The following is a 72,089-nucleotide window of genomic DNA, read 5'->3' on the forward strand; positions in this document are numbered from 1 at the left end:
ATTTGCATTTACACAACGGAAAATGTCTCCAGATGAACCCCCCCCCCAAAACCTGCAGATCCGCTATCACTGGTCCTTTCCTCTGGAGCAGGATCTGACCTTGAATCTAAATCTTAGACAGAAAATAACACAATAAAATTCAGCTATTTTGGTCCCAGTAACCTTGTAGTTACGTTGAATGCTAGGAAATGGATAGAAAGGTGTTTGCCAATTAACTCAGCCTGCTGATGTGATGTCCTGCTTAGATATTAAATCAGTGCATGGCTTTAAAAATGGCAGGACATGGTTAATTGACCAGCAAATTGACTCCAACACAAGGCTTTATTGCTGGGTGCATTGATTACCTACCACAAGCCATTTACCCACTGCTGGGGGGTCTTCTCCATGTTTGAAGAATTTGCAACATTTGGGACACAGGTTTAATAAAGTAATTAGGGTCTGTGCTCCAAGGCAACTAAATGGCAAGAATTTAAATATTGAGTTTAAAAAATAAATATATACAAATGTTGAATTGGACATTTTCATTTCACTAAAGTTAATTTCTCCTAAAGTTTCTAGTGGAATCCCAAACAATCACAACTCAGTGTTTAGTGGATCAACCCTTGAAGGTACAAATAATCTATTTATGTACCTATATGTTTAACCACAAAATTACAACAACAAATTGAAATATTATAATAGTATTCTGATAATCTATCGATATTCACTGTCCATACAAGACATCTATTATGAAGCCAATAATATTTTCATGTGTCTACATGTGATTAATTGTACTTATATGTAAATGATGCCTTTGGATCTCAGAATAACCAACATTTTAAAAATGGTTTAGTTAAATCCACCACAATTCTAAATGAATAAGCCTGGCAGAGATTGCATTATATGAAGCGTTTTATTCTTGACTTTTGGATGGTAAAAGGGAAAAAAACACATTAATAGTAAATAAAAACCTACAAGGATCTGCAATAAACGAAAGTAATATAATGGATTTAAAATGCAAGGGTTTTATTGCATGATTTAATCAGTGATAAAGGTCTAATAAAATCAGTTAACTATCTGACCATTTTATACTGTTTGAGAGTACTTTGCACCTGTTATATTGTATATTTCGTTTTATTGGTGCCCGAAATGAAATTAAAGTGTAGAGATTAACAAAAAAAATTATTATTATTTTAGATAAATATACTTTTACAGAGGGTACGAAAAAAGGAAAAACATGGACTAAAATTCAATGTATAAAATGGACAATTATTATTTTATTTATATTTTATTTATAAAATATTTTACCAGGAAAGATACATTGAGATTTTTCTCGTTTTCATGCATGCCCTGGGTGAATTACATCATGTCACTTAGAAAAATCAGACCATTTTGCATCTGTTCAAAACACAGTCTGTATTATTAAATTGCACAAGAGTATTAAATACGAAAACTTTGAAGAAACTGTAAATTCTATAATTTTGGGGTCTGGAATAAACGATATTATTAAAACTGATCTGGTTTAAATATTTCACGATGTGCATTTAGAAAAAACAAAAATCGCATAAAAGACAAGAACTGATTTTTTTTAAATGAATAAACAATCTGTAATGATTGTGAATGATAGATTTTTAATCTTTCTACATTTTGGTTTACTTTATTTATTTTTTTAACTTTTATTGAGGTGAGAGCTGAGTTTTAAACAATTAGAATTTTTTCTTTTTTTTTTCTTTAATTCATCTTCAGTTGCAATGTCATAATTCAAGCTGTACCAGTTCATACGTTTTTTTATGAAAACAGTTTGAGAATTTTTTTTATAGAAATGTTGCTTTTTTTAAAAAAAATTTCGAAGATTAAAACAACGATAAAATTCGGTTAATTATTCTAGTTTTCGGTCGAATTAACTAAATGGCATTTTTAATAACTCACAGAAATGTATTTTATATGCACTTTGATATAGTGTGCTATTGTACACTGTCATATAAAATATACACAATATATTGAAGGAAGAACTGAGACATAAAATCAGGTTTTGTTTTTATTTTACAAGATTATAAAAATTCTCACAAATGATCTATCATAACATAAAACAAGTTGTTCAGAATAAAAATATAAAATAAAAAAGTTTGACCCCAAATGTTACTCCTCAGATTGTAGCTGTTTTTTTTTAAATCCTGAATCGAGCGAATTAATTCTGATAGGGGTTAACTGTAATTTCTCATTCTCACCATAGATTAAATGTCACCTTATCAAGGTCTACATACCTTATAGAAGACACAATATCTGCCAATGTCAGACATACTGAGGACATTATGGTATTAGTGGGGATAATGTCACAATATGGTACTTTGCATCCGTTTAGAAAGGGCTTATTTACTAAACTCCCAAATGTAGCGAATTGAAATGCGAATGACAACATTTAGGCTCAAAAACTGATTTGGGAAAATTCTACAACTCATTTATAATCACTAAACAGCGAATTAACCCCTAAAACTGTTTCAAACTGTTGCAAAAGCAGTAATTAATTTATTTTTTTCGTGTACCGTGTGAAAATCTTTAAAAAGAGAGAGAAGTCACGTTAAGTGATAGGGGAGAGTTGAAAGTTCATTAGCGTTTAATGTGGATTTAAGGGCTGCCAATCTAGGTAATAGATGGCCCTCTGGTAATAGGTGACAGCCCATCATGCTGCAGTCCTGGTCTGGGGATACAGCTGGGCTCTGTAGGAATAGTGCTGCCTGTCAGCCTGTCCTGATTGAACCAGGATGACATTTATTTTATCTGACAATTATCTAATGTTCCATAGAGCTGCAACACAATAATGGCATATTATATAATTCAAATATAATATATATATAACATGTATATAAAACCTGTTAGGGTGTGTATTTTACACAGTATCAACTGTCTGCCTGTCTGTGCCTGTCTATCTATCTGTGTGTGTCTGTCTGTCTGTCTGTTTATCTATCTATCTATCTATCTATCTATCTATCTATCTATCTATCTATCTGTCTGTCTGTCTGTCTGTCTGTATGTCTGTCTGTCTGTCTCTACACACACAGCACATACTGATATGTCTGTCTGTCTGTCTATCTATCGATCTATCTGTCTGTCTGTCTCTACACACACAGCACATACTGATATTTGATTGAATTAATTATTTGCAGAAATTCCATGTCCCATTCACTGACTGTTGTGTGTAAGGCATTGTATAACTGTGTATGCAGCATTTAATGTAATATCATATAATAAAATGTAATATCATATAATACAATACAATGTGATATATAATATAATATAATATAATATAATACAATGTGATATCATATAATGCAATGCATCTATATAGCATACATTATACTGCACTGCTCCATATTGTGTCTGTATATTGATATGTACATTGAAGACACAGACACAGACAGACAGACAGGTATCTCTATGTGTGATTAAAGCCCCCATTCCCTCCTATTGTGACAGGTTCTATACTCACCCATCTCCTGTTCCCATCGTCCTTAGACCCAATATGCAGATGAGTGAATGTTATGTTGTATCCCTGGCTTGCGTCACTTGTAGGTTTGCCTGTGGCTGGGTTCATGCAGAGTTCTGCTCCCAGTGATGTGAGACAGGGACTGTGTGTATGAATGGGAGATCAGATTTGGGACTCCTCCTCCCACAGAGAAACCCCTATTAGAGGATTAGGAACCTGGGCTGCAGGAGACACAAGGCTACAGACAGCTCCCACACACCACAGCTCCTCACTAGGACCCAGAGCTGTATCCAGGACCAAGAGGGCATCACTGAGCTGGTACTGACTGGCACCTACACAGTGCTTTCAGTACCCAGTGGGCATCACTGAGCTGGTACTGACTGGCACCTACACAGTGTATCCAGGACCCAGTGGGCAACAATAAGCAGGTAATGACTGGCACCTACAATATTTACCCAGGACCACGTGGGCATCAATGATCAGGTTCTGGAGCTTACAATATTTGCCCAGGACCCAGAGGGCATTATTGAGCAGATACTGACATCTACAGATACTGACATCTACCCAGTTAACGCAGGACCCAGTTGGCATCATTGACTGACACCTACAGACTGCACCCAGGACACTTGGTTGAGATATCTGAGCAGCCCCTGAAATCCTCCAGAAATTGGCACAGAGGTACCTACTTGTTCACTGTCTGTATTTTGGATAGCTGAAGGTTGGATCCCCTCAGCAGCCTGTTCATTGAGCCCATGGGGTCTGATGTTCGGGACATGAATGGTCTTCTCCCCCCGGTGTCCTCCCTGTCCGGGAACACCAACTGTAACATGCCAGTGGGCAGCGCTGGGCAGTGGGCACCAGTCCTGGACTTCCCCCCCGGGGCCCCTTACAGCTCGCTGGGCCCTCACTCCTTTATTAAACAGGAGCCCAGCTGGACCCCCGACCCTCATGAGGACCAGTGTCTGAGCGCCTTCACCGTGCACTTCTCTGGACAGTTCACTGGCACCGCGGGGGCATGCAGGTATGGGCCCTTCGGGGCCCCAGCCCCCAGCCAGGCGCCCCCCAGCCAACCAAGGATGTTCACCAACACCCCCTATCTCTCCAACTGCCTGGATAACCAGCAAGGGATCAGAAACCAAGGTAGGTCACCCCTAAGCACCAACCTACCTTATATACAAAGCTACTTACTATCCTATCCTAACCTAACACAACTTACCTTACCCAACCTACCTCACCAACCTACCTCACCCAAACTATCTTACCCAAACTATCTTACCATACCGATCTCATCCAACCTACCTCACCAACCTACCTCACCCAATCTACCTCACCCAAACTATCTTACCCAAACTATCCTACCATACCGACCTAATACAACCTACCTAACCCTCTCCCAAACTATCTTACCATACCGACCTCATGCAACCTACCTCACCAACCTACCTAACCCAACCTACCTCACCCAAACTATCTTACCATACCGACCTAATCCAACCTACCTCACCAACCTACCTAACCCAACCTACCTCACCCAAACTATCTCACCATACCGACCTCATCCATCCTACCTTACCATACCTACCTTAGCATACCGACCTTATGATACCTACCTTATCACACTTACCTTACCATATCTACCTTATACCTATCTCTACCAACCTACCTTAACATAGCAGCACACTATTAGTCGCCCTAAAGCATAGACCCACACTACCCAAAATATACCCCATGTACCATCTGCTACAATATTACCATCACAGTACACCCACCCAAACCAGAGTTCACTTAACAGGATCTCACTGCCCAAAATAGAGCTCTGTATCCCATCTCCTATTATCAGCTTCACATTAGCCGGGTCACTTATAGGAACCACACCCTGCAAAATACCCCCTATATAACATATACCCCTGTATGCACCCCTGCTATAAACAGTATCATATTATATACAGTGTCTAACTAGACTCTCTCTCTCTTAGCAAGTTATTTTATTTCCTCACTCAGCCCCAAATAAAATGTACCCCTATATGAATACACCCCTATATGAATATACCCCTATATAAATATACCCCTATATAAATACCTCCATATAATTATACCTCTATATTGAATCGAATGATACTCTCATTATATCCACCAAACCATAGCTTCATATACCAGGACCTCACTGTTAATATACACACTGTATTCCCTCTGCTACAATGTTAACAGTACTTCCATAGTTTTCATTTAATGGGTGTTATATTATATACATAGGTATTATATTATATACATAGGTGTTATATTATATACATAGGTGTTATATACATAGGTATTATATTATATTATATACATAGGTATTATATTATATTATAAACATAGGTGTTATATTATATACATAGGTATTATATTATATACATATGTGTTATATTATATACATAGGTATTATATTATATACATAGGTGTTATATTATATACATAGGTATTATATTATATTATATACATAGGTATTATATTATATTATAAACATAGGTATTATATTATATTATAAACATAGGTGTTATATTATATACATAGGTATTATATTATATTATATACATAGGTGTTATATTATATACATAGGTATTATATTATATTATATACATAGGTGTTATATTATATACATAGGTATTATATTATATTATATACATAGGTATTATATTATATTATATACATAGGTATTATATTATATTATAAACATAGGTGTTATATTATATACATAGGTATTATATTATATTATATACATAGGTGTTATATTATATACATAGGTATTATATTATATTATATACATAGGTGTTATATTATATACATAGGTATTATATTATATTATATTCATAGGTGTTATATCATATACCTTGGTGGACATTACAGTTACAAGTCTCAGGAATTCACTTTGCTCATAGAAGCACATTTTGTATATTTTTGTCTCTGTTAATTCTCTCTTTCTGCTTTGCTTAGCTAGTCAGATGTGATGATCTGTTTAAAGTTATTACACGATATCACATCACATACTAAACACAGAATTGCAGAAAAATAACCGAATTGCAATATGGAAGCAAAAAGTGCACATTTTCACAACATCCACACCTCACCACAGTCCATTATTTGGTGAGCAGCCCTCCTGACTATATCAAGGTCAGGAAGCCTGATCACAGTTCAAGTTCATCAGCAATGCCTACAGCCAGATTCACAGGGTTATTCAATAAAGTGAGAACTCGAGGGGAATTCTAAACGTTAGCCATATTTAACTAATTGTCAGTATAGCTGACTAAGGGAATGTTTCCAGGTTGGTTATATTGACATTAAATTTGGAATTCACTATGAATTAATTTTGAATTCTCACGTTTGTGAATACTGTGGAAAATAGGGCAGTTTATTGATTTCTGTCGATAATAGGGATGCCTATCGTTCTTAGTATATCCTTACAGAGTCATAGCTAAATTCAGATGACCAGCTCTTATTCCTGGATTCGTAAAATAGGATGCTACAAAATAACTATAATCTCACAGAGGGAACATTCAGTCCATTACACCCCAGACTTAATGGCGTTACCCGTGTGTTATAAAACACAGAGAAAAATATTATGTATGTATGTATGTGTGTGGATTTATGTGAATTACCATCCAAAGACACTATAAAAAACAAACAAACACACAAACACTCCTATAATATAAACAAATGCATATAACAGACACACACAGGCTAAAAACAACACAAACACACACACACACAGTGTAGAGACAATACAATGTCATGCGTTAAACCAATTAGGGAATTCAAGGATTCCAATCTATATAGGTTTTCAATCTATACCATTTATGTACTAAGCTATAAGCTCACTCACTTTTATAAGGGGTTTAATATATCATGCCCTGTATGTAATAATTTGCCGCTGTAATAAAATACTACTTTTACATGCCTGCCATGGGTATCATTGTGTAGTGCAATATGTGATGCTGATGTTATAAATCTCATATAATATAATCATGCTTTAAAATATAGAAATAAAACCATATTTATCCCCCTGATTTGATACTGTCTTTAATATCTAAACTCTGATTTAGCAAAAAACAAAAAAAAAACAAAAAACAAAAAAAAAACTAATAATTGTTTAAACTGTGCATTTAACATGAAACACATAGAACTAATGAAAATTCTAAAAGCTAGAATTATTTTAGAATTATGTAGTACATTATATGCTGGAATTGTTCTAATATATACATACAAGACACATCTGATCTCACACAGATGGTATGTCTCTGCAAAGCACAGACCAAACTCAAGATTTATCACTATTTTAAAATAAATATATTCTTCTGCAATTCCAGTGAGTGATTTAAAATATCTGTAATTTGAATATACTATTTTAATATACTACATTTAATTGCATTGCCCCCTTATTGTAAAAACGACAACATGTAAATAAAGGAATATTATTTGTTATATATGTATCCAAAGAGGTAAAACTACAGACACTGCACATTAAATCTGTTCATGGTCTGCACATTTTGATCAGTGATTTAAAATATGGACTAAGTAGAATTGTAGAATAAACTGACAAATAAGTTAATATAAATTTAAATTGTCAAAAATACGATATATTTGAAATCACATGTACAAAAAAATTGCTGGCTTTGGTAAAAATAAATAAATTATACATTTATACACACACACAATTATAACTAACTAAATAAATAAATATACATATAAATGTATCTGTATCAATTCTTATATTCTCACACATATTTGGAACCTAAGAATGTAATAAATGTAATAAATATTAAAGTGTAATAATATGTATTTCTTGGAAAACATCAAGGTTGATTTTTGCTTTTATATATATATATATTTTTTATCGTGGGAAATATGTCACCTTGGTCTTGAAAATTCTCCTTTTTGCCAAGTGTTGAATATTGTTGCTTTAAAAAAAAAGTATTTTTTTTTTTTTTTAATTCTTTGTTCTGTCGTTTAGACATGTTAAGGAAATCTTTTAGTGGCCAGCAGCAGATGTTGAATATTCACGTTTTCAGCACTTTATAATCTTCCTCTCGGTGATAAGGACCTAATTAAAGAAAACTTGGTATTAAGAGATTGGTTCAGAGCAGAATGTTCTTATCAAATTCCTAAAGGTTTGGGTCAGGCAAGATCAGGAATGTGGGCAAGCCATCACTCTGCTTTTTAGTGAAGTTGTCAAGGTCACAAGTAATCTGCACCCAGTTACATAGTAAAACGTATTCTAGATTCTAAAATGCAAATCAATGGCTTTTTACAATTAAAAAAGCAAAAAAAAAAAAAAAAAAAAGGAAAAATTAGCCAGTTTTATAATTTAAAGAGCAGGATCATTTCTCTCTCTCTCTCTCTCTCTCTCTCTCTCTCTCTCTCTCTCTCTCTCTCTCTCTCTCTCTCTCTCTCTCTCTCTCTCTCTCATATTCTCATATATTCTTATATCTTATATTCTAATATTCTCTTACTTTTATTTATATATACATATTATTTTCTACAGACTTGAACATAAAATCTTATTATTTTTTTCTTATTATGTTTTGAATAATCAACATTCTAAGTTATGAAATCACCGCAGAATATTTTCAATAGACTCTTAAACAAAACCAAAGGACTGTAAAAATGATACATTGTGTTATATTACTTGTGATATGCAAATATTATTCTAATTTCAGTCTTTAATAATGGGACTTCTAACTTTGTTATGAGACATTGTATAAATATTTAAATTATTATTATTATTATACGCAGCTTTATTGACAAACTGGCTAGTTTCACACACAAGGACCTCATACGTCAAATAATACCATAAAAACAACCTTATTTTAATAAATGATAGATTTAATTACAAAAGCGATTTACGTGTCACTGCAATGTAGCTGGGACTTTTTTTTAATCATATTTTGACAGCTCATTATTTTGATCATTTGATTATTGAGCGTAAAAGCTCAGTTTTACCTTTAAACAATTTCATTTTGACATTTTAGAATGATACAGGAATGATAAAAGGCTGATTGTTTAAAATTCAGTCCACAACGTTATTAATATTGTAAAACATGATTAATAAAGGGGTCTGTACACTGCACAGATCAGCATCAATATTTGGGCTCAGTTTCCTGAGTTTTTGTCACCTGAATATTTGTTCTCATGACAACGCACTGTTTAGTCAGCAAACCCCTACAATTCTCAAACAATAAGCAGGCTTTGCAGTAGAGAAATAAAGGAATCCTGACTGTTTGATGGCAAATAGGATAATTAAAATTGGTAAATTGGGAGCATGTTTAACAAGGCGAAATGCATCAGAATGTTATATTGTAACACATTCAGCAGGCTCAGTAAATTCCAAAGAAAATATATCATGAATTGTCCTAAAATTTAGATATTTTGCTGTTGATTTGGCTACAACCATCACTTGAACAGGTGAATCCTAGCATGATATGCCTATTGACTTCTGAAATCTTATAACATATGCATAGGGCAGGGTTGTATAGAAACTAATTGCTACCCTGCTTAATGATTTATTCATTTTTAAATCTTTGTGTCATTGCCCAGGTTACTTCAGCTTGCTTTTAAATAAAAAAAAGAGGTAATCCCTAAAATATGATTGTTCTAAATGCCCCCTTGAATTACATAGATACAGATAAACAATTCAGCATATATCTCTGTAGTATAGAAATGCATTTATGTCTTCATTGCCTGTTTAGATTAGTCACCGAAGTCAGATTTTGAAGTTCGAAAACATATTTTAAGTTTTTTTAAAATGTATTTACTAAACCAGGCACTGTAATGCACATCACAAGAGAATTGAACATTTTTGGTCAAAATGACTGATTTACACAAAGTATCCAACTTGGCTGTTTTGTTGTAATATTTGCAATTTCCTGATCAGATTGTTACAACTCTCTGTTCTGTCACTGTTTGATATCATGTCTCCAGGGAGCACCGAACTAGGCCAGAGTTCAATCCAGGCCATTGGCTGGAGTTATTTACTAAATTGAAGCATTTAGTAATTCTGACAATTACTTTAAAATATTAACTCATAAGTCAAACTGTTAATGATTCATTTCTGCAGACATCAAATCCACAATAATGTAATTCTAGTTAACTTTTAATTAATACATGTTAACGAGTAAAGTCCTATTATATTCTATATCACAGAAGACAACAGTTGCACAACAAACGCTACAAAGGTTGTTGACAATGAATTCTACTCCTGACAATCGGTCATTTTCTTTAAATGTTACAAATTAAAAATAACAGAATTTGCTCAAGCTGTCAACAGACGGGCAAATAAAAATACTACTTTGTAATTACTGGGGTTTGTTTTACTGACTGGCCTTAATTAAAGAACATGCCAGTCCCATTGCTTGATTAATGGGATAATGTCAATCCTGGGTCAGCACAAGGGCTGACTCAAGTTGTTTGGTAAAAATATTGAGAATTCTTCTTGTGTCAGTTGTACTTTTCCATTCAGTGAAGAGGTTATTCTTACCCACAGTTCTATTAGCCAGTCTTTAAGGGGAGTTCAAGAGTTAAAAAACCTGACATCATTGAGCTAGTATCACTTTAATCAGAAGATCCACTTGTTATTAGATTTTTTTCCAAAAATTGTAGCTAATTAAATCAATAAGTGATAAGATCCACATTTTCATATTTACTACAATGTTAAATGATATTGATGAAGTAGGCATTTTCAGGAAAAAAAAATGTTGAACAGATGATTCAATGTTACAGTCAAGCGCCAAAGTCACGCAGAGATTTATTTTAGTAAATTGTGATTTTTTAAAAAAAATTCATAGTGATTTCAAAGTGGACTTAAGATTTTAGAGCCAAACGGAAAATTTATTCAGACATAATTTTCTCTATTGTGGGCTAAAATGTAAAATTGACTTTGAATTCCTGACAAATGGCAGCTAAGTGAATAACCCAGTAATACTTGCTTTTAAATTTGGATTGAGTAGTACATACACAAAGTAGGTGTTCGGAGGAGGTGGTAGGAATAGTACAGTGAAATATAATCACTGGGATGGATAGTAGATAATACTCTTATTAATTATAGTAATGTTTCTACATGTTTGCAACAGATTGGGTATTATCTGTAGACACAATCTCTGCTTAAATAGAAAAATTCAAAGTGTTCATCAGTGAAGCTAAGATTGCATGGATTATAAGTATGTACCACCAAATGACAGGGTGAGTGTGGAATACAGTTGTCAACCAACGTGATTTACAAAGGGTTATTTACTAAGGTAAGAATTCAATGTTAATTTAATCATAGCTAACTTCGAGTATCTTTCCAGTCCCAGTGTTTCACACTTACTCTATGCCCTTAATTTATACTCAAATAATTTTTTACTAAACCAGGTTTTGTGGCGAGCTGTCAAGAGAATTGCAAATTCCAGGAATAAACAGCCAGGCTGAAAAATAGATGTTTTTTTCCAATTTGTCAGATTCAAATATGCAATTCCATTTTCAATTCTCCACAATTTGCAAATTCAGTGAATGACTATGTATCCCAAGAGATTCGAGACAGATCTGAGCATATATTAAACGATCACAGGCCTCGTGTGATTTGGGAGAACTTAAAATGGTACCATGCGTCATCACGTCAAAATCTCAAAGAAATATATACACATAAACCATAATTATCTGTTTATTTTTATGTAGTTATACATGCTTTAACTGTAAGCACAGCTATTTTACAATTTAAGGATGCAAACCTACATTATTTATTATTATTATTATTTTCGCCATTTATATAGCGCCAACAGATTCCGTAGCGCTTTACAATATTATAAGAACATATTCATTAAGGAGTATGTTCCAAAATGGAATGCGCCACTCAGTTAATGACCGTACAACGATATGGTCTGCCAAGGCCCAATGAGCAGGTAATATTTTAGGGTACAGATGTTTATGGCAGCAAAATGTAAGATATGGTCTTGTTACACATTGCTATCACCCTGCACTGACATAGCTTTACTGCTGAGTGAGATGTTTGGACAGGGCCGCCATCAGGATGTGACATCCATGATGGTTGTCACGGGGCCGGTGGTCTTGGGGGGCCCGTCGTGCTTGCCGAGACAAAGTCTCCCTCTGATCTTGTAATCCGCCCCAGGGCTGCCATCAGGGGCCCCTATACGCCTAATGTGCATATATATTTAAGTGAGTACCCTGCTTGCTTTTATAATAAAGATGGGACCCAGGAGAGCCTATGCTCCACATCCAGCAGTGTCCTCTCACAAGCCGTGAGACCGTTGTGGTTGGTTGCCACGGCAATGCTCTGTGCGGCACGCAACGTAAAGAGAAGGCCCCTGCTTCCTGGCTGCCGGGGGTGGAAGATGGGGATGCCTGGACCCCCTCTTCCGTTTACAACCAGCTGTGCCACCGGTGCACCTGTGAATCTAGTGTCCCCCCTTCCCGCCCACAGGTAAAGAGCCAGGGAGGGGGGAATAAACTTTGTATATTGTAAATTTAAAAAACTGCTCAACCCCCCCCCCCCAGAGCCCTTATCCAACATCACAAATACAGACATTGTATCCACTACACAAATATAGATACTGCATCCATTACACACACTGCGTCCACTACACAAACACAGACACTGCAACCACTACACAAACACAGACACTGTATCCACTACACAAACATAGATACTGTATCCACTACACAAATATAGATACTGCATCCATTACACACACTGTCCACTACACAAACACAGACACTGCAACCAGTACACAAACACAGGCACTGTATCCACTACACAAACATAGATACTGTATCCACTACACAAATATAGACACTGCATCCATTACACACACTGTCCACTACACAAACACAGACACTGCAACCACTACACAAACACAGACACTGTATCCACTACACAAACATAGATACTGTATCCACTACACAAATATAGATACTGCATCCATTACACACACTGCATCCACTACACAAACACAGACACTGCAACCCCTACACAAACACAGACACTGTATCCACTACACAAACATAGATACTGCATCCATTACACATACTGCATCCACTATACAAACATAGGCACTGCACCTACTACACAAATACAGACACTGTATCCACTACACAAACATAGATACTGCATCCATTACACACACTGCATCCACTACACAAACACAGACACTGCAACCACTACACAAACACAGACACTGTATCCACTACACAACCATAGATACTGTATCCGCTACACAAACATAGATACTGCATCCATTGCACATACTGTATCCACTAAACAAACACAGACACTGTACCCACTACACAAAAACATCCACTGCATCCACTATACACACTGCATCCACTACACAAACACAGACACTGTATTCACTACACAAACACAGACACTGTACCCACTACACAAAAACATCCACTGCATCCACTATACACACTGCATCCACTACACAAACACAGACACTGTATTCACTACACAAACATAGATACTGCATCCATTGCACATACTGTATCCACTACACAAAGACATACACTGCATCCATTACACTGCATCCATTATACTGCATCCACCTTCCTCACACACTCTCTCTGCATCCACTATAGACATACACACATCCAATATACACGCACACACTACATCCACTATAAACTCACACTCTGCATCCACTATAAACACATGCATTGACTTTACTTATACTTGTGAGCAGACTTGGGGTCTAGACCAGGCCTTTAGCTTTGTATGAAGCCCCAAAATTTCGAATGACAGGCCCTGTGTACGGGAACAGTGGAATCTGGAAATGTGATTTGTAAAAACAAGCAAACTGATGCAATGACCTTCATTATAACCTTTTAATTCAAGGGGGATTCACCATATCGCAGAAATGTACCCTCTTACTCAAAAGGTCAAGGAGCAGACAATACAGCAATAGTTCTTTCTATATTAGGAAAGTATGAGAAGATTGTTAGAAAATATTTTATAGAATGAACCAAAGTCTTGACATTTGCATTAATGGAACATACATCAGTGATCATGAGTGTACGAAGCATCCAATATAAAGTCATGAGGATTAATAAATGTATACATCATGCCAATAATTACTTGTGTTTACTTGGTTCAAACTAAGGCTTGGCGAAAACCACAAACTTTATACTTTTTACCCACCCCGGTTAACCTGTGATGCTCCTGTTTACTTTTAGACTTAGAGGAACATGATGTATTGAAGGTTAATAGGACTTAAACACATGTGCATTTCCCCCTCCCCCCCCAGCAAATAATTAAGATATATTTCTACTTTAATTTAGTGTAAGTTGCATGCAGGGAGGTGTATGTAGGGCTGTATAAACAAAGTGATTTAACTCCTAAATGGCAGAGAATTGAGCAGTGAGACTGAACGGATATGACGTATACACCAAAACTGCTTCATTAAGATAAAGTTATTTTGCTGACAGTAGTGATTTTCACATTGTAAGCCGAATACGCCCTCCTATCTTTCAACCATATATATCAGTGCTCTTTAAGCCTCTCCCCAAGGCACACCTTACAGTCCAGGATTTAGGGATTACCCGGATGTAAGGTTTAGAGTCCAGCATGTTTTTATTAAAAAACATTTTTTCTGAATACATTAGACACACCTGGGTAATCCCTAAATCCTGGACTGTTAGGTGTGCCTTAAGGAGAGGACTGATATATAGAACGGCCCAAGCTTAGAACATGGTAGGAAGTTTAATTTGTGAAGCCTTATAATGGATTAAGTTTCACCAACTGTTGATACCAAATAAGATAAAAGCTGTAATTTATTTTCTGATTTCCTTTAAATATAATTTTCATACAGTTTTTAAATGTCTGCAAAACGGTTTTCAGATACATTACCTCTGGAAGTCCATTGTAGAAGAGGAGCCAATTAGGAAATGCATGTTCCAGGGTAATCCCTGAATTGTGCACTTTCTGTTAGTTCCACGCTCATTGATTTGTACGTCTGGTCACCCTCTAATAAATCTGTGTACATAGTTATTATGGGTTTACTGATGGAATTGTTGACACATTTGATGTGACAGTGTTACTTTCTTCTTCTGAAAGGTTATAGCGCAGTGACTTTTGATGGCACTCCAAGTTATGGACATACTCCGACTCACCATACACCACAGTTCACAAACCACTCCTTCAAGCACGAAGATGCGATTGGTCAGCAGACATCATTAGGTAACTAAAAAAGATTAATATCTTTGTTAGAAACCTTTAAAAACGCAATATAATAAGGTGGATATAGGAGGCTTCTGAGGTCTAAAGCTGAGGACACACCGTGTTTTGTTTCATGAAGCATAACCTAAAAACTTGCAATCATTTTAGGTTTTTAAATAATATGTTGCTTTGTAAATGTTGGGTACAAATGTAAGTAAAGCTTTTACCATCTTTATTTTTTTCAATTGTTTAAAATGTATTAACTGTTAATTATCCAACTGTTTGGGATTTTGACATGCCTAGTTAAATATTATCACATTATAATGATATTTTAGTTGTTATGTTAGGCAACTGCATTCGATTATCAATTTTATTCCTCTTTCATTCCTCTCATCATAACTGAATTCCTTCTGTTTTCCTTGCCTCCTTTCCCTTCTCTTCACTTTCACCTCCTGTCTTTCCCTTCCTTTCCTTTATTTTCCTTTCTTATCCTTCACTCTCCCCCATTTTCCTTTATTTTCCTTCACTTCGTTATCCTTTCCTTTCTTTCTCTTCACTACCCTCCCCTTACCTTGATCTTACCTTCTTTCGCTTCACTTCCACCCTTTCCTTTCTTTTCCTTAACTTCCCCCTTCCTTTATATTAATTTCTTTCCCCTCACTTCCCTCCCTTTTCTTTTATTTTCCTTTATTTTCCTTCACATCCCACTCCTTTCCTTTATTTTCCTTTCTCCCCCTTACCCCTTCTTCATTTTCATTTCCTTAACTTTACTCCCCCCTTCCTTCATTCTCCTTTCTTTCCCTTCACTTCCCTCCCATTTCCTTAATTTCCCTGTCTTTTCCTTCATATCCCACTTCTTTCCTTTATTTTACTTTCTTTCCCTGAACTCCCCCTTATCCTTCATTTTCCTTTCTTTCTATTCACTACTCTCCCCTTTCCCTTATTTTCCTTTCTTTACCTTCACATCCCACTCCTTTCCCTTATTTTCCATTCTTTCCCTTCACATCCTTCTCCTTTCCTTTATTTTCCTTTCTTTCCCTTCCTCTTCCCTTTATTTTCCTTTCTTTTCCTTCACATCCCACTCCTTTCCTTTATTTTCCTTTATTTTATTTTCCGTCCCTTTCCTCTATTTTCCATCACAATCTTTTCCTTTTCTTTTGTTATCATTTCCATTCTTTCCTTCGCCTACGTTCCTATTTTTCCATTTCTATACCTTTCGTTTTCCTCCTTCAGATCACTTCCTTCCCTCTCTCCATTACTTACTACCATTCCTCCCATCATGTCTTCCCCTTCTCTTTTTTTCTTTCACTAATATAATTTGAGAGAACTATTTATATTATACTCGTGGAAATATGCCTGTCTGTACTTGCTCTCTGCATGTTAATGTAATTTATCTTTCCATGAATCAAAATCTATTTTAATGACATTTTTTTTCTTAGAACAATCTAAATACAAACAACAATTGTCTCTGGTGCAATACAAAACACCATAGATCACATTTATTAAATGCCGAAATGGCATCTGTAATCTTAATTCTCTGTAAGGGACAGGCTATAAATCAAGTGTGAGTAGCCTGATCTCTGCCTGTGGTTTGAGTTTGGAATTTGACTGCGTTGTGGGGTTGAAAATGAAGAGTGAAATGATGGTTGGTTAACTTTGGCTTCCACACAGGAGATCAACAATATTCCGTGCCTCCACCAGTGTATGGATGCCATACCCCGACAGACAGCTGTACTGGGAGTCAAGCACTTCTTCTGAGGACCCCATATAACAGGTACACTAGAAATGACTAATTCATGGACTTTGCTATTAATAAAAAAGATGTACATGATACACAGAATAATAAAATGTTACAAGCCACCAACACAATGATTTATATCAATGAATGCATCTAGATCACTTTATTTACAGATCAACTTATGCTATTTTTTTCTTCTTCGCTAAGCAAAATCGATAGAGATTTTGTTGTTTAAAAATCAGGGAATAAGCTGAATTTAGTGGCGTTCGAGGCAAATCTTGCATAATTAATACATTTCTTGTCTTGAACTCACCTTATAAGGCTTTGAGAACCAATCCGCTTCTACCAAAAGAAATGATTAGCCTAAAATTGAGGAGTTACCATGTAAATCCCATGGGGACTAGTTAAGATGGTGTCTTACACTGGCCTATCGATACAGTGGCCTTTGAAATAAATTTATTAATTATTACCATACCATATGTTTCTTTTGCAAAATTCCCACTCATTCACTAGCCATTGTCAAGTGAAAATTCAGCCCTGGCGAATGCCATCTTGCCTCCAGTCTTACAGTGATGACAATTTTGAAACTTTAACTTGACATTTTGAGCCCTGTCCCGAGTATACTGAACCATAACATGTACTATTTTTTCCATAATAAATTTTAAGTTGTAATTGTCAGTATATGCTTGTACAACTTTGAAATGCAAAATCATCTTCAAACTGATGATTTACAAGGCACTAGGGTGAGCAGATGTATGCTTTCACCGGGGACTCATTCTGAAAAAATGAATACTGCATTAGAAACACTTAAGTCCTACATAATGCATCTTTCTAAGTGTTTCCATTTAAAAAGGCTGTGTCATATTTTTTTCTCACATAGTAAATCCTTTATAAAAATACTTTTAATATCCGATTCTTTTACATGTTTTCATTTGTAAAAAATATTGCTTAAATGTTGAGATTTTGCATTTACATTTTTTAGGGATATGTGTTCCTTGTTGTAATATCAGAATAGTTAATCGGCTGTCCTAGTTGTGCAATTAAGTAAGCAACGGAGGTAAACTTCAGGTACGCCGATAGTATATTTACAGATAATTCTTTTGTTAATTGTTAGAAGCATGTGTTTAATGAATCTTTTTAAAGGGACACTGCACTGCCCAAATACAAAATAACAATGTAAAAGACATATATTTAGTAAATATACCACAATTGAAAAGATGTATGTCTTTAATTATACTTTTTTAAAAACAGTTTACAAAAGATCTCTTGTCTGAAATCTTTGCAAGCCCTCCCCTTCTAACCCCGCCCAGCCTTTCTGTGGCTGTCCAATCACAGACTTCCCAGTGCAGCTCAATGAGAAGACTTTGCAAGGCAGGTGCTCTGGGCAATTGTTGCCTCTTGAGTTTAGCTCCATTGAGCTAACCAAACCAGGACGTAACAGGATAAGATGTCTGTCTGACAGCCAGGGTTGTAACAAGGTTAATTAATAAAGGTGCCAATTTATATTGAACTCTGAAAGATAGCTGGTTTGTAAAATAACTGAGCTCTTGTTTTGTCAGTGTACTGTTAACAGAGTTAACCTTCTAATATATGGTCTCAGAATAACTATGTCAGATCTGCAGAGTCCAAAGGCAGGGATGAGATAAAGAGTCAAATGGTCTAATCTTCAGAGCAGAGGGTCAGGGTACAGCAGCCTGAAAGGGACGTCAGAATAGATATTTCTGATTTGCAGAGTTTAACTGGAAAATCCCATTAGTAGTGTATATGGACAATGGAGCAGCAGTTTTGATGGACAGAGGATGTTTTAACAAGATCGATGGTAGCCATTCTCCAGCACTCCAGATGTTGTGGACTACTTCTTCCTAAATGCTTTGACAGCATTATCGGTGTTAGAACATTCTGGAAAATGTAGTCCAAAACATCTGGAGTGCCAAAGGTTGCCTACCCCTGAAGATGGTTGGAATGGAGACATTAAAAAAAATCTAGAGTTTTAAAATGAAAACATTTACTCAGGAAAATTTGAGTCCCAAGAGGAATCTGAGCTGAAGAGTCATACTGGAAAGAGGTACATTATAAACTAGAGCAGGGTTAGGCAACCTCTGACACTCCATAATGCTATTCAAGCCAGAATGCCGACAAAGCATTAGGGAAGATGTAGTCTACAACATCTAGAGAGACAGAATCTGAAGATCTGATGTGAGGAGTTAGAATATAGAGATATGAACCAGGAAGTCTAAATGGAGAAGTCAGAATAAAGAGATTCCACATGTTTGGAATGCAGAGGTTTGTATTGGAGAGTAAAAAATATTAAATGTTTGAGGATGAGTCTGGTTGTAATGGTCTGATCAGGAGAGTTAAAATAGAGAATGAACCAGTGAGTTCTAGTAGAATTCTAAGCAGAACTCCGAGCTTGAATGCAGTAATGGATAAAACTGAACTGGACATTAAAAAATCAGTCTGGGGAAATTGCTTGTCCGAGGTTCCTCTTATGAGATGCGGTGGCAGTGCCCTAGAGTGACTTACTTTCTGGACTAATATCAAATAACTTGTTGGTTAAGTTCTCTATAAACCTAGTGACATTTCCCCCTGGATGTTTCTACTGATCCATCCACTTTATACTTTAACCAGAACGGAAAACAATTTTCTTTTCAAAATTTCCTTAGCTGCCAGGAAAACATTAGCTCAGGACTGGTGGAATGTGTCCCTACTGGCTAAAGTGGTGGCTATAGGAAAGATAAATGACAAAATGACAAGACGATGATTGGTATATTATCTGCAGTGGTCCATAGCTAATTTCCCAAAAACACGAGATCCGTGGATTGGTTGCAACTTCCATAAAACACTTTTTAAAAAGTTCTAAAGAGGCATATCATCAACTCTACCACCATCTCCCTCTACCTCCTACCCCTTGCTTACTCTCCTTTATTAACAAAACAACAAAAGATAAGTATATAACACACATGCTCCCCAATAGGTAAAAGTATGTAAAATAAATTTACCAAATGTATGATTGTAAGAAGAACCCTCTAATCTTCTTGATAAAAATATAAACAATATTACTCTCCTTTATGTTTCCTTCATAGCATCTTCTTCTGTGCTTGGTTTTCTTTACTCTTTTGAAAAGGAATCAGTGGGTGTGCATATATATATTTCACGGGTTGACCATGTAGTTCAGGACTCTTGTGTTTTATAGCATCTGTGGTGGATGCGATGTCCTGATCTTTTCTTCCTGTGTATGGCCACATATGTCTAAATAAAGAATTATATATATTTATATAATAAAACAAAAAAACAAAAGCAGGAAACACTGGAGGCAGAAACTAATCATTTAAATACCAGAGCAGGAAAATTGTGTAGGAAATTGAGACTCACAAGTAAAACCAAGATGGAGCATCAGAATGGAACTTCAGAAACTGGAGTGTCGGAACACTGAACAAGTATCTATCTATCTATCTATCTATCTATCGATCGATCTATCTATCTATCTATCTATCTATCTATCTATCTATCTATCTATCTGTATCTATCTATCTATCTATCTGTATCTATCCGTATCTATCTATCTGTATCTATCTATCTATCTATCTATCTATCTATCTATCTATCTATCGATCTATCTATCTATCTGTATCTATCTATCTGTATCTATCTGTATCTATCTATCTGTATCTATCTATCTATCTATCTATCTATCTATCTATCGATCGATCTATCTATCTATCTATCTATCTATCTATCTATCTATCTATCTATCTATCTGTATCTATCTATCTATCTATCTGTATCTATCCGTATCTATCTATCTGTATCTATCTATCTATCTATCTATCTATCGATCTATCTATCTATCTGTATCTATCTATCTGTATCTATCTGTATCTATCTATCTGTATCTATCTATCTATCTATCTATCTATCTATCTGTATCTATCTATCTATCTATCTATCTATCTATTTCTACACACCTATCTAATAAAACTGTGCTTACGGTTTATTTACTCTAATTTATGGCAAGATAGTGTGTGGAACTTTTTATATTTCTTAAACCGAAAATCCATTATTTTGCAACACCCAGAAAGAACAGTTTTAGTAAAAGGTCGAGAACATATTTATTAGTATCATATTCCCTTTTATTACATTTTCAGCCGTGAATAGGAAATCATGTCCCAACTCTCGGTGAACTTGGACGCAGTCCTGTATCTGACTGATAAGACATGTCTGTGACTGGTACAGACTGCACCATACGCTAAATGGGAAATAGTAGGTCATATTTCCCAAGAATGACAATAATTAATAATAAATTCTACCTTGGAATGAGCTAATTTCCGAAGGTTTCTCTTTTTTAGAGATATTACGCAGGTTTGGAAGAAGGGTTAAAGTAAGCTGAGGTCAAACGTTTATCTTTATGGAAATTGTAAGCAAGCAGTACAACCCTGTACCATAAAAATAAGGGTCTGTTTAGGTCTCAAGAGAGAGAGAATGAGAGAGAGAATGAGAGAGAGAGAACAAGAGAGAGAGAAAGAGAGAGAAAGAGAGAGAAAGAGGGCAAGAGAGAGAATAAGAGAACGAGAATGCAAGAGAGAAAAAAAGGGCAAGAGCGAGAGAGAAAGAGGGCAAGAGAGAGAGGGCAAGAGAGAGAACAAGAGAGAAAGAGGGCAAGAGAGAGAGAGGGCAAGAGAGAGAACAAGAGAGACAGAAAGAGAGAGAAAGAGGGCAAGAGAGAGAGAGGGCAAGAGAGAGAACAAGAGAGAAAGAGGGCAAGAGAGAGAGAGGGCAAGAGAGAGAACAAGATAGAAAGATGGCAAGAGAGAGAGAAAAGGAGAGTGAGAATGCGAGAGAGAGGGCAAGAGAGAGAGAAAAGGAGAGTGAGAATGCGAGAGAGAGGGCAAGAGAGAGAGGGCAAGAGAGAGAGAGAAGACAAGAGAGAGAGAAAGTGGGCAAGAGAGAGAGAAAGAGGACAAGAGAGAGAGGGCAATAGAGAGAGAAAGAGGGCAAGGGAGAGAGGGCAAGAGAGAGAGAAAGAGGGCAAGGGAGAGAGGGCAAGAGAGAGAGAAAGAGGGCAAGAGAGAAATAGGGCAAGAGAGAGAGAGGGCAATAGAGAGAGAGGGCAATAGAGAAATAGGGCAAGAGAGAGAGAGGGCAATAAAGAGAGAGGGCAAAAGAGAGAGAGAGGGCAAGAGAGAGAGAGAAAGATGGCAAGAGAGAGAGGGCAAGAGAGAGAGGACAAGAGAGAGAGAGAAAGAGGGCAAGAGAGTGAACGAGAAAGAAAGAGAGAGATAACAAGATAGAGAGAAAGAAGGTGAGAGATATTAGAGAGGAAATGAGAGAGAGAAAGGGAAAGAATGATAGAGAAAGAGAGAGAGACACACACAATGAGAGAGGATCGTAAGGCAGAAGAGAGTTTGGAGCAAAATAAAGAGAGAGTTAATGTAGAGAGGAAAACGTGAAAGAAAAAAAGAGAAGAATAGAAATATAGTTTAGAGAGCAGATACAGAAAAGAAAGATTAAAACTCGAGAGACTATTATTGGTCTTTTAATACATTTTATATGTTAGTATTTATGGTTTTCTTTGCTGGATATTTATACGTTGTGTAATATGATACGCATACACACAGAAATTAATATCTCTAGGCTAATATTGCAGACGCAAACATATGGACTATTGCATTGTCTCCTAGTGCTTTTTAATTGGTGGAAAAGTATTTTGGACCAAATGCTTTAGACTTGATAAAGGGAGCAACGTCCCACGACGGCTCGTTCCGAAATGCCGTTAAATCACTAAAATATGAACTAAGTGGGACTGAAAAAACAAAATAAGGCATTACATGTGACGATGTGTGTACGCACACACAAACGTGAAACAAACTGGTCTGCGTGTTCGTGTAGCCAGCAGATGTACATGGTAGGAGATAGCCGGCTTACAGCTGCTGTCCGATCTGTGAGTGCGCAGGTTATCCATGGAGTATGAGTCACGCTTCCAGGGTCTGCAGAGTGGGGGAGTTTTCGTGCAGATTAAAGCTCCATCCACTGTAGAGGTCAAGAACTCGTCATCTTTACTCCCCAGGCCAAAACAAACTCACAATGATCTACTACTGCTTTCTGTTTAAAGTTCCCCTCTCTTATCCTTTCATTTCCCTCCAAAACTCATTAATCCCAGTGCGTATTCCCGCCCCCAAAATACTGGCAAAATAGAAATGTCATTGTAATATCTGATTTCACCCTTCCCCCGCCCTGGGTTATAATTATTAGCAATATATATATATATATATATATATATATATATATATATATATATAAAAAACGTATTTAACCATTTCATAACCAGTTTTTTTATTTTTTTATTCAAACAATAGTTTATTGTTTATTGGACATTATTTGATACAATAGAAACTTTGTGTGTACTTTGCTGTATAAAAAAATAATTAATTACAGTACATCTTTTACAGAAAATAAATATTGTTTAAGACGTAATTTATCCCGTATTTTGCAATCATTTTTTAATATTAAAACAGAAGCTGAATTATTATTATTTTTTTTTAATTTGCAATAGGTGTTACAAAATAAACAAGTAAATAAATAAATAAATGTAAAAGCACAATGTGGATTTTGTACATGATAATATATCAGTGACATTTTGCGATAGCCAAAACTTGTAACAAACGGAAAGATAATTTTATATTCTGCCAAGATTTTGGGATATTTTAGAATATAGATCTAAAACCTCTAGCATTATAAACATTATTATGACAAAACCCTCATTTCACAAAGATTGACAATTACACCCTTAGTACTAGGAGTCGTTTATTTTATTTAATTTGTCAGGAATTCATCTGTATGTTTTTTTTTTTAAAGAAATGTAGTTAATAAATATAGGAAACATAGAGTCATTAATCGTAGTTATAATAAAGCTCAGTACTGTGGCCTAGCTCCGCAGATGGAGGCCCCCAAATAACGAGATACTGCCTGATACCCACTGAGGGTGGTCGGACGAGGACTCCAGGTTGGGAACATATAAGGCGGGTGGAAGATGGGGAATGCACTTGGGAAGCGCAGGAGTTTTCCCATTTAGTAAGAGCACAAGGGAGGTGTGAAATGGTCCAATATCACCCCTGTCTCCAATGTTAGGAGGTATGGAATCAAGACAGGTTGGTGGAGCTTCAAGAGCACACAGCCAGTGATGTAACATACTTTGCTGGCAACACCCATAATTGGCACGAAGGTCTAGGTTGTCAGCAAGCACACCCACCAAAGGACATGTCAGCCAGGTGTCAAGCATGCCAGACTAACAAACAGCCTGTCCGACCGACCCCCAACCTACAGGACCACGCAGAGAGTGCTGTTGAAGTGCTCTCTGCATAGTCTTTGTGCCCACTGCACAGTACAAGCACCTCTAGTAATGTACTCGACCTATGCTGCCCCCATCAGGGGACACCAGTGAATTAACTGGGACGGCTGGATGGGACTCCAACTTTGGGACTGTCCCACCAAAAGCAGGACAGCTGGGGACCCAGCCAATAGTGAGAAATTCACTCCAATAAAACTACGAGAGGTAACATTTCCTGTTTTACTCATTCTGAGTGTTTCATAATGGTAGACTCTTTATGAAATACTCACAATGACTGTGTGGAAATTTGATTGAAATTCTAATGTAGAATAATGTCAGAATATATTATAAGACTAAGTTAGGACTACTTCGTCTTGTAGTGAAACCCCAAGATGACAAAAGTCAGAGATGTAACACTCGAGTTATGACAATTCCCACGTAAAATATCTCACACCTACATATAATATCCCACATTTAATATCTCATACCTGCTTATAATTTCCCACATATATCTCATACCTACATATAATATCCCACGTATAATATCTCACACCTACTTATAATAATTCCCGTAAAATATCTCATACCTACATATAATATCCCACGTATAATATCTCACACCTACTTATAATAATTCCCGTAAAATATCTCACACCTGCTTATAATATCCCACGTTTAATATCTTACACCTACTTATAATATCCCACATACAATATCTCATACCTGCTTATAATATCCCACGTATAATATCTCACACCTACTTATAATATCCCACGTATAATATCTCACACCTACATATAATATTCCACGTTTAATATCTCACACCTGCTTATAATATCCCACATATATCTCATACCTACATATAATATCCCACGTTTAATATCTCACACCTACTTATAATAGCCCATGTATATCTCACACCTACTTATAATATCCCACATACAATATCTCATACCTGCTTATAATATCCCACGTACAATATCTCACACCTACTTATAATATCCCACATACAATATCTCATACCTGCTTATAATATCCCACATACAATATCTCACACCTACTTATAATATCCCACATACAATATCTCATACCTGCTTATAATATCCCACATACAATATCTCATACCTGCTTATAATATCCCACGTACAATATCTCACACCTACTTATAATATCCCACATACAATATCTCATACCTGCTTATAATATCCCACGTACAATATCTCATACCTGCTTATAATATCCCACGTACAATATCTCACACCTACTTATAATATCCCACAAATAATATCTCACACCTACTTATAATATCCCACATACAATATCTCACACCTACTTATAATATCCCACATACAATATCTCATACCTGCTTATAATATCCCACGTACAATATCTCACACCTACTTATAATATCCCACATATAATATCTCACACCTACTTATAATATCCCACGTACAATATCTCACACCTACTTATAATATCCCACGTATAATATCTCACACCTGCTTATAATATCGCACGTAAAATATCTCACACCTACTTATAATATCCAACGTATATCTCATACCTGCTTATAATATCACACGTACAATATCTTACACCTACTTATAATATCCTACGTATAATATCTCACACCTACTTATAATATCCAATGTATAATATCTCACAACTACATATAATAGCCCACATACAATATCTCACACCTACATATAATATCTCACACCTACTTATAATATCCCATGTATAATATCTCAAACCTACTTATAATATCCCATATATAATATCTCACACCGGCTTATAATATCCCACATATAATATCTTATACCTACTTATAATATCCCACACCTGCTTATAATATCACACGTACAATATCTGTCTTCTTCTCTTTCTCCACCTCTCACTAAAATTCTCAATCTCTCTCTCTCCTCTGGTATATTTCCATCGCCCTTCAAACATGCAACTGTAACCCCAATTCTGAAGAAGCCCAATCTTGACCCTAACTCCCCATCCAACTATCATCCTATCTCGCTACTGCCTTTTGCATCCAAGATCCTTGAAAGAATTGTGTATGCGAGATTGACAGACTTCCTCAAGTCCAACTCTCTGCTAGACCCGCTTCAGTCTGGTTTCCGCACTAAGCACTCTGTGGAAACGGCACTGACCAAAGTATCCAACTATCTACTCGCTGCAAAATCTCGTGGTCACTACTCTATCCTAATTCTCCTTGACCTGTCTGCGGCTTTTGACACTGTTTTGAACAGCTTCTTCTCACCCTCCGCAATATCGGTCTACAAGATATTGCTCTCTTCTGGTGCTCCTCCTACCTCTCCCAGCGCTCTTTCATTGTTTCTTTCTCTGGCTCTGCTTCTTCTCCCCAACTCCTCTCTGTTGGTGTCCCCCAAGTTTCAGTCCTTGGTCCTCTACTGTTCTCCATCTATACTGCCTCCCTTGGTAAATTCATTAGCTCCTTTGGCTTCCAATATAATTTCTATGCGGATGACACGCAAATCTACCTGTCCTCTCCTGATCTCTCCCCGTCCCTCTTGACTAGTGTCTCTGACTGCCTCTCTGCTGTTTCTAACTGGATGGCTGCCCACTTCCTTAAACTAAACTTGACCAAAACTGAAATTCTGGTCTTTCCTCCCTCAAGTGTTAGTCTCCCTCCAAGTCAACGGTGCTACCATCAGCTCCACCACGCAGGCTCGCTGCCTAGGTGTTCTCTTTGATTCCGACCTCTCCTTCAAGCCTCATTTTCAATCTATCGCCAAATCCTGTCATTTCCATCTCAAAAACAGTGCGCGCATCCGCCCCTACTTAACGCCAGATGCGGCTAAGGTGTTGGTCCATTCCACTGTCCCTTCTTGCCTTGACTACTGTAATCCGCTTCTCAGTGGTCTTACGTGCTCCCAACTTGTGCCATTACAATCCATAATGAATGCGGCGAGGCTCCTCTTCCTGTCCGCCCGCACCTCCCATGCCTCATCCTTCTGTCAGTCTCTACATTGGCTTCCTATACAATATAGAGCTCAATTTAAAATTCTGGTTCTTGCTTTCAAATCTCTACATAATGCTGCTCCCACCTATCTATCCTCCCTTATACACAAGTATGTCCCATCTTGGCCCTTACGATCTGCTGAAGACTTACGCCTATCTTCTGTCCGTACTCCCACCTCTGATCCTCGCCTTCAAGATTTCTCGAGGGCTGCACCGTTCCTGTGGAACTCGCTTCCCTCCTCCGTTAGATGCTCACCCAGTCTCCACTCCTTCAAAAAATCGTTAAAAAAACACTTCTTCATAAAAGCGTATCAATTAAACTGCTAATAGCTCTGACTGATTCCTCTCTTGCAACTGTCACTAGTCTTATACTATCCTTACCTTTTTGTGTAGTTTTACCCCACTGCCTCTAGCATGTAAGCTCATTGAGCAGGGCACTCAACCCCTCTGTTCCTGTGTGTCCAACTTGTCTGGTTACAACTACATGTCTGTTCGTCCACCCATTGTAAAGCTCTGCGGAATTTGACGGCGCTCTATAAATATCATAATAATAATAATAATCTCACACCTACTTATAATATCTCACACCTACTTATAATATCCCATGTATAATATCTCACACCTTCCATTCCGGAAAGGTGAGTGGATTAGTCTTCTACCAATGTTAAGAAATAGAGACTCTAGCTGCAATGAGCAAGTTACATGATGGGATTAATCGTAATGGATTTAATTGATATGTTGGTACATTTTATTAAATGTGAAGTTCCACGCTCGCAGTATGGCATTTTATTGTCTATAATCACGTTACCTCCCCAAGCATAGCAGAGTATGCTGGCATTTACAAAATAAAGACTTAGAATTCAATGCAAATAATTTGAAAGATATGAACCACTTTCTCTTTAGCTGGTATGAACTCAAAGAGTTTAATCTGTCACTTGCATTTTCTATCTGCAATGATTTCATCAAGTCTAGAACATTTAATTGAAAAATAGGCATTTTTGGCATCTCGTAATCTCTTTGAAATATTATAAAGTATATCTTGTACCTTTTTGTGCTGAACTTTGATTCATGCCATATTGTTCCACTCCAACAGGATTTAACTGGGCTCTTGGCTGCATATTAAAAATGAAAGTTATCCTTGATTTTTTTGCTTTTTATTATTATTAAGTGTTTTGAGCAGTACATACAGTACAATAACACATAGGGAAAGTGACACATTTTCAAGAGATATGCATAAAAGACAAAAGTAGTACAGAATAGGATAAATAAAAGTAGTTTGAAAAATGTGACTGGTTTTAGTTTTCAAAACTCCAAGTTCTTTGTAAAATAGTGCTTTCATAACCATGTCCAGATTTTTTCTTTATTTCCTCATTCTTTTGACTTTTGTGTTCAGTAAATTTCAATTATGTGTTTGAGCTAAATATTCTAGAATGGCGTACCCAGTATTTCATGTTTCTATTGGTGTGCGACAATACCTGGCCGCCAGGCTGGGCGTGTCTTTCTTTGCCTGAAACAGTCCAACCTGGTAATGAGGATTGCCTTTAAAAACGTTGACATTAAAAAAGTCAACTTAAATGAATTGCTGTCATTATAGGCGTTACAGATGAATTAATCTTAAAAAGTAGTTACCGATAGACCTAAATTCATCCGTTATAGAATCTCTCCAAACCCTAACTCCAAATATCCAAAACCCTAAACTCCTTCCAACACTAAACTCTACTTTTCATAAATACCTGTAATAATAATAATAATAATAAAAATATCTTTAGTGCTACAGAGTCCCTAGTCTGACGTTTTCTCAATGCTAACTTTACCCTAACTATCCAATATCCTTACCCTACAAACCCCAACCCCACAAAATCCATCGCTACATCGTTATTAACTTTTCTGTGTTTTATATAATGATGTTCAAATTGCAAACTTGTGTTCTGACTGTCTTATTTTACATTGATATGGAAGATGTCTGCTCAGTGACAGAGAGAATAATCCTGTCCTTAACCCCTTAAGGACACAGGACATGTGTGACATGTCATGATTCCCTTTTATTCCAGAAGTTTGGTCCTTAAGGGGTTAAAGGGATATTATAGGTATTAAAATAACTTTAGCTTAATGAAGCAGTTTTGGTGTATAGAACATACCCCTGCAGTCTCACTGCTCAATTCTCTGCCATTTAGGAGTTAAATTAGTGATGTAAATTATGGTTTTGTGCTGTCCTAGGCATGACAAAACTCAGGCACCCCCACCTCCCCCTTCTAAATTTCTCTTCCCGACAGACACATGCCCTCACTGATGCATACACTGACATACACTCACTTACAGATACACAGTCATTGTCACACACACTGTTTAACCAACACACACTTTCATTGAAATGTACACATTCACAGACATACACACTCACTCATTCATAGTTACACACACACTCACATACACCGACAGACACACATATACACTAACTGACAGACACATACACATTCACTGACAAGACACAAATGCCAACTCACTGACAGACGTACACTCACTCATTGTCATACACACACGCAAATGCACACACATACACACTGGGACACACATATACTCACTGACAGATACACATACACACTCACTGACAGGCATATATACACTCAGTGTCAGACACACACATTCACTGACAGACACACACTGAAAGACATACACACATATTCACTGACAGACACACACTGTCAGTGACAGACACAGATACACACACTGACACACGCATACACACACTCACAATTACACATACATACACACTGACAAACACATACACTCTCAATGACAAACACACATTCACACTCACTGACAAACACATATACACTCTCAGTGACAGACACGTACACTTTTTGGCTGACACACACACACACACACACACTCACTCTAACAGGCACACACATGCACACTCTAACAGGCACACACCTTAACAGATACAAACTCTCACTAACAGACAAACACTAACACTCACTAACACACACACACACACACACACACACACACACTCTCGCTAACAGACACTCTCACTGACACACTAACACTCACTAACAGGCACACAGTCTGTTTAATCTCCTGCTCTGTTAATAGTCTTTTAGGCTGTGAAGACTGTGAAGACTTTTCGCACTGCCTACTATTACCAAGTTGCTGCAGGAACCATATAGAAGTAGATCTGTCTGTCTGTCTATATCTAATCTCTCTGTCCGTATTTTTACATTTTTCTCAGTACTTTAAATAGCTCATAGGGCAAAGTTATACTGGATGAGTAAAGGTCCATGAAAACCTAGAAAATCCAGGGAAACTAATAATTAAGAGATAAAAAAAGAGTTTCATAATCTAATATTAACGTGAATAACAAATGGATTTCGATAACAATATAAAAAGCGACTTACAAGCAGCAGAGCGAATGGATATGTCTATAGACTATTTTGGTATCTTCTAGTCAAAACAAGTTTGTGAAATGATCGTCTGGAACTTCTTGTTGTCACCAGTTTTTTGATATCAGAGATAAGGTTCATCGGCGTGAAATGTTGGTGGAAATTGCTACATTAGCACAACCGAGTGAGTGAATGTAACTGTATGGATCAGGAAGGGTTAATAGCGAAGGGTTAATCACTATCTCTCAGGCCAGGCTGAGTCTGCCACTGGCAAGCAGTTACCTCTGTCTCTCACTGCTCTCATACACACGCAAGCTTATTTATTAAACTGGGAATTGTCTGAAACAAGGAATATTTTAGGCTGAAATAGCCAAGCTGCAGATTTTCTCCAACTCTGTTATTCCAGGTCAGCTAGTTTGGCCCACAGTTACTGACCCTGTCCAGTTTAGTTGTCCTGGTCTAGATCAACCCAGAAGCTGTTGGGACGATGGAAATCGGGGGTGGCCAGTGATGCAATCGCATCTTTAGTGATGGCCGAAGGGTGCAGTCCTAAAAAAAAAAAGGACATGATCAGTGACTGGCAACGACCCCTCTCAGTATTACCTCTCCTGATCTGCATACCTCCCAATGTTGAGAAGAATCAAATGAGCTTACAATCTAAGAAGTGGCATGGAAAAGTCAAAAATACAGAAACTCATGCCATTCTACTAACGTCTTCAAACCCATGTCTACGTTTAGCAGTTTGGTGCTTTGAGACTTAATATTCCAATTGTTTATTATGATTTAGTTACAGACAGTTGTAATATACGTCCCCCCCCCCCCCCCCACTACTGTCCTCCAGCCTAACAAAAATAAATAAATCACACAATCATTTATTTTATTATTTTCCGATCTCATCGAAGATTGTTCCAGATCATTACTGGCCTTAGAGTAGGAGCCCATTGCCTCTCACTTCCCCTTGAAATCCCGTTATATAGTAAAACTGTCGTCACCTCTGCAATTCTGGATCTCTTCCTCTGTCAAATGCCCAGCGCATTCCGATACATTAACCCCCTCAGTGCTGCCGTGCTCCATTGTATCACAAAACAAAGCATTGAGAAGATGTAATCAGTATTATTCATTTATCGATTTGCTGAAGTAGATGTTACAAACACAAAAGTCTTTTAGTTTTATTTTATTTTAACTTATTTGCTTCCAATATTACTATATATATTTTTTTATAAACAGAGTAATTATTTATTGAAAATCTGGGTTCAAAGCTAGAATGTGAAAGGAATACTCCAAGGACCATAACCACTACAACTGTATCCCACTTGTTTTTGGTATTTTCCATAACCACTATTTGGTACGAAGAGTACCCTGGCACCCTCTCAGAATAAGTATTAAAAGCATTTAGGAAAGGTTTGATAATTTAACCAGGGTCTGCCAGGTGCCCATCTCTACCTCCCCTGGAACGCTTGCAAGCTAATCCCTGCCATGCAAGGTAATGCCATACCTTGCCAGGACCTGCTTAGTGGCTGAAAGGGTCACCCAATAAATTCAACCCTGAATCCCAGGTTTTGCTCAGTGCAGGAGCTTCTAGCTGTAGAGAAGGACACCAAGAAATTCTTCAAATCATTCTTAAATACCAAGGGACTCCTAATACCATAACTACTACAGCCCACTGTAGTGGTTAAGGTTTCTGCAGACGTGGATATGGTGCTTGGCATTGCCTGGCGTGATCCGTTAACTTGGGATAAATTATTCTAATCAAGGAAATGTAAAACCTAAAATGTAAACTAAATTTACTAAATTCTAATTTTAATTTATTTGTTGAGTTGTAGTGGGATATTTTTTTTCACATCATATGGTATTCCTAATACTGCAATAATTCAGGCACGGTCCCAATCAGAATTAAACATGTCAAAAGTAGATAAATAAAATGGGCTAAAGCCAGGTTTCTGTAGAATACATGCAACTAATGGATGATATTACAGCTTGCATAAAAGCCCTGTAGTATGCCTAGATACCCATTCCAGCTGCTAGAATATTGTCAATATACTTTGAGCCATGTAAGTTTTTACATTAAGAGGGAGCAATGCAAAATTAATTGTCGCCTGTTTATACACAGGGGTGGGAGGATAAGGGTACTAGCAAGGATATAATGAAATTGCTAAGATTTTCACTGGTACTCTATTCATTATTGGAAAATAATAGGCAAATGAACTACTAAAAAATGAACCAAATTAACATATACGTCTCCCGGTGTACATGTCCAACAACTAAAAATGTTCTCTTGATCTACACAGTGATGGGTAACCTCTGGCACTCCAGCTGTTATATACAAGGTTTTTACTGATACTTGCCCATCCATTGTGTCTGAAAGGGTACTGGTGTCAGAAATTGTGTAGACACTCGACTAGCTTATAGAACATGAAAGAGAAACTGGTCTATTTTTTGGAAGAGCATTTACTGCGCTTTTGGTAGGTCTATGCAGCCATGCTCCTCGAACGCTCTGCATGTGGACATGTGATGTCATAATGTTTCTGTTAGCATTACAGACCTTGTCCAAAATTTCTATCCTCCTACGGTTTCCGTAAATATTAACCGACAAGCTGATTAAACTGATAATTGATTAATTTCAATGTGTGTACATTCATTTTCTTGGGTACCACGGAACCGCAAAGCGTAACAAATGCAGTTTTGTCTGAGTTTATTCATATGTTTACATTTTTTTTCAATTAAAAATAAGCTAGTAATGAATGGGTTAACTCAGAGAGATGTAGCTTAACCAAAACATTATCAGATTTTGAGACACATTGCTCATTCGCAATATTTATTAACTCAATTCTACTGCCTTGAACTTTACTAAAATGTGCTTTGGACAATTTATTTGTATTTTATTATAAAGCAAACCGTTTCGAAGAGAAGCTGTTTTGTAAAGTATTTTTCATGCTTAAGAGGCAGTGTAAGGGTTAATAATATTTTTTGGCTGTGACTGGGGTTTTTTTTTTGTGCATTTTTTTTAAAGCAGCTTTAACAGCCTCGGTGAGGAACACAGTGAGATGTGATACATTAAGATTAATAGTAATCTGGAAAAAAAAAATTACTTGTTGAAAAAAGTCCAGAATAACAAAAAAAAGAAAAAAAAAAAAAAGTAAAAAATGACGTGTCAGTTGAACTCATGTTAAAGAGAAACTCCTGCTGTAAATTTTCTTGGTTGGTATTTATAATAAAAAAAAGAAAAAAAATCCCAGTCGTGAAGGTATTAATTACACCAACGTTACAGGAAGAATTTGTGGAATTGCTGAACGCAGTGGCACAGCCTAGTACGGAGTGATGGGGCGAACTGCAGGAGAGCAAGCTTGTTCTAAAAGAATATTAGGTTTATTGTGTTAGAATAATGCAATTCTAGACAAAACAATGATTTATTCGGCTATTATTTAGGGTCGGTAGAAGGTGGATTAAATTGCTGTTGTTTGGTTCCATATTAAGGTTGTAAACTTGTAAAGACAAATGATCCAGAAATGGATCCACCAAGGTCAAGAATTGACAGGGATATAAATCGAGATCAATAATTAATAAATAAATAAAAAGTAAAATTTGAGGCAAATGTTAATGTAAAATAAAATGAATAAATAGAATGGGGTCCTTTGCACATTTTAATTGTTATGATTTATAAAGCGCCATCAAATTATTTCGCGCTGTACTATAAGTGGACTAACAACAATTGATACAAGAGGTGAGTGTTCCGTGATTTTTTTTTTAAAGGATTGGAGACTGGGTAAAAGTTTAATGGAGCGGGGAAGGGACTTCCATAGGGAAGGTGCAGCCCTAAAGAAGTCTTTACGGTGGACGTCAGAGGTGCGAGTACGAACAGGGGACGAACGCAGGTCTTCGGCAGAGCGTAGGAACGTGGGACATACTCGTGTATTAGTGAGGATAGGTAGGTAGTGCTATGACGAGATTTGTGAGGACCAGAATTTGAGGACCAGAATTTGAAATCGAGCCCTATATCTTACGGGAAGCCATTGAAAAGACTGACACAGGGGAAGGAGCGGGGGAGGACAGGAAGATAAGCCTGGCTGCAGCATTCGTTATTGGTATGGACCCTCCAATTCCTTCGCACTACTAGTGGCAATATGAGGGTTAATAATAAGGGACATTCTCGTTGGTCACCCACTCCCTCTTCTAACATATATAGCGCCCCATAGAGCGCCAGGGGAATCCATGAATAGCGACAAACATGTCGCCCGATAAATAGGCGATAACCAACTAGAACTTTATAACACATGGAAATAGTGAACGTTCTGGAAGAGGCACTTTAAAGAATATTTATATAAATTAGGAGATCTCTGATTGGAATTGGTTATTTTCTTATTATTTATTTAACAATCTATCCATCAGGTATAGAACACCATTTATTTAAGAGTGATGGTGGAGCTTTAATTTTTTTACAACCCAATCCTCTTCTCGCTCTTTCTATCTATCTTTCCTTCTTTCTCTCTCTCTATTTCCTTCTTTCTTTCTCCTCTCTTTCTCCATCATTTCCCCTCTGTGTCCAGTTTTTCTTTCTATCTATCTTTCCTTCTTTCTCTCTCTCTATTTCCTTCTTTCTTTCTCCTCTCTTTCTCCATCATTTCCCCTCTGTGTTCAGTTTTTCTTTCAAGCTCTTTTCTTCAATCTCCCTTTTTTTGTTCTTTTTGTATTCCCGTTTTCTTTTGAAGGACACACACTGTCTTCCGAGTTATTAAAGTGTTAACTTATTAAAATGCTGAATTAATGTTGAAATTAGCTGTAGAATCACATGTGATGTAAAATAAATGATCAACAGATGTTTATTCCATCTGGACAGCTGGAATAGCAGGTCATGTTTTTACAGTCACTTCCAGAGGTCCAAGCTGTCAATTACAACCGGAAACGAACGCTGTTAGCTGACCGTTCGTCATAAAATATCTATCGTTAAAATTGGACGGGACGTCTGATATCTGAACGCTAGTCATTTAAATTTTTTTAAATTAAATAATAAATAAAACTATACGTGCAAACAATTCAGGGCAAAGCCGCCCAGTGAGTCCGTCCTCTTCTCTCATTCATGTGATGCCAAAACATTTTTTTCATTGCTACATTTTGTTTTTCAAAAACACCAAAAGAGGGAAACTTTAAAAAAAAAAAATCTTTGTACCATAACCACTACAATACGTTGTACTTGTAGAGTCCCTTTAAATAATATTTGATAAGCCTTTTAATTATACAAGAACGTTTTTTCCCTCAATTTGCTTTTCTGTATGTAGTATTATTTTATATAATAGAGATTTTTACCGATTGTACAGCTGTATTTGAATTCAATGTGTATTGCTAGGTACTAACTCGGAATATTTTGTAACAGTGACAATCTGTACCAAATGACATCACAGCTGGAGTGCATGACTTGGAATCAGATGAACTTGGGATCTTCGCTAAAGAGGTAAAATACTTTGTATTACTCGACACGTTATGTCGAGTTCTATGTGAGTAAATGGCAATTCATGGAATGTGGAGTCATCAACAGGAATCACTGGGTTATCTGCTAAAGTAAGAATTACATTGAATTACATTTACTATCAGAATCGCCATTGGAAACATAGCTGAGTAGAGAATTTTTCTAGTTTGATTGTTTTGAACTTAAATTTACATTTCACTTGGAATTCACCATTAATTCTCACATTCGTAAATAACCCTGTAAGTGTGGTGATCTCTTCACATTAGAGCTTTGATCCCAAATTATGCGTATACCTTGTATCACCCCGTATACCCTGTATATCCTGTATATCCTGTATACTCTGTATTACCCTTTATACCTTGTATACCCAGTATACCCTGTATATACCCTGTATTACCCTGTATACACTGTATATCCTGTATACCCTGTATTACCCTTTATACCTTGTATACCCAGTATACCCTGTATATACCCTGTATTACCCTGTATTACCCTGTATATCCTGTATACCCTGTATTACCCTTTATACCTTGTATACCCAGTATACCCTGTATATACCCTGTATTACCCTGTATTACCCTGTATATCCCGTATACTCTGTATATCCCGTATACTCTGTATACCCTGTATACCCAGTATACCCTGTATATACCCTGTATACCCAGTATACCCTGTATATACCCTGTATACCCAGTATACCCTGTATTACCCTGTATTACCCTGTATACCCTGTATATACCCGGTATATACCCTGTATTACCCTGTATACCCAGTATACCCTGTATTACCCTGTATTACCCTGTATACCCTGTATATACCCGGTATATACCCTGTATTACCCTGTATACCCAGTATACCCTGTATTACCCTGTATACCCTGTATATACCCGGTATATACCCTGTATTACCCTGTATACCCAGTATACCCTGTATTACCCTGTATACCCTGTATATACCCGGTATAATATACCCTGTATTACCCTGTATACCCAGTATACCCTGTATATACCATGTATTACCCTGTATACCCTGTATTACCCTGTATTACCCTCTATACCCGGTGTACCCTGTATTACCCTGTGTACCCAGTATACTCTGAATTACCCTGTATACCCTGTATTCTCTGTATTACCCTGTATACTTTTTATACTCTATATACCCTGTATACCCGGTGTACCCTGTATACCCTGTATTACCCAGTATACTCTGTATTACCCTGTATACCCTGTATTACCCTGTATACCCTGTGTACCCTGTGTACCCTGTATTACCTTGTATACGCTGTATTACCCTGTGTACCCTGTATATACCCTGTATTCCCTATATATACCCTGTATATACCCTGTATTACCCTGTATTCCCTGTATTCCCTGTATATACCCTTTATACCCTATAAATACCCTGTATTACCCTGTATACCCTGTATATACCCTGTATATACCCTATATATACCCAGTATAACCTGTGTACCCTGTGTACCCTGTGTATACGCTGTATTACCCTGTATACCCTGTATTCCCTGTATATACCCTATATACCCTGTATTACCCTGTATACCCTGTGTACCCTCCTGTATACCCTGTGTACCCTGTATTACCTTGTATACCCTGTATTACCCTGTATACCCTGTATATACCCTGTATTCCCTGTATATACCCTATATACCCTATATATACCCTGTATACCCTGTGTACCCTGTATACCCTGTGTACCCTGTATTACCTTGTATACCCTGTATTACCCTGTATACCTTGTATATACCCTGTATTCCCTGTATATACCCTATATACCCTATATATACCCTGTATACCCTGTGTACCCTGTATACCCTGTGTACCCTGTATTAGCTTGTATACCCTGTATACGCATAAGGAAGAAAATTATAAGGAAGAAAAAAGAGCAACTGTTGCTTTGCCACTCGATCCTTCTAGCTGAGCAGGTCATTAAAAAACATAATTTAATATAGTGAGAATTGTTAGGAATTCAAAGTGGATTCAAAGTGAAATTTAATTTTACGCTCAAAATAGCTGAATTGGAAAAATTCTTGCATTCGGCTATTTTGGTCTGAAATGTGCAATTCTTGCGTATTAAACCACAGAATTGTTAGAGTGAAACTTATCCGATTTTATACGTCATGCTTCTAGAAACGTGCTTGCGAAGTAAAGTATTTTGATCCAAAACTGTTATTTCATAAGTTAAACGTTCCAGATATGTGACAGATGAATTATCCTGCAGGTGGATTGGCTTTTAACAGAAATTGGATTCTTAGATCATTTCTTTGAGATTCTTTGAGGTTCCAGCATTAAGGCTAGATGTTAGAGGTGTATTTTTTCAAAGTAACCTGACAAGTGTGTCGCAAAATAAATTATTTTGTTCTAAGAATTTGAGGATTAATTGCCCACATATAATAGCGTCGTCAGAAGAAATAACCCTGACATGCCTCATTCAGTGCCATTCTGCTTTGATGGTGAATTATCTGAATTTCAACGAGAATTATTAATTAATTTACCATGAGTTTGTCGAGTTAGGGCAGAATTAGTGAGTTCAATCAAACACTCTTTGATGGATCGAATTTAAGTCACAGATGAATTAAAAAGATGAGTAGGCCTGCTCACTGTGATATAGGGACATAAAATGATCTCCTGTTCTTATCCCGTATTTCACCCCATGTGCAGCAAGCGAGAATTAATTTTATATGTGGATGCCACCTCTTTCTTCCTTCATTTCACAATTGAGTAACTAAGCTATCTGATTGGCTAAAGCATCAAAGCAAACATTGGCTTTTCAGTTCATCTTAATGGCCATAACATCCGATTGCTTTATCAGAATTCCCTTTAAAGTCAATGACTAACTGAATGAAGCAATTCGATTGGCTTGGGACAGCATATTACAAAAATTGAGTATAAGCATTTTTATTATCTCCATGTATTTTGTAGTATAAAATCGTGTCCATAAAGCCTCACTAACCTTCATTTATTCTCTAGTTATGATTACCTGCCTGTAAAGGAACGGTTTCTCTACCAGACGCTACTAGTTACTGGTATATGTATGTAACGTTGCTAAAAACATCAGCACACCCTCTACTATCGAACAGTGCAGGGAGTGTCAATGGGTTATGTTATGCTTACAATCAGGGAGGTGGATGAAATACTTTATGTCTAAAGAGTGTGTCTTCTTGTTTTTTCATTTTCCAAAAAGTACGGATTTAAATAGAAATAGACACTTTTAAACCTTGTTTCACCCTACCTCCCTCTGACTTTTGATCAGTCTGTCTGTCCTGTTACTTCCTGGTTTGTTAGCTCAGTGGAGCTAAACTCAAGAGGCAGAAATTGCCCAGAGCACCTGCCTTGCAAAGACTTCTCATTGAGCTTCATTGGGAAGTCTGTGATTGGACAGCCACAAAAAGTCTGGGCGGGGTTAGAATGGTAGGGGTTGCAAAGGCTGCAGCCAAGAGATTGCAGGTTTTGCATACTGTGTTTAGAAATACCACGAATATAAAAATGCATAATTAAATGCTAGCATGTTTCATTGTGGGTATATCTCTCAACAGTATTTATTTTGTATTTGAGCAGCAGGGGGTCCCTTTAATTTTTTTACTTTTTTATTTAAATGAATTAGTATTTTTCACAAATTGCACTGAGTAGAGAAGAACGCTATACATTTAATGGATAGATACAACTACTTGTTGGATGGCTTTTTCTTCAGTGCAGTTTTACAAAAAGCTTCCAATTAGTGTACGTGTGACATGTAACATATTTGGTTTTAAGGGCATCTGAATCGATCGCTGGTTCTATGCAAATAAAGCCTGATATAGTCTGGAGGCAGGTGGTTTTGATTGATTATCACCTTTTCTCCCAAGAAATGTCTTATCCCTGCATATAGGAATGGGTGGGGTCTATATTTTTATCTTGGTTACTCACATCATGGGGATTTGGCTTGACCTTAGTTAACAACAAGTTATGACACATTTAGAGCCAGGGTCCACCATGGGTCTTCTTGACGCTGTGTATAGGTTTAGCAATAAAGGCACCAATGTAAGAAAAGACGATAGGGTCCCCCTAGCCCACTGTTAAGCACTACAGTTTAATTTAAGAATTTAGCACACCTTCATCCAATAGCTCAGACATGTTATTAACCCTGTAATATTGAATGAAAGAAAAGAACATGTGATCATCTCCCTTACTTATAGAGGGTTTCTGCCCCCCCCTCCGACCTTTAGATATTATTAACTTCCTTCACAGCACATAATAAACCATGGTTCCCACCTGGACCCAGGGGATATGGAGTATATACGTGACCTAATGGGGAAGCATTTCCATTTAACAAGACTTGGAAGGATTCTGAGGTTGAGGTAACCATCCATGAGTCCAGAGATGACCAAGCTATATGTAAATTCCTGCAATAAACAATCTTACGCCATATTGGCAATCCACATTGTAATACAATATTGTGTTAATTTTGGATTAGCAACATCTAGATCCTTCTTATAGGGAAAGGTTGGGGTGATGTATCTTTTCCTAAACAGAACCGGCACAAACCATTCTATTGGGGTCAGTACTGGACAGGAACCAGTTTCTGATTATTCATGGTTGTTAGTGGAGTCCTAGAGATTCTATGTATATATTTTTTTTAACATGCAGTTACTAAGCCATTCACCCCAGGTAATGAACTATATGGGTCAATTTTGGGATAATAGAGTTCAACTGATGATTAATAGAGTAAAATTAAAGGGACACTCTAGGCACCAAATTTGATATAGCTTGGACTTCATTGACAAAAGTGATTTAACTTGTGATGTTTCTACTAATTGGTAGAGAATTGAGCAATGCAACTGCAGTGGCATGACCTATACTTCAAAACCAATTTGTCAGGGTAAAGTTGCGACATACCTGCATAACGACAGTTTGGACTTACGACCAGCTTTCCAACTTCTGGGATTCGAGGTATTCCCCATGTTAGAGAGCTGGTCTATGTTCAGGTAATTTCCCCTGAAAATAAATTAAAGGGATTCCCTATGCTAGTGAGCTGGTCTATGTTTTGGGGAATTCCTCTGAACATAGACATGCTCTCTAGCGCATTCTCACTTACTGACCAATTTGATTTGCGACTGAGTCGTAAGAAAGGAACCTGGTCTGTAAGTGAGGATCACCTGCAATACAATTTTAAATTGTTTTTAAATTCTTTTCATTTATGACCTTCTTACATGGCAACGTCCTAAGTCCATCAGTGTAAAGTCTGTGTCGCTAAGTGTGAAGTCCCTGATTGGCACTATTTGAGTGTGGCTCCACTTTTTTGTATTATACATTACCCCTCTCAGATGGGGCTGTTTGCCTATCTACCCCTCCTTTCCGGTCTGATGTCTCTGTTTTATAGGAATCCAAAGTATATGAAATACCTGACCCCAAAGTATGCAGTGTGTAAAGGTGTATCCCACATCTACACATTCCCAATGCGGCACTAAAATTCACAGTAATGTTAGGAATATATAACTGTGTCACAGTCTGCATGTATATTAAATGTATATGGTCTTAATCACTGGTTCCTTAGCAAGATGTTCCTGTTTCTCTAAATGTGATTCCATATCTTGAATGGTTATTCACTAAAGCGAGAATTGACGGGAATTAAATTACATTAACAAATAATTATATAGCGCCAACATGTCCCGCGGTGCTGTACAATAGACAAACAAAACAAATATTTAATTATAACAAAACATGTTTGACATACAGGAGAAGCAGAGGACGTGGGCCCTGCCCAAACGAGCGACAATGTAAAATTTTAATTTAAGGTTAAACGTAGCAGAATTGGAAACATAGCTGACTTCGAGAATTAAGTGAATTATGCAAAGCATTAATTGAACTTGTTTTAGAAGTGCGTAAATTTGATCCCTTCAAAGCAGTAGACAACATGATGTCATATATTCACAGTTAGGGTCATAATAGGAAATGACCTCACTTAGCAACCTCTGATAAATTCTTCCCACTAGGGTATCGTGTAACAATGTATTCCAAAAATGGAACTTATCAACGTATTAATATGGGGGCAGTGGAGCGTATATACTTCAACCTTGACCGGAATCAAGACTAAGTGTAAAGATGAAAATGTGAAGGTATTATCTGAAGATAATTTCTAGAAAAAGAAAAATTTTAATAAAATATTCTATGAGAAGAGAATGAAATAAACTTTCATGTTGCACGTCCAAAAGTTCACAGACTGTGTGGAACAAAAAGAATTTGACTTGAGCATGCTTTCAGGATAAAGAATGAAAATTTACACAAATGATCTATAGTATTTAAAAAAAAATGAACATAGGGAAACGAGATGAAAGGTTTTGTGTTTTTTAAAGGCTAAAGTTGCAGAATCTGTGGAAAATCAACTGTAGACATAGCCTCATCTTTGAGACGTAGAGCCAAAATATTTATCTGTCTTACTTGGCTTGGAGTTACGAAGCGAAGTTCAGTATTTGTGATATCAATGGTCATAAACATAAGCTTTTCTCTTATTCATTCCAAAGGATTTTCATCCCTAAAATATATGGACTGTTCAGAAAATAATTCTTTAGAATTTAGTTTTTTTACTCTTTAGAAACAAGCAGGGATTCTGTGCAAGAGAATGAGCAAAATTCATATATGTAGAAAAATGATATTCAGGGGTCCTGTGTAAGTTATAATAATATAGATTTAAAGAAATACTGCAGTAATATGGATAGAACAATTTATATATAACCTTGTGGGTTAAACCAGAGTTTATCAGGTTAATCTTGGATTGATTTGTCCGGATATGTGTTAAAAGGCAATTAAATCGGACAGATTATTGAACAAGTCTAATAAAGAGTGAACTTTCTTCTAATTCAGCAGAGAGGGTATCCTCTCCCAGCTCCACTGTACCATCAATAGATCAACAGGACTGATGATATTCCAGCCAAATGCTTCTTACAGAGAAAAACAGGCAGGAAGGATTCATGTGAAGCAATCGCCACACTTTACGGTAGTGTCAATTCCTCTTGAAATCTGGATTTTAATTCATTGAGAAAGGACACTCCGTTTACTCTTAAAGCACTTTAGCTAGCCGTACTACACACTTCAGTATTACATACTTTTATATATTACATGAGCATTTAAATTAGGGTTAGAGCTAGGCTAGAATTAGGGTAGGGTTCCCTTAATAATATGGTAGAACCAGGATGCACATGTCCCAGTTTGCCCAGGATTAATGGGAGTTATACACATAGGCAGTCGTTGATACATGTGGCTGCTATCCTTAAAGGTACATGCATCACATAGAAACCTAGAAACCTAGAATGTGACGGCAGATAAGAACCACTCGGCCCATCTAGTCTGCTCAATTTTCTAAATACTTTCATTAGTCCCTGGCCTTGTCGTATAGTTAGGATAGCCTTATGCCTATCCCACGCATGTTTAAACTCCTTTACTGTGTTAACATCTATCATGTGTTAACATCTATCATCTATCATCCTTTACTGTGTTAACATCTAACATCTATCACTTCAGCTGGAAGGCTATTCCATGCATCCACTACCCTCTCAGTAAAGTAATACTTCCGGATATTATTTTTAAACCTTTGTCCCTCTAATTTAAGACTATGTCCTCTTGTTGTGGTAGTTTTTCTTCTTTTAAATATAGTCTCCTCCTTTACTGTGTTGATTCCCTTTATTTATTAAATGTTTCTATCATATCCCCCGTCTCGTCTTTCCTCCAAGCTATACATGTTAAGATCCTTTAACCTTTCCTGGTAAGTTTTATCCTGCAATCCATGAACCAGTTTAGTAGCCCTTCTCTGAACTCTCTCTAAGGTATCAATATCCTTCTGAAGATACGGTCTCCAGTACTGCGTACAATACTCCAAGTGAGGTCTCACCAGTGTTCTGTACAATGGCATGAGCACTTCCCTCTTTCTACTGCTAATACCTCTCCCTATACAACCGAGCATTCTGCTAGCATTTCCTGCTGCTCTATTACATTGTCTGCCTACCTTTAAGTCATCAGAAATAATCACCCCTAAATCCCTTTCCTCAGATGTTGCGGTTAGGACTCTATCAAATATTCTGTACTCTGCCCTTGGGTTTTTACGTCCAAGATGCATTATCTTGCACTTATCCACTTATCCTGAAACTGAGCTGACTATGTAAGAGAGAGAGGGGCGTGCTAAAGAAACTCCCCGAGCTCAGAGGTGTGCCCAGCAATACAATCTGACTAAGTTTATAGTACGTTTATAGGCATTTATTACATAGTTTTCTTTATGTTATATTTGTTTAAAAGTGATGCATGTCCCTTTAGTTTTCTGCTCTCACCTTACTAAACTGCTGCGTGGAGAGCTAGGGAGGGAGAATGGTACAGTCTCTGTCCCCTAGATTTTTACCAGCATTTCCGTTTTAGCAGAGCAATTGCATCAACAGTGGTTTATACAACAAGCACTGCAACTCTCATCAGTCTTGTACTGGCTGGGATATGTATGTCCTGCCTGAGATCAGTGGCCTCACCCCGCATTGTGTCTGTCTGATCGTGCATTGTTGTTTGTTTATTTATTTTATATCTTAAGAGATATTATATTATTTTAGAGCACAGTATATAACTACAATGTATTTCTCCCAGTTGTTTCAAATACATTTTGATATTATCTTGTTTCCTGCAGGATTTTGACAAAGCTTTGCAGTATTATTTGAATACTTTTGGTACAAGGACAAGATTTGAAACATTACTGTGGGAAATCACACACTCAGTGTAACGAGGCAAAATGTTCAAATGACCGCTTCCAAAATCTGCTAAACGCAGCATTACAGAGCTACCCTGTGAAGACACGTCCGGGGTCCCTGAAAATGGCTAAAGCTGGAGGCCCACTATTGCTGTGTTTTTTTTAATTCTTTATTTTTGCAGTGCAGTGTTATGGGTACACGTTGAGCAAGACATAAAAACAAGGGTTTTACATAGACATTAAGAGTATCAGGTCATGTCTGCAATGCTGCACTTTTTTCTTGTTGGGTATATAAGGAAACACATATTATTAAACAGAAGCAAGAACGTGGCAGTAGGGGCAAAGATTAAAGACTGCAGATATATGCATAAAGACTTGCTATTCAAAAGCACAACTTCCCAGCACAACAGGGTCAGCCTTGGAGCATGGACTTGATCAGCCAATCCCTTTCGAGCTCCAAACACAGTCCCTCAGAGTAATAGGCAGCAGGGAATCCCAGTGGGTGATAGGTGCCATGCAGCAAGTAGATGTCTGTAGAGTCTGGCACTTCTTGAGGGTCGGGACTTCTCATGATAATGGTCAGCTGCTTGTATAGTAGTCCGACATCTTGGCTACCCCATACGGTATGGCAGACAGACTGTCTGTCCGTTTGCAAATCCTGCCTTGATGTTGCCCACTCCATGGAGGACTGTGTGTGACCTTCATCCTGCGGCCACTGTCATCTGCGAGACCCCCGACTCTCAAGGGTGGAAATTTAGCTTAGGCATGCTCTGTTGATGTAGATAAAGGGATTCTCATGTAGAGCTTTGCCCAAAAGGTTGAAAATATCTTGTCTAAGATGGTCAGAGTAGCTAGACCACATGAGGTCGACGTGCCCCTCTCTGCAGAGCATGGAATCCGCCATCTTGGACAGGATGGAGTTCAAGAGATTGATTCCTGACAAGTTTTGAAGGTCAATACTTGTGCTGGGATATCCCTCAACGGCAGGAGGGGGGAGGATAGAAGATTATCTATGGTTCCAGCTCAAGGGGACAGTGGATGGAGAGATCGGCTGCCCCTCTCGCTCCCGCGCCACCACCTAGTTCACAAAAACGAGTCAGCTGCCACAGCTACACCGAGACAGTCCACAACTCGCAGGTTCTGCTCCCTGGATGTCGCCAAGGTATGCAGCGATTAGTGAGCCCGAGCAGGCGCAAATTAACATAATAAATTACTTTAAGTCTGGCCGGGTTCTGGGTTGAGGCGACTGCTCAATATGGTGGTCAAGCACTGCCCCAACAGGGTTGTTTTTGTGCTAAAATGCTTTTCTGGCTGCAAATCAGAGCAACTTTGTTACCCGCTTAAAATATGTATGGTATCTAATAGTAGGAAAATATTTTGTTTTGTACAAAGTTGTTGAAGAACAAATGACAGATAATGGAAAATAACAAGGTATAAATAAAGGAACAGTTTTGGTTAGTAATTCATGAACTATCCTCTACTTTTGTTACTTTGAGCATTCCTTCTTAAATGGACATTATTATCTCAATGGAGTGGTCAGCCTGCCATGTCCCTCTCGGTTTAACCCTGCAATATAAAACTGCTGTGACAAACTCCCCTGTCCTTGTGAGTCTGCCACAAGCTCCTGGAGGAGCCTGCTTGCCAGCCTCCTGCCCACCGACTATGGGCCTGGTCAGCGACTATAAAGACCCATTCCCCCCACCTGGTTACCTGGTTCGGCACTTTCCATTCGTACGCATAGAACTGAACGCTAGCTCCCTGGCGGCCGTTCGCATGGACCAAAACCACGAATAGACTTCAAGGGGACCTTGCCATGAAAGCCCTGAAACTATTTTTGGCATGAAGACTTTGTGGTTCCTGGTTGGTCCCCAGCGGCACTTAGCCGCAATTCTATTTTCGGCTGGGGGACCATCCGTGTGGTCGGTCAAATTATGACTTCCAGGAAATTCCTGAACCCCTGAACCGATCTGGATGATTTTTGGATAGGTTGGTCACCCACATCGGGGGTATCTGGGGATGTAACATTTGTGGGGATTTATGTATTTTAAAGGTACTTTTGGGGTGTTTGGGAAATGTGTGTTTTTTGTGCTTGGAGATAATTGAGTTTAATACAGCGCTTGACTCAATTATCTCCCGGGCACAGGGGAGGGATTGTCTTTTTTTTGTATGGGAGTGTCCTGAACTTGAGGGACAATGTAATTGTGTGTATGTTTTTACTGTAGGCTACTCTCAGGTCCAGGGGGGAGTGCCCCTTGCATGGGGACCTGCATATACTGTAAGGTCAGTTGTGACTGCCAATAGATGTATTCTAGCTTGTTCTCCCAGAGCTATGTGTCATCTGGTTACTGGGAAGGGAAAGGGCTATTCTTTAATCACTGTTCCAGTGTGGAGAATTCAACAGGAAAAGTCCTTGTAAGGACTAGAGCTCCCAGGACTAAGTGTCGTCCAGTAACTGGGGGTGTCTAGAATTCCCGATTCGGCTCTAATGCTTTCCCATAGGAACGCCACACTGGCCAATCAACTTCTCCTCATAGAGTTGCATTGAATCAATGTTGTGCAGCACTGACCCAGGAAGCACCTCTAGAAGCACCTCACTGCAACATAAACACTGCCTTTCCAATAGCCAGTGATAGGCTGATGCTCCCAGCAAACTTTCCTATGGCATTCTTTATCTTGCAAAACTTCAGACAGGTTCAGATAAATAAGCCAGGATAGACAGAGTGAGCATTTTAATATACAGTCCAAACCTAAACCAATAGTAAATATATATTTAAATATCATGTATCTGTAATATATATGTTGGTATTTTGGGGAATGCAGACTCCCAAGAAGCCATACTAATAAATGTACAACTTTATATGGGCATATTCAGTAAGAGGTCTGGAAGATGGTTTTCGGAAAGTGTATTATAATTAAAATCACATTATGGAACCTTGCTGATAAATGGTTCTGATAAATTCAGTAAGTTTATTTTATTTGGTCAATAAATGTTATGATTTTTTTTTTACTGAAGTGTGAAATTGTCATGAAGTCGATGTGAATTTGAAGTTTTGTGTCAAAATAATCAAACCAAAAACAGAGGCTCTTTTGGTCTAAAATTTGAGATTTACTTTGAGTTCACAATAGAGATGTCCCGAACAGTTCCCGGCAGACTGTTCGGGACATCTCTAGTTCACAACAATGCACACTTTAGTGGGAAACGCAGCTAGTGATTTCAACCTACTGGCTTCAATACCAGAATGTTTAAAATTGTGAGTATGACACCCTTCAGAACTGAAATGGTTACAAATTACTCTGAGACAGAGACGTCTAAATAAACTTCCAATTTCTGTATTTGAGAGGTATTTTAAAATGTTTTTCTATAAACTTTGTTATACATGTGTGATTTTCTGTCTTCTAATTCCAGTCACGGGACAGCTTATGAAAATGACAATCACAGTACTCCGATGTTGTACAGTTGTGGGGGTCAATACAGGATACATACCCACGGGGTATTCAGGGGAATACAAGTAAGTACAAACACTGACTTTCTACCACAACACCAAATTTCTAATTATTTCTTACATATGCTAAAGGGAAAAAAATGTTTTGACAATTGCATCATTAATTTATGTCTCCAATTTTTTAAGTGAAGGAAGAAAAGTATTAGAAATCAATAAAGGGCATGTTACTTCCTTAATAAATATCTTAATAAGATGATACACATAGTCTTATTAGCTAAGAAAGTTCATTTAAATAAATTAAATAAACAGTTACATGATTTAGACAAAGAATCTATTAAAACGTCTATGTACTAATTTAGTAAAAGGAACACGCTTTGCTTTCAAACCATTTACAAGCAATTTGACAACTTACCTTGCTTCCACTGGGCACCAATCACAGCCTCTTGTAAAGTCGGAAGCTCCAGGAGTAGCGTTCACTAGCTTTATGGAGCTAAGCCCTGTGAAGCTAGCTGTAGTGATTATGGTGCCCCGACACCCTCTGAGGGTAGATCGTCAAACTGTTTGCAACTTACCTGGCTGTTCAGGGCTGTTCATAGCAGGAGCTTCCGGCTCCAGCAAAAGGCTGTGACTGGTGCCCATGTAAGTTGTTAAAATGTTCCCAAACTGTTCCCAAATGGTTTGACTATATACATTGGGTGGGCACTAGGGCACTCCTGGCACCATAATCACTGAAGTGGGCTGTAATCGTTATGGTGCTTAGAGTGTTTCTTTAAAATGAAAGAAATTCTAGAACAGAACTATTGCTCTATTAAACTGATTTTCTAAACAATCATCTTAAACCGTGTAAAATAGAAACAAATATTAGTCCTCATAATAAATTAGAAGGTCAATCTGGCTGCCACATTGTAACTAGATCATAGCAACAATACAAGGATGGTCAGCCAATAAAAAGCCAATGATGTGGACTACGTCTACACAACAGAGGAAAACCACGTTACAAATAGTAAAAATAAAACCATACAATACGCAAAGGGAAATAAATACTGGAGAGTATTGCAGGAAGAAGGAAACAAAAAATGGATGACTTTAAACGATGGATTTCAAACAAAGAGTTAAAAAATATTTTTCCAACTTTTTCCAGCGAAGCTGTTCTTATCGAAGGTTTATAATTATTATCTGAATTCAGAATGATCCAATGTTTAGAGGAGTAGGCAACCTTCGGCACAAATACCCCAATAGCATGAATCACAGCAAACACATGCCAACCTGCTGTGTTCTATTAATCTATATAGTGCAAACACGGAAAAAAAGTTACCTGCACTCTCTCCTTAATCCCTATCTCTATTTAAACAAATGGAGGTCATTTAGTTACTCCAATGGCCAGTGAAGGGAATGCCCGCCTGCCAACGTCAAGGTAGACCCCCCTAGACGGGTTTATTATGTGCTCTCCTCTGAGTGGAGGTCCTGAACAAATTGAAAAGATTTGTGGTCGATAAAATCTCCATAAATCACTTGCCCTCAATGCCAAGCTGTCACATGTGATTCGGGATAGATAGATAGATAGATAGATACTTGAATGGATAGATAGATAGATAGATACATGGATAGATAGATAGATAGATACATGATGGATAGATAGATAGATAGATAGATAGATAGATAGATACTTGAATGGATAGATAGATAGATACATGGATGGATAGATAGATAGATATGGATAGATAAATAGATAGATAGATATGTATAGATAGATATGGATAGATAAATAGATAGACAGATATGGATAGATAAATAGATAGATAGATATGGACAGATAGATAGATAGATAGATATGGATAGATAGATAGATAGATAGATATTAGATGATAGATAGATAGATAGATATGGATAGATAGATAGATAGATAGATATTAGATGATAGATAGATAGATAGATAGATATGGATGGATGGATGGATGGATATATAGATACAGTATCTCACAAAAGTGAGTACACCCCTCAAATTTTTGTAAATATTTTATTATATCACTCTGCTAAGTGTACAGCCTGTATAACAGTGTAAATTTGCTGTCCCCTCAAAATAACTCAACACACAGCCATTAATGTCTAAACCGTTGGCAACAAAAGTGAGTCTGGGCCTGCATGAGTGCTGCTGGCACTGGGGAGCTACAGTTCATTGAAGGAACCATGAATGCCAACATGTACTGTGACATACTGAAGCAGAGCATGATCCCCTCCCTTCGGAGACTGGGCCGCAGGGCAGTATTCCAACATGATAACGACCCCAAACACACCTCCAAGACGATCACTGCCATGCTAAAGAAGCTGGAGGCAAAAGTGATGGACTGACCAAGCATGTCTCCAGACCTAAACCCTATTGAGCATCTGTGGGGCATCCTCACATAAAAGATGGGGGAGTGCAAGGTCTCTAAAATCCACCAGCTCCGTGATAATGTCATGGGGGAGTGGAAGAGGACTCCAGTGGCAACCTGTGAAGCTCCTGTGAACTCCATGCCCATGAGGGTTAAGGCAGTGCTAGAAAATAATGGTGGCCACACAAAATATTGACACTTTGAGCCGAATTTGGACATTTCCACTTAGGGGTGTACCCATTTTTGTTGCCCGCAGTTTAAACATTAATGGCTGTGTGTTGAGTTATTTTGAAGGGACAGCAAATTTACACATTATACAGGCTGTACTTTACATTGTAGCAGAGTATCATTTCTTCAGTGTTGTCACATGAAAATATATAATAAAATATTTACAGAAATGTGAGGGGTGTGCTCACTTTTGTGAGATACTGTATATTTTAAGTATTAGGAGGAATGATTCTAGAACTGGTGCCAGTCGGGATCCATGAACTCAGATTTTCCAGCTAAGCTATTCTGGCCCATATTTTGCAATTTTCTTATCAGTTTTGAACAATTTAATGATCAGTTGAAAAGCTCATATACATAAATCAGGTCCGACGCATGCCAGCTCGCAGGTTACCTCAGAGTTGAGCTTGAGCCGAGCTATCAGGATATGGGAAGGCAAAGCTCCTATAAATCTCTTGCCCTCATACTTGCCAAGTAGTCATGCATATGGTATATGTCATTTGGGTATTTCTGGGTGAGATCCTTGCATTTGCTCCTGTACAGTATGTTCTAGTGTAATACCATCTCCCCATACTTCATTCATTATTTACATTGTTCTGTCCTTTTCTCACCAGATTCCTGTTGAATTTGTGCCAATAAGTACTTGTGATATAAGGTCCTCTCTATGTATTTGGTTTTGTGTTACAATGTTTTCAGTTACTGTTTAAAGAGTTCCATTCATTTATGCCATTGTACAAACCAGCATGCACTTCTATAACATTTATTAGTATAAATAAGAAGGAATTTCTCTTTCATGCAGGATGTGAGGCGAGTACCTGGAGTCACCCCGGCGATCGTGAGATCAGCGACAGAAACTAACGAGAGAAGACCTTTCATGTGTGCATACCCCGGGTGCAACAAACGATACTTCAAACTGTCCCATTTGCAGATGCATAGTCGGAAACACACTGGTAAAAAACTATAAATATTGTGTTATGTATGATGTTTCAAGAGTAGTTTCTACAAAATATGGCTTCCACCATTGTTCTAAAATGCAACCTTTCCCCTTCTGAACATTAGATGAACTATAATGTTATTCTCAGCCAATCAATGACACCCAAATTACACAGAATTTACATTAACATTGATGAAACTGAAGTGTTACTTTTGCGTTACGAATAGAGCTTAGTATGGGTGGGCCTCCAGTGACAGGAAGTGCTCCAGCTTATAACAAATATCATTATGTTGCTTAGAATGTCCCTTTAAATAACGGGGAAGTTGTGTGTTGTATATGTGTGTTTGCTGCTTATTTTTGGGCATGGAGGGGGTCCAGTATAATGTAATGATGGTCGCTCGTTGGTGGTCTGATAGTGGGAGCTTGTGTCCCATGTCTCTGCTAAGTGTAGATCACTGTAAATTCTATTTCAGTCTGGTATTCCTGCATTTATTCTCTGAGTTCCGTAATGCAAGGAAGCAGTTATCTACACCCAGTGCCAAATACAAACTACCTTCTTATAAGAAAGGGTTTCATTGAAGGTTGGGGAGATTTTATGGCTTCCCCACCTGTCCCACCAGCCCATGGATATGGGTAGTACCCCTGACATCTAGCGGCCAAATTAGATCATAAGATCATTAGGTTGTAAGATTACTACAGTGATATCACATGTTCTTCATAAAATAAATAAAACACTCTGTTCCATGTTTGACTAGTGCGATTGTACCACATCTGTCTTCTTTTCCCCCCAGGAGAGAAACCATATCAGTGTGATTTTAAAGACTGCGAAAGGAGATTCTCTCGATCAGATCAACTCAAAAGGCACCAGAGAAGGCACACAGGTGCGTGACTATCAAAAATCATTTCCTTTTCCGTATTATCTCAATTATTATATGAAGTTACTCTGCTTATATCTGAAACTTGAAATTCCATTTAAGGGACTCTCTAAGCACCAAAACAACGTTGGTTATTGAAGCAGTTGGGGGGTATAGACCATGTCCCTGCAGCCTCACTGCTCAATTTGCTGTCAAAATTACCAATTCTCTGCACCAAAATCACTTTTTTAAACTAAAGTTTTTGGGGGTTCTTAGAGTGGCCCTTTAATGATTTTATGCATGGGCAGCCATCTTTAAAAGAACAATATACCGTTAGGAATACAAACATGTATTCCTAATGCAATAATGTCCGTCTACCTTTTTAAGCCTCCTCCCCCCTTTATATGAGGGTTTGAAATGGGAGCCGTACTTACCCTTCAGCCCACGCCGCACTGCTCTCCTCGTGGCTGCTCTGCCTATGAGGTCGATATCATCAGTGTAGATGATCTCAGCCAGTCTAATGTTTCCCCATAGTGGAAAAAAACGCTGCATCAATCAAATGCTGTCTATGAGACTATCTGATTGAAATAGCTAAGTTCAAAAAGTTTCAAAATGTTTCACTTGGCTATTGAATCGCCTCTCATGGCTTTTAGTGTGACATCCACACATCCAGGCATGTTAAACCTGCAATGAAAACATTGGGGTTCCTACAAAATGGCAATGTTTTCAGCTGCAGGGTTAAAACTACAGGGACATGGCACCCAGACCACCTCATTGAACCTCATTGTCTTTAAGTCCTCTTTCATCAGATGAACCTTCTTGGTCTGCTCTGCACCATCTGAACAAATAAAACCTTCTTAGAAGATGTTTTTGAGATTCCTGGAGATGTTATTGTGAAGTTACTCTTGAATGCCTGCATAGGTTTGGTCCCATAAGCAGAGCTTCCAATCTAGTAAAACTTAAAAATTACGACCCCGCATGGAGCAAGGGTAATCTTGAATACGTACCTAAAAAAAAAAATGTGCATATTAAAGATAATACACATGTACATATATGTAATATTTTACACCCAATAGTAAGACAAATATTGCTTGTTATTATTTTGTTTTACAATCTTTATTTGCGACAAGATTTGTAATATTACAAAGAAAAGAAACGATAAAACAATAGGCACAACGTAGCAAAATTCCACGAACAAGTACAAGTGTTAAATGTAGATTTCATTTCAAACAGCAGTCATGAGAATGCAAATCATTGTTCGGACTAATAACATTATTTTTAAGATTCTATTAAGACAATATTCTAATAATGTTTTTCAGGAGTGAAGCCTTTTCAGTGTAAAACATGTCAAAGAAAATTTTCCAGATCTGACCACCTGAAAACACACACCAGGACTCATACAGGTAAAACAAGTGCGTAAACCTTTCTTCAAATTTATTTATTAACCTACTGACTTGATAAAATCTGTGAATATTGAATTAAACAAAAATGAAAAAGAAAATGTGACTTTGAGCAATGCCAAGCTTCTAATAAGTGAATAAATCTATTAATAACTTGTACAAAGTTATTAAAACAACTAATAATAATAATAATACAATAGTCATGTATACATATGAATTTCAATCATTGTTTATATGGAGTTGCATGATATATCTATATTGATACTTATAGAAGGTTGGCATTGAGCAAACTCAATTTTTTTTCTGTTTTTTTTCCATTTGTTTGAAGACACTGGGAGGAGAGACTCTGTTAGTTTTTTGCTGCAAGCTCAAATATTTAAAATTTGTGGAAAGTTCCACCACGTCTCCAAGTTGGTTTTTAATGTCTGCAATATCGTCAGGCGAACAATAATGACGGTGGTGATGGCGGTTGCAGGATGGCGAGATTGCTTATAAGACAGTAAAAAATTGCTTCCAGAACAAATAGTGATTGCATAATAAGGAATTCTCAAATTCTGTTTCTATGGTATTCTAGTGAGAAATTTGACAAAACTTAAGTAATTGAGAAAAGAGGTAAAAACCAGATACCATATTCAATTTCACAGGTATATGATGCCAAACCTATCAAGCCAAGCAATAGTTGACTACACCAACAAAACTATTGAAAATATATTGAGGGTTATTAACCAAAGTGAGAATTCAAAGTGAATTTCATAATTTCAAAGCCTCCACGGCTGAGATCATCGAACTTGATGAATTGAAACAGCCAATATATATACCTGATATGGTACATATTGGTATGTATGCGTAATAACATTTAAATCACCTTAATTCTTTCTTCTATAAATTGAGCCAGCTAAATAGCTATCAAATGTACAGCTGTGCATTCATTTCATTATTATTTTATATCACAGAAACATTTTAATATAGGTTGACAGCTTACCTGGGTCTGCTAAGTTCTATACAGCTAAGCAGACCATCTAGACCCACATTTAGTAAGTACGATCCTTCATCCACCATGTTTTATTATATTGAGACATCTGGCCTCTCTTGCAGTAGAAGAGAGATTCAGCGGAGGGATTCGCACTATTTAAAGGTGTGTGTCTCGATGTTCACGAGAAGCCACTGATCAGGAAGTTAGCGGAACTAAGCACAAACTAGTTTGCATTTTTTTAAATAAAAAAATGTTGTATTCAAATCCTATGATATTTTGATGAATATTTCGTTTACAGAGCAACAAGCAAAAATATGAAATTGGATACATTGGTGGGCACATTGATGTTTCAGTGAGAGGCACAGCGCTCAATGATAACTATATATTTTCTCGTTAACAGGTGAGAAGCCATTCAGTTGCCGATGGCCCAGTTGTCAGAAGAAGTTTGCCAGGTCTGATGAGCTGGTCCGTCACCATAACATGCATCAGAGAAACATGACCAAGCTTCAGTTGGCTCTCTAGGTGCTGGGAAAAAGGCGTCAAAAAGAATTGATACATCTAATGTAATATAATTAAGAATTTCAGTGCAAGTAGCAGATAAACATTGAGTGGGATTTGTTCTGCCCTCATCATATAGAACTTCAATTTATCAATGCATCATTTTCATCTGTAGAAGAGATTTTGTATCGAATGGCTGTGTTTGACATCCGTATTTACGTGCCGTGATTTTAAGTTACTGAAATGTCATATGGTGGCAGCATGAGCTGTACAATTAATGGTAGCAGTGAACTAAATGTTTCTCTACGTGGTGATATAAATAGCACTGCTTTGTACCCTACAAATATAAGCTTTTCTACCTGTTCTAAAAACAATTCCAAAATACAATTTTATGTTCTTGAATCAAAAAGTTCCATCAGAATACACAGCATTTCAAAGATTGCGACCGTACCTCTTTCTATGGTTCTTCTTTGCTGGTGGAACAAGATAAATCCATCTCATATTATCGACACAGTGGTCAAATAATCAGACTGTTTTGTTTTTTATCTTGTTTCCAGTAGAGCATCCTGCACTAGAGAGTGGAGCGGTTTAATGACACATGTTGCAAACATCGTCACGGCTTTTTCCAGGAATTACATTTCTTGACATGTTTCCTTGGTCAGAAAAAACGACAGCACCTAGAAACATGCTTACCATTATTTTTGTACTTTTGAGCAAAGGCTGTTGGTTGAGGACTGGTAGATTACCCATATTGCTGTTTTACGTTGACCGTACTTAAAAAAAACAAACTGTGACACAATAAGGTAATTCTAGTAAGCTATATAAGATTTATTATCTTCACAGAAAATAATTTAAGCTTCAATAATTAATATTTTAAAGCATGGGTATTCAACCTTAGCCCTCCAACTGTTGTTTGACTACAATTTATATAATTCTCTGACAGCCAGTGGCGGTTAACATTAAACTATTATGGGTGGGGAACAGGGAGCAGGGGCTTCGAAAAAATTGCATTTCGGGATTTAACATTTACTTTAGATACCCGACTTGCTTCCTGAAATGCTTCCGATGACAACCCCATACTTTTATTACAATGCATAGTTTGTAACTGAGAAAAATATTACATTGCAGTTAAATAGAATTGATCCAGGAAAATATTGTGTGTCATGCTGTCATTGTCCAGACTGTGGTCAACTCAAATTTTTGATGCATTATATAGATGCTGTTAAAATATACAAAACGACCAAAATAAAAATAAAGATATTCACATTTGAATTTTATGCAGTGGCTGCAAATCTCCACAGTAGGTAGTAGCTCAAAACTGTCATCCAAACCTAGTTTTTTCTGATTTTATGCATATTTTATGGAAAATGCATTTTTATCGAGAGTGTCGTAAATACGCATTGTTACAAGATAGCTTTAGAAGACCAGATTCGGGTGAATGATAATAGAAATATACACAAATGTCTAGGCACACCCAATGGATTCCTCAAGAGGCAGTTTTTATTTAGGAACAAAATAAGATGACAACGTTTCGGCTCTAACATAAGCCTTTATCAAGTCTTTGGGAAACTTGCTCTCCCAGTCTGGAGCACCCTGGTGGAAGTAATCGCCTGCAGTGAGTGCATTGTCCACTTTTTGGTGTACATTAATAGAGTCAACATTTTTAGCATTTAACAAGCAGCACAATTGTAGGAACATAGGCATAGATGACAAGTAGGGCAGTGATTTTATATTTCGAAACCCTTCTCAGCACAGTAAGAGCTCAGTCCCTCTAAAAAAAAAAAAAAATACATTTAACGTGTGATTAGTATATGATACAAAGTGTGAACATAACAATATTTGTAAAATATTTTGCTTCTCCTGGGAGTCCCATTTTCTTTTTTACCTTTGATGTCCATCTGATAGAGCGCACTTGAAAAACAGACTTAATGGATCAAAGTAAATGCTACACAGTTGAATTTCTACATATACAGTTGTTAAAGGGACACTATAGTCACCTGAACAACTTTAGCTTAATGAAGCAGTTTTGGTGTATAGAACATGCCCCTGCAGCTTCACTGCTCAATCCTCTGCCATTTAGGAGTTAAATCCCTTTGTTTATGAACCCTAGTCACACCTCCCTGCATGTGACTTGCACAGCCTTCCATAAACACTTCCTGTAAAGAGAGCCCTATTTAGGCTTTCTTTATTGCAAGTTCTGTTTAATTAAGATTTTCTTATCCCCTGCTATGTTAATAGCTTGCTAGACCCTGCAAGAGCCTCCTGTATGTGATTAAAGTTCAATTTAGAGATTGAGATACAATTATTTAAGGTAAATTACATCTGTTTGAAAGTGAAACCAGTTTTTCTTTTTCATGCAGGCTCTGTCAATCATAGCCAGGGGAGGTGTGGCTAGGGCTGCATAAACAGAAACAAAGTGATTTAACTCCTAAATGACAGTGAATAGAGCAGCGAAATTGCAGGGGAATGATCTATACACTAAAACTGCTTTATTTAGCTAAAGTAATTTAGGTGACTACAGTGTTCCTTTAATATTGGGCGTCCATAATTAGTGTTTTTTACTAGAGTAACACTGAAAAATAGTTCTTAATAAATTGTATATTCATGTAAGGGAAATGATGTGGTTTTCTCTCCCCCCCACCCCTCCGTTATTAATGTTAATGATGCAATGAAGAATTATTTTTTTGTAAACTTTAATTTATTTTTTGGCTTTAGTAAAATGGTCATCCTGCCAATTATTGTGCTTTCGGACCAAACCTATTTTCTATCCTTCATAAGCGAAAACAAAGTCTAGCACTGGTAATGTCTATAGTTATTCTAACATCAGAAGTCTAATAGTTAGAACTGATCGTGATGGCTGATATTGCAATTACCCAGAAGCTCGTCAAAAAAATAAATAAAAAAAAAGGCGTCTTCCAGGTAAATAGCTGCTTACTGTATATTAGTTCCTTAGAGCAAAATTAGTGTAATCAAATCATGGAAGTGGTCTAAAATTTGTAACAGGTCACACTGGTTTTGTGATCTTGACCAATGTAAATATGCTGCTTAAAAAAAAGAAAAGAAAGCAAAAAAAAAAAATGAATAAAAAAAGAACAGAACGGCTGGCCCATGATTCATGTTACTAGAATTATCTTGTGTAAATTAGGAATTTGTGTTTACTTGTATTTAGAATCTTTTGCAAAAAATAAATAAAAATAAATATTGTTAATGGTTACTTTTAGGGAGCTGTGCATTTTTCCATGATATAAGTTTGGCATTTACGTTATTTTTTGGGGGATGTTCATTGTGCTCTGTGTAAATATATATATGTATATATCTTGTTGTATATTGTTGTATGTATTGCTCTTAGACAACATTTCAGTATCCAGTGTGTATTAAATTAGATTGTTATATTGTTTTGTTTTAAAGCTAAGAAAACATTAAAGATAACACAAAATATATTCTGCATATTTCACCTGGTTTAATAAAAGCTCAATCCTCTGGACACACGTGGGGTTTTTCTTGTTAAGAATCCGATAAGTTTTTAAATAAGTTAAGGAGTTTATGTTTGTGCTTACATAACTACCTGTTTGCTGCTGGTTAGAGTGCTGGATTTATAATCTAACTATTCAGACGCAGAAAGGCCAGAACATTCTTTGTTTTTTAAATAGAAACATAGTGTCGGTATAAAAAATGTTTGTGTCGGCAACTGTTTTGAAATGATGATGTTAATGCATTCATATACCCACTAACAGGCTTTATATACAGTCCTGTCCTGGTTTACAACACTAAATGGTCAGTCTATACTTTTTTTAGTATAGTGGTTATGGTGCTTTTGGGCTGTGGGCGCCATTATCTGTTTGTTGATCAAGATGTTTCTGAGCTGTTAGAGCAAATCCAGCGATTCGCATTGGACTCGCAGCTCAGCCCCCACTTGCTGTATTGTCAATAAGGTTATACTCCCACATTACCAACATGTTTAACAGCAGTTATGGTCTGTGCATGCTAGCTGAAGACCTCAGCCAATGAATGGAAATAAAATATGGATGAAATCAATATTGTTAATGTGGAGGCGCCACTTCTGCATGAGCAATTCCTGTGAGAGTGTGTGTGTGAGGGCGGTGATGGATAGGGGAGCAGTGGGTGCTTTGGGGACTTCCAGTTTTTGCTAAACCACTTAAATATGGCAGTGTAATAGCATCATAACCACTTCAATGGTATGTAGTGCTTATGGTGCATACACTGTCTCTTTATGAGATGGGACTAGGCAGATTACACCATAAGTAAAGATACGGTCATGGATGAGTTGCAACCTGTCTGGGTTGACCTGGAGTCTCCAGGTTTGCAAGCACTCTAGAATGAGGCAGTCTGCCACCTTCTTTTTCGAGTCTTCGCTATTTTGTTTGTCACCTTCTACTTTGATGAATAAATATACGTTCTGTTTCAGCAGAGCTACTGATGTACTTTAGTGTTAACCACAAAAGCACCAACATCCATCCATTATAAACCCTACAACCCTATCCAAACAAACCCATTACAAACCATTCAGCCCTAGCCAAGTAAACCCATTACAAAGCCTACAATGCCAGCCACACAAACCCGTTACAAACCCTACAACCCTATCCAAACAAACCCATTACTAACCCTTCAGCCCTAGCCAAGTAAACCCATTACAAAGCCTACAATGCCAGCCACACAAACCCGTTACAAACCCTACAACCCTATCCAAACAAGCCCATTACTAACCCTTCAGCCCTAGCCAAGTAAACCCATTACAAACCCTACAAATCTATCCAAACAAACCCATTACAAACCCTACAGCCATATTCAAACAAACCCATTCCAAACCCTACAACCCCAGCCAAAGAAACCATTACAAACCCTACAGCCCTAACCAAGCAAACCCATCACAAAGCCTAAAACCCCAGACAAACAAACCTATTACAAACCCTGCTGCCATAACCAAAGAAACCCATTACAAACCCTACAACCCTATCCAAACAAACCCATTACAAGCCCTATAACCCCCAGGCCAAGCACACCCATTACAAACCCTACAGCCATACTGAAACAAACCCATTACAAACCCTACATCCCTAGCCAAGCCACCCATAAGAAATCCCATAACTCTAGCCACAGAAAACCCATTACAAACCCTGCAGCCATAACCAAACAACCCATTACAAACCCTATAACCCCAGACAAATAAACCCATTACAACCCCTACAGCTCTAGCCAAGCAAACCCATTACAGATCCCATAACACTAGCCACACAAACTCATTACAAACCCTACTGCCATAACCAAACAAACCTATTACACACCCTAGCCCTAGCCAAACTAACCCATTACAAATACTACAACCCTATCCAAACAAACCTATTACAAACCCTACAGCCCTAGCCAAACAAACCTCTTACAAACCCTACAACCCTAGTCAAACAAATCCATTTCAAACCCTACACCCATAGCCAAACAAACCAATTACATACTGTACAACCCCAGCCAAACAAACCCATTACAAACCCCACAACCCCAGCTAAACAAACCCATTACAAACCCCATAACCCTATCCAAACAAACCCATTACAAGCTCCATAACCCTATCCAAACAAACCCATTACAAGCCACATAACCATATCCAAACAAACCCATTACCAATCCTACAACCCCAGCCAAAGAAACCCATTACAAACCCCATAACCCTATCCAAACAAACCCATTACAAGCCCCATAACCCTATCCAAACAAACCCCTTACAAATCCTACAACCCCAGCCAAAGAAACCCATTACAAACCCCATAACCCTATCCAAACAAACCCATTACAAGCCCCATACCCCTATCCAAACAAACCCATTACAAGCCCCATAACCCTATCCAAACAAACCCATTACACATCCTACAATCCCAGCCAAATAAACCTATTACGAAGTCTACAACCTTAGTGAGTACTTGGTTTCACTTTCCATGAAAAGACCTGCTGAAGATATTTCCATCAACCAGACAGATATTTCTAATACTGTTGCCTGGGTAGGATACAGCTCTGGGAAGCTAGAAATGATGAAGTGTATATGAACTATTGTAGAAAAAACAAACCTTCTGATTGGTCATGAACCACGGAACGCAGCAAAACCAAAAAGAGTTGTTAGATGAAATGCAAATTACCTAGAAAGGAAAACGGAACCTAGAATCGTGAATTGTACCAATTATATTTTGTGCCATGAAGGATAGTAGAAAATGTACAATAATACTGGGGTCTACCTTCTGCATTAGCAATATACAAAGCAATGGAACCCTTGAGTTTGTCAATTCACTCAAAAACAGAATGACACAGACGCAGTTGATGGTACAAGAAGCATGCTGCACCAGACTCATTACAGAACAATTACCAATAGAGCATCCCTTTAAGATGCTCCACATTTCTTTCCCAAAAATATTGTTTTATTATTTTTCTTATGTTTCAAAAACAATGAATATACTAGAAAACGTTTTACATACCACAGTCTTAGATAAAATAAATGTATGAGACTTCAAGGGTCGAAATTCTTTTCAGGGGTTTTTACCAAAATGGTATAAATAAGGTCTCTTCATATATCAAAAAAGATGAACTCAATTCCCGAGAATCTGAAATTTAGCACAGACCAACCCTTTGACCAAAACAATCCCCCTAAACCCAGCCCCTATGTGTCTTCCAGGCCATGTCTTCTTAGTATTTTATTAACAGGAACAGATTCTTTATCTGCCAGGAAGATAAATTAATACCTTTTTCAGTGTTTACTTGAACCTTATATGGATAAAACCCAAAGATAGAGACACAAGTCCTGCAGTGCACGGCTAGTTCATTGTCTGAGAGTGTCAGCTAATCGCTTTCAGTCAATGTTCTAAGCCCTACACCGCTGGGCTTAGGTCATAAGAAAGCTTCCACCTCTATGTCAAAAGTAATGGACGCAGGGAATGATGTCTAGTGGATACCAGGTAAGAAGTCAAACTGTTCTAAAAAGATTTGAATACGTACAATGAAGGGGGACCCGGGCACTCCTGATACCATAACCATTCCAGTGACTGTAGAGGCATTGTGTTTGGAGTGTTCCTTTACATGAAGTGCATTGAGGACTATCCTACAGACATGTGCAGAATTTTATTTGTGTGCATTGGTAAAGTCCAGTACAGAACTATTGTGGCCAGGTCTTCCATATGGCTTCTGCAATAGTGCGGTAATTATATGAAACCGGCTCCTGCGTGTCAGCAATCCTGGAAACAATATGGGTTCTATATATCAAGCATAAAAATAAATAGATTTGATGAAGACAAGAATGAGAAATCAGGTAAGTATTATATGGAAAAGCCATCCCAATTGCAGAATGTGTATGGGAGTTATAATAGGCCCCACAAATGGAGCCAAATGGTAGTAATATCTATCACATGGCATCAAAAAATAGACAAAAGACTACGATGGAGACTTAAGGCAATCAGTACTTTCTAACATTCACAAGTAGAAAGACTAAACGTAAACATCTTCATAGAACATAACGTATTTGACTATATGTAAATATTGCTATATATGAATATAATGATGTTTTGATGCAAATCTAACAAGCTGCCTGCCTGACAATTTTCTATTATACGCAATTAGTATATTATATAATTACTGAATAGTAGCAAATTTAGTCAATAGCATTTGAACAATTCACTTTTAACATTTATAAGGTTCTCTTTTACTTGAAATGAAGAGACAATCCATTTTGATTAAATCAGCCCCAAATTAGATCCAATTACAGACCAATTGACCTGGAAGGGAAAGCACTCAGTCTACATGGTATTACTGGTATTATTATTTAACAAGTGTTTATAGTGCATGCTGAAGAACATTTTACAAAAATACGAATGCATTGTATATACTCAAACATTTTAATACAATGTAGTTAGGAAGCCAGAGAACCCAGAACTCAACTAGATTTTGTCTTTTTAATTTCCAGCCTATTTAATTTGAAAGGGTTACTTCAAACAAAATGAGTATATTTTGTCTGGCCTTCATAAAGGACTGATTTTGGTTTTAGTAACCCTGTCTGTAGTGGTCCCCCGCTAAATGCTGAGAAAAATAAAGATCTCAGCGCCGAGGCTAATTTCTCCCTCAATCCCATCTTTCTTCATTTACGTCACTGCCTCTTCCTGGGGGTGGGGGGTTGGGGATGCTGCCTGCTGCCATTGGCTTTCTGGGGACAGCATGCTGTGTGTGCTGGTGTCAGATGTCAAATCTGCACATATTAGTCATTAGCCGGCCTGGAACTTAATACCAGGCTGGTTAATGACATCCCAATGACATAGTCTAAGGTAGAGTTAATAACACTGCACATACAGACTCCGGGAACCATGACCACTTTAAATCAATGAAGTGGTCATGGGGTTTGGACTAACCTTTAATGTGTTTCTTCTTCTGTGATCTTTGACTTTCCATCATATTTAATATAAACTGAAATCAGACATATTAATATTCCTGCCAAAAGTTAGTACTAAAGAGAATAATAGCAAATAAGGACTATATTTTAACTTACTTAAAAAATACCGGGCTAATTTTCTATAGTGAAGCTTCATAAAATAACGTTTTAGTCACCCAGACAAATAGAGAAGATGTTTCAACTATAGAATTTCACGAGTCAAAGTCCTCCTCATCCCTGAACACTGCAGAATACTCGGACTGCCAAAAAGCATTTATATCAATAGATTTATCTGGGCTCCAGTGTGTTACAAGAATTCATTAGGACAAGATGTGATATGGTGCTGAAACAGAAGGCTTGCTGTGTCGGCCTAGTGATGAGCAAGCATAGTCCCAGCTGAACTTTTGTAACTGATAAAGTCAGCGTGTGCTGGCAACATTAATTATTCCTGAGCCATCTGTGTCCAGTCAAGGATAACTAGACATTCTGGAAGACCATCCATCAGGATCAAACCAGAGCAACTTTCTCTTGATGCAAAGAGTAACACAAGAGTAGCCTCCATGGTTAATATACTCTCCCGGAGCCAAAGGTCAAGACTGGTTTAGACAAACCCATGTCATAATAATATACAGAAGCATTGAGGTTTCCTGTATGTTTATATATTTGGTGCCCTTTCCATTGCTATCAGTATTTGGTATCAATTATTTAGCTAGTTTGTTGCCGGCCTATAAATCCTGCAATCAGTGTTTTCACTAGAGTAATGTCATTATTGTGGATATCCTTAAATTTTATCACCTGTTTACGTGAAGTGCATTTGGTGAATGAAATATTGCCACGGCTCTTAGTTTAATATTCTTTCCTTATTTATTCTATGTCTAGACTCTGATGGGTAATGGAGGTTAGGGGTTAATGTGCACAGTTCTTCAAAGAAATAAGATATAATTGGTATTTAGAGAAAAGAAATGCCATGAAAAGATATTCAGCAAGTCTGTATCTTTTATAAACAACATTTCAAATGTACGGAGCAATTAAGATGCATTTGTGCTTTTGAAGGAACACTCCAAACACCATAACCACTGTGGGTATGCCAGAAGTGCCCTTGTGCTGTTTCATAGTAAGTAGTCAAACTGTTCACAAAGATTTGATGACGTACTGGGCCACGTCAGGCTATGTAGAATAGCGCTCAGTGGCTGAGAGCATCCTCTACTGTAATTTTTTTCTGCTTATTGCCCAATTATTTTTACCCCTCATATTTACCCCTATATTTAACATATTCCAGCCGCAATGCTTTTAAATTGACCTGCTATTTTAGAACCTTAGTATAAATATATGACCTTGCGTGTCTAGTTATGGCTTATGATGGGGGAACGTGTTTCTGGGATTTACTTTGGTTGTATTGAATTGCCTTCAGGCTAGATATATACTATACATAACAACGTATAAGATTAATGTGTAAACCCCTCAGATGAATAGTAATTTTTATTCTTGAAACTGATCAAGTACAAATACACACATTACAGCCTGCCTATTATATTACTAAAATTGCATAATTGTTTAAGGGGCACTCTTTGCACCAAAACAACTTTAGCCTAATGAAGCAGTTTTAGTGTATAGATCAGCCCTCACTGCTTAATTCTCTGCCATCTAGGAGTTATATTACAATGCCCACACCTCACTTGGCTGTGACTCACACAGCCTGCATGGACAAAATGGTTTCATTTTCATTCAATTCTTACAACACAGTGTGTTTACTTTAGAGTTTTTATCTCTTGCTTTGTTAATTTAACTTTAATTACACACAGGAGTCTATAGATATCTATAGATAATAAAAGATGGAATGAGAATTCTGTATATACATATATACCATTTGGATGACGTAGGTCTATTCTCACTAGGTTACAGTGTCCATCACACATTAAATTGTTTTACAAAGGTGCTACCTGATGATATCAATTGCTTAGTTAAAAGTTAAAGAACAAACTGAAGCAGAATGCAAGACGATACAGAGAATGTACAACATATAGCGTGTCGCCCAACAGAACACAACATAGGCAGATATTGTGTCATTTAGAATAATCAAAATAAGAAGAACTCCTTTACATAAAATTGTAAATCACAGTATACCATAGAGCAGGGCTGCCCAACAGGTAGATCCCCAGACGTGGTAGAATACAACTCCCATGATGCTTTGCATGCCTTTAGAATGCCTCTAGAATGACATGAGAGGTGTAGTTCAACCTCATGGGATATACCTATTGGGCAATCCTGCCATAGAGGGTTCAAACTAGAGCTTAGTAAACAGATAATAAAAAAGATTGGATAGAAAAGAGAGAGAAAAATACTTTATTTCCCCAGTTTCCACCATAACCACTCTCTCTCACGCCTACAGGGTTAAAACATCATTAAACTTTGTAATGGACTTTTAATGACAAATTTGCAAATATATTTCTTCCCTCTTGTGCTACAAAAATTATATTTAGTTCATATTATTCTGCACTTGACTTCTTTCTGATTGGATGCTCTGTTTTGAGCATTTTTAGATATTTTTAACATGATACATAACTAATTTAGTAAATGAAAATGGTTTAGTTGAGTGGGAAATCGTCATAGCACATTAGGTTTTACAGCAAAAATAAATAAATACATTTAAAAAAAAAAATTCCCTCAAAATCAATTTTCCTATTTTTATGTTTTGAATCATGTAAAGTGTTTATTTTTTCCAAGTGATATATCTACTCTAAATCCTAAGCTGTCAATGGATCTGGAAAAACTGGACTTTATATCTGTGTCTCCCGTTAAGAAAAGCAGATAACGGTTAGAAAAAGAAGATAAAAACATCAAGGCTCTTAAGTGGCTTAATAGTTTGATAAATATTTTCTATGTATGTCACCTCTTCCCACCCAACGATGTGTGAACATGGACTAAGTTTTATTATGTACCGCAAAGCAATGTAAAATTACATTTAGCCCATAAAACATCCTTGACATTCTCTTTTGCGCCTTCTCAGGGTTTTACCAGGCAGTAAAAAAGCTGTAAAGTGCACCCATGCCACACTCTGCAGCAACGTTTGTAAGTCAAACTTCATAACCACATTATAGCAGCCATGGCGAGAAGGCCTGTTCACACTGAGTACTGTGTAGGGTTTTTTTTGCAGGCTGCAACAGCACCCTCCCATTCTCTGTATAGTACAAATGTTTAGTGTCACTGCACTTTTCTCATTTGGATGCTTTGCAGAGACAGTCAGTCTTTTAAGAAACTTGATCATGTAAAATTTACAGCAGGTTGTACTGAATGGTTATTGATAAATGTAAATTATGAACTATCTAGGTGGATGAAAAGGGAGTTGTTCCAGGGTGCTGTGAAGAGGCCCGTTTTTTTGTCAAACTGCTCCCAATCTGTTTGACAACAAAAATGGGGAATGCAGCATTATCACATCACTGATCTGTAGTGGTGATATTGCTTTAAGGGATACTCCAGACCCCTAAAGCACTTTAGATTATTTTCATTTCCTTTTTTTCTTTCTACAAAAAGTACAGATTTCAATAGAAGTTGAAATGGCACTTTTATAAATTAACCCGGTTAACCCGCCCCCGGCTGTCAATCAGACGGTTCTATTACTTCCTGGTTTGTTTAGCTCAGTGGAGCTAAACTGAAGAGGCAGCAATTGCCCAGAGCACCTGCCTTGCAAAGACTTCTCATTGAGCTGGATTGGAATGTCTGTGATTGGACAGTCAAAAAATATGTGGGCGGGATTAGAAGAGGAGGGCTTGCAAAGGTGTTAAACAAGAGAACTGCAGCTTTTGCATACTGTTTTTAGATATACCTCCAATTAAACAATACGTAATTAAATGGATACAAGTTTTCATTTGAAGTATATCTACTAAGCAGTGATTTTTATTATTTTTGTGCTAGAGCACTGGAGCATCCCTTTAATATTGTATCTGCTTTTACACTCACACATTGTTTTAACAGATAAGTGATATTTATCTTATAAATAAATCTATTTTTAACTTTCAGAAGAAAAATAAATTAAGATTATTCAATTCAATGACTACTCAGTCGCTTAAAGTTTTATTGAAATAACTGTTTTCCATTTGCTTTTCATTGGCAGAGCTATGAGTCAAGAGCTGTTTTTTTTTAACACTTTTAGGAATTGGCCAAAAGATAAGATAGTTTGGGAGAAAGAAACCGGGTGTCATTTTACAGAGTGTTACGGAGAGAACTACAGAACCTTCAGGCAGGCAATCACACAGCATCATTGCACCATTAAAGGATTAGGTTTTCTAAAAGAACTATTCCTGAGAACGAGATTGAGTAAATCACTATTATGGTAGGTCGTAATCTTTGATAGAACGATAGATGTGATATCTCTCCGAACTCTGCCAAATTTCCAACGATGTTGCCTAAAACTGCAAAGTGTTTGCACTTCAAAAATTAAATGTTAGAGGATAAGGACGATACAACTGCAATTTCACGGTAAAGTAAATTAAGATAGCTGTCACCTATAAAAGTGCTGATGTAATTTTAGTTATTTAAAGGTTTATCTGGGAGTAATGTATCTAGCAGTAATGTGTCTAGGAGTATTTGAAGCACTTTATCATGCAGAAATGCTTTATGTGTGAAGAGTGTGTCCTCCTTATTTCATTTTTAAAAAAGTGCAGATTTTGATAGAAATTGACACTTTTATGAGTTAACCTTGTTACACCCCCCCTTGGCTGTCAATCAGACAGCTGGTCCTGTTACTTCCTGGTTTGGTTAGCTCAATAGAGATAAACTCAAGAGGCAGCAATTGCCCAGAGCACCTGCCTTAGAAAGACGTCTCATTGAGCAACATTGGGAAGTCTGTGATTGGACAGACACATAAAGTCTGAGCAGGGTTAGAAATGGAGGGTTTGTAAGCGCATCAGACAAGAGATTTGCAGCTTTTGCAAGCAGTTTTTAGATATACCCCCTGTTGTCGAGCCTCAAAATTCACAAGGACAAGTGGCGCAGGACTCTTAAACACGCACACTCTACAACAAGAGCTAAATCACCCCCTGACCCCTCTACCTGTCTCCTAGCCTCCGCATCATCTAGCGCTCTAAGACCAACCCGTTAAACTGTTCCAGGAGGCCACAGCAGCCGCAAAACTTAAATGTAAAGTTTTTTTTCAGATTAATTAAAATAGTCTCATACCTTGTTCTTAGGGAGGTTTTAAGAGGTTCAAAGGGAGTCAATAGTGTCAGTATTGCAGGGAGTCTATAAATATACAATTAGAAATATTAAACATTCAGATTTAACAAATTACAAAATGTCCTTAAATCTACACCAGCTTTCTAAAAATCATGACTTGTACCCCTCCGGCCATTAAATAGTTCAAACATATGTTTTCTTTTTCTTTCTTATCATTGCATTTTTGTCTGAGTAATTCATTTCTAATTCATGATTCTACACAACACTGTATTCCCTTTGTTTCACTTGTTGGAAAGAACAAATGTTGAAACGAAGATAACATTCATACGTAATGATAATAAAGTACTTTGAGAAGAGGAAAACATGAAATTTTTTGTTCTCATGATGGAGTCTTGTGTGACAGAAGGATCCTCGACAAGATATAAGTCAGCAATCTAACAGTTGGAAAGAATAGCCAGGCGTAGAATGGCCGGGCTTAACGCTTAGATAGAAACTACTCAAATACAGGCCAGGACTAGATAACCAAAGGATAAGAAGGTTCTGAATAACAGAGAACAGGTCTACGATAAAGCAGAGTCCGGGACGAAGCCAGGTCTGGCACATAAGACCACTGGATAGGATAATGTCAAAGTCAGAAACATAGCTGGGTCTGGTACATGGGACCACTGGACAAGACAAAATCAAAGCCAGGGATGTAACTGGGTCTGGTAAGTAGGACAACTGGATAGGATAAAGTGAAGGTCAAGGATGTAGCTGGGTCTGGTACGTAGGACAACTGGATAGGATAAAGTGAAGGTCAAGGATGTAGCTGGGTCTGGTACATAGGACAACTGGATAGGATAAAGTGAAGGTCAAGGATGTAGCTGGGTCTGGTACATAGGACAACTGGATAGGATAAAGTGAAGGTCAAGGATGTAGCTGGGTCTGGTACGTAGGACAACTGGATAGGATAAAGTGAAGGTCAAGGATGTAGCTGGGTCTGGTACGTAGGACAACTGGACAGGATAAAGTCAAAGTCAGGGACGTAGCTGGGTCTGGTACCTAGGACAACTGGCTAGTATAAAGTGAAGGTCAAGGATGTAGCTGGGTCTGGTTCACAGTAATACTGGACAAGACAAAATCGAAGTTGAGGATTTATCTGGATCTGGTACGTAGGACAACTGGATAGGATAAAGTCAAGGTCAGGGACGTAGCTGAGTCTGGTACACAGGAACACTGGCTAGGATAAAGTTAAGGTCAAGGATGTAGCTGGGTCTGGTTCACAGTAACACTAGACAAGACAAAATCGAAATCGAGGATTTATCTGGATCTTGTACGTAGGACAACTGGATAGGATAAAGTCAAGGTCAGGGACGTAGCTGAGTCTGGTACACAGGAACACTGGCTAGGATAAAGTTAAGGTCAATGATGTAGATGGGTCTGGTACACAGTGACACTGAACAAGACAAAATCAAAGTATGGGATGTAACTGGGTCTGATACGTAGGACCTCTGGATAGGATAAAGTCAAGGTCAGGGACGTAGCTTTTTTTAAAAATATTATTTTGAATATTTGTGCACAAATTAACAAACAACCTCAGTACGCCACGACAGCGCTATCAAGGTATATAGAAATTCAATATGCAATACAAAATGTGACATTTGATATTTTGGCACACTTTTTTTGTTTTAAGGTAATAGATAGATATGTCAGGACAGAAGCTGAGCTGACTGTTTAGATTAGGTAGTTAAAACATGAGTAGTAAGATATGTGTTATAAAACTTGCGCATTAATTATAGAAACAGGTGTGTAAGGTGAGTATGGTAGAGTAAAAGAAAACAAAGGTAAAGATAAATCAAAAGCACATAACCATGTGCATAGTCAGGTAAGGTGACATCTATGGGTCTAGTGGGTCTGGTAACGTAGACACGACTTCTACAGAGAGAGCTAGGTCCACGTTCAACCGACCCCTGACATTGGGAACCACAGGAAATCAGCAAGGCAATCCTCTGCAAGCATGTCTACTGGCTGATGCCGGAGTTACTCGCTTCTTCCCCTCCAGACACCCACAGGGATCGATTTCACCTCTCCTGGGGCACGTTGGTTCTCAAGTATGTGTAGCTTCACCTTCGGGGGGCAACATGAGGAGCCAGGAAGAGGTTTGCGCCTGTGTCGGTCTCCGCTTCCTAGCACACTGCAGAGCAGTCAGGCCATTAGTGACACTTGGTACAGAAAAATTATAGTAATCGCTCAAACTGTTAATATGGGTAATAGTAAAAGAAAACACAGCCGGGTGCTTCAAGGGAAAATCTGATCCCCAACCAGATCCATAGTCATAGTAAAAAGAATCCCAATCACACCACAAAGAGTTGTTTGCATATAAAAAGTATTTTATTCATATAATAGATACACATAAATTGTAGAGAAAAAGTGCTGATACTAGTACAGGTATGTAAACAGTAACCAGCTAACCAATAACCACTATACATGCACCAAACCTGCCCCTATAAACCAGTGTCCAATGTTTATGCCTTTCAATAATAAAGTGCAATTGAATGATGTGGCAATTA

At 37.5% G+C, this 72,089-nt stretch overlaps 1 protein-coding gene across 3 annotated transcripts; it reads left to right on the forward strand.

Annotated features, from left to right (window-relative positions):
* The first annotated feature begins 3,712 nt into the window (after positions 1 to 3,712).
* Positions 3,713 to 57,926, forward strand: WT1 (WT1 transcription factor). 3 transcript variants are annotated; one of them, XM_063437687.1, is made up of 9 exons: positions 3,713 to 4,603; positions 15,543 to 15,665; positions 17,316 to 17,418; positions 36,449 to 36,526; positions 48,660 to 48,762; positions 52,093 to 52,243; positions 53,019 to 53,108; positions 54,401 to 54,493; positions 55,855 to 57,926. In XM_063437687.1, the coding sequence occupies exons 1-9, from the start codon at positions 4,216 to 4,218 to the stop codon at positions 55,974 to 55,976; spliced, it is 1,251 nt and encodes a 416-aa protein (XP_063293757.1). In that variant the 5' UTR covers positions 3,713 to 4,215; the 3' UTR covers positions 55,977 to 57,926. The 3 variants fall into 3 exon arrangements, with proteins under 3 accessions (XP_063293757.1, XP_063293758.1, XP_063293759.1); XM_063437688.1 differs by having other exon boundaries at positions 54,401 to 54,484; XM_063437689.1 differs by lacking the exon at positions 36,449 to 36,526.
* The last annotated feature ends 14,163 nt before the right edge of the window (positions 57,927 to 72,089 follow it).

Source organism: Pelobates fuscus, chromosome 12, assembly GCF_036172605.1.
Source record: "Pelobates fuscus isolate aPelFus1 chromosome 12, aPelFus1.pri, whole genome shotgun sequence".
Classification (NCBI taxonomy): Eukaryota; Metazoa; Chordata; class Amphibia; order Anura; family Pelobatidae; genus Pelobates; species Pelobates fuscus.

Bases quoted from the DNA above. Each gene is read 5' to 3' on its own strand.
- WT1 (XM_063437687.1), top strand. From the start codon at position 4,216: ATGGGGTCTGATGTTCGGGACATGAATGGTCTTCTCCCCCCGGTGTCC. The intron at 17,419-36,448 runs GTACACTAGAAA...ATTTTGTAACAG, and splicing joins CTGAGGACCCCATATAACAG to TGACAATCTGTACCAAATGA. The intron at 54,494-55,854 runs GTGCGTAAACCT...TCTCGTTAACAG, and splicing joins GACTCATACAGGTAAAACAA to GTGAGAAGCCATTCAGTTGC.